Below are 72,089 nucleotides of genomic sequence, written 5' to 3'. Positions count from 1 at the left end.
GGCCAGTAGACAGAGTAATATGAGGAAATGGCAAAGTTCATCTGAGGTCTTCAGTCACAGCATTTCTCAACAAATATAACTGCTCTCATCTATAATTTGTCATTTTAGTCAAACCTTCGTTATGATTAGTCTTTGAGAGCTTGATTGCATTACCCATTTTATTTCTGGGAGAAGGGATAACTATGTTCTGTTTATTAAATGTGCCTGGTTACTTCTTAAAAATGACCTTCTAGAAATTTTCCTAAACATACATTTCTTCTTCTAAGCAGCTATATTAAGAGATCTCCTCCTGACTTGACTTTTTAGGGTCACTTTTTGTGCTTGCTGTACCCATTGCTCCCCTTTCCCCTTGAAATCTTCACAGTGGGACCACATTTACCCATCACTTGTTTTTTTTGTTGTTGGTTTATTTCTTATTAGACAATAGTCTACTCTCCACTGACTGCACCGATAGAAAGCAGTGGCGTAGATAACCCAGAAACTATGCTGTTTAGTTGCTCAGTCATGTCTGACTCTCTGTGACCCCATGGACTGTAGCCTGCCAGGCTTCTCTGTCCATAGAATTCTCCAGGCAAGAATACTGGAGTGGGCTGTCATAAATCACTCCAACTTCGGAATGCTTCATATGATTTTTGTGGGAACAGATTTACCCCTGTAGTTGTATTCTACCCAACCTAATATTAAAATCAGCTCTCATTTCTGGATCACCTCATTTGACCGAAGTGATAGAAAAGTATGTCTCTGATTAGGAAACTCAGTTGAGTTGGGTGGATAATAAGAAATTTGGGTATATGAATAGCCAGATAACAACTGACATGCCAATCAAAATATGTTTAAAAGCCCTACTATTTGTCATGGACATGTAATATCCACTTAAATATTATTCAGTTCAGTTCATTTCAGTCACTCAGTCGTGTCTGACTCTTTGCAACCCCATTGACTACAACACGCCAGGCATCCCTGTCCATCACCAACTCCCAGAGCTTACTCAAACTCATGTCCATCGAGTCGGTAATGCCATCCAACCATCTCATCCTCTGTTGTCCCCTTCTCCTCCTGCCTTCAATCTTTCCCAGCATCAGGGTCTTTTCCAAGGAGTCAGTTCTTAGCATCAGATGGCCAAAGTGTTGGAGTTTCAGCTTCAGCATCAGTCCTTCCAATGAATATTCAGGACTGATTTCCTTTAGGATGGACTGGTTGGATCTCCTTGCTGTCCAAAGGACGCTCAAGAGTCTTCTCCAACACCACAGTTCAAAAGCATCAATTCTTTGGTGCTCAACTTTCTTTATAGTCCAACTCTCACATCTGTTCATGACTATTGGAAAAACCATAGCTTTGACTAAACAGACCTTTGTTGGCAAAGTAATGTCTATGCTTTTTAATATGCTGTCTATGTTGGTCATAGCCTTCCTTCCAAGGAGATGTTTTTATTTGCATTTTTTTAACCCTTAAGACAACTGTATTGTTGTGATATTATAATCTTCAGAATGAAAAGTAAAATGACTTCCTGCAGTTCTCATAACGATAAAGAAAAGGGTTGGAATGTGTGCTCAATCTTCCAATAATAGATGCAACAGCCTTTAAACAGCTACCTGTGGGTCTAGTGAATGGATCCCATGCAATTCAGAAACGTCATTGCTCTCCCCTTTTCTGTACACTGAGAGGGCATCTCTTGCATCTCCTGCATTGGCAGGTGGATTCTTTACCACTAGCACCACCTGGCAAGTCCCAGTATCGGTATGTGAAACAGCCATGACAATCAAGACATAGAACATCTTCATTATCTCCTAAAGCTTCCCTGTGCCCCTTGGCAGTTCATCTCTCCTTCTGGCTCTGGTTATAGGCAAGCACTGATCTGCTTTTTGTCTCTAGCTTAGTTTGTATTTTGCACGCTTTGAATAAATGTAATCATACAGTATGTACTCCTCTATTTTGGTTTCTTTCATTCAATATAAAATTTGGAGAATTATCCATGTTGCAAGTGTAAGTCGTTTGTTCCTTTTTATGGCTGAGTAGTATTTCATGGTAGTATGGATATATCACAATTTGTTTATTCATTCTCCAGTTGATGGATGTTTGGGTTTCCAGCTTGGGGCTGCTCTGAACATTTGTGTGTAAGCCTTGGTGTGGACATATGTTTTTATTTCCTTTCATAAGCCCTGAAATTAGAATTCCTGGGTCATATGGTAGATATATATTTAACTTTGTAAGAAAATGCCAGTTGTTTCTCAGTGGTTTACCATCTTACATTCCCACTAAGAGTATATGTGAGTTCCAATTTCTCCATGTTCTTGTCAAAACTTGTTATTGTCAGCCTTTTATTTTTAATTTTACTTATTTTTATACAATTTTAAAGATTACGTTCCATTTACAGTTATTATAAAATAGTGGCCTTATTTCCTGTGTTGTACAGTCCATCCTTGCAGCTTACCTTATGCAGCTGTTCTTATGAGCATGTACCAGTGTCTCCTTGTGATTTTAATTTGCATTTCCCTGATGGCCAAGGACTTTGAACATCTCTTCATATCCTTATTTGTATATCTTCTTCTGTGAAATGTGTGTTTAAATTTTAATCTTTTTGTTTTTACTAGGTTGTCATTATTATTGGGTTACAAGAAGTCCTTATATATACAAACTAGATACCAACCTGTCATATTTATTTGTGTGGCAAATATTTCTCTTAATTTATTGTGTGCATTTTCATTTTCTTAATGGTACCTTTTAAAGAGCAAAAGATTTACATTTTAATCAACTTCAACTTATTGAATTTTTTCTTTGTATTTGTGCCTGATCTTTCTTATCTTTCCGTATCTCCAAAATTTTAGAGTTTCTCCTATGTTTTTTTTTTCTAAAAGATTACTGCTTTTAGCTTTTATGTTGTTGTTCAGTTGCTCAGTCATGTCAGACTCTTTGCGAACTCATGGCCTGCAGCATGCCAGGCTTCCCTGTCCTTCACTATCTCCCAGAGCTTGCTCAAATTCATGTCCATTGGGTTGGTGATGCCATCCAACCATCTTGTCCTCTCTTTAGTTTTTATATTCAAGTCTATTGTTAACTTCGAGATAATTTTTATCTATGTTATGAAATGTGTCAATGTTCATTCTTTTCTATACAGCTTTCTTGTTCTAGCATCATTTGTTGAAATGACCATTCTCCCCACCCCACTGAGTTGCTTTGACACTTTTGTCAAAAAATCAGCTGACTGTATAAAGTATGGATCTACTTTGGATTCTATTCTGTTCCATTGATCTGTAAGTCTCTTCTGTCCTCTAATACTACACTGTCTTTATTATTATGCCTCTCTCATAAATCTTGAAATAAAATAATATAAAAACTCTGTTCTTTAGAGATTACTTTAAAAATTCTGGAACCTTTGTCTTTCAGTACTAATTTTAGGATGAACTTGTCAATTTTTGCAAGAAAAGGGAAGGGTTTGCTGAATTTTTGATTGTGAGATTACTTTGAATGTCTAGCTCAGTTTGCATAGAATTGACATTTAATGACATTGGGGTCTTCCAAGCTGTGAACCTGGTTTGTCTCTGTACTTCTTTAGGTCTTTAGCTTCTCAAAGCAGTATTTTGCCATTTTCACTGTAAGCTCTTACACACTATAAAAGCTTACACACTGCATTAGTTTCCCAGAGCTGCTATAATAAATTACCACTAAATGGTTGGTTGAAAATAACAGAAATTTATTTTCACTGTTCAGGAGGCCAAAAGTCCAACATCAAGATATTGGCAGGTTGGTTCTTTCTGAACACTTGGAAGGAGAATCCATCCCCTGCCTAGCTCCTGGCGTCTGCCAGCAGTCCTTGGCATTCCTTGGCCAATTTCTTGCCTCTGTTTCACCTGGTTTTCTCCTTCTATGCCTCAGTGTCATCTTCTTTTCTATCTCCTGTAAGGACACTGTTGTTGGATTTAGGGACCACCCTAACCCAGGATGATCTCATCTGAATATTTTTATCTTACATCTGCAAAGACCTTTTCCCTCTCCCGAAAGTTTACATTCTGCGGTTCCAAGTAGAAATATCTTTTAGGAGCCATAATCCAACTCACTATGCACCTATTTTTGAAACTGTATTCCTGAGTATTTTATGTTTTATGATAAATGGATTTTTAAAATTTCATTTCCGATGATTTGTTGCTAGTATATAAAAATGTAATTGACTTGTATGTATTAATCTTATATCTTATGATTTTACTAAATGCAGCTCTTAGTTCTGGTCAGTGTTATTTAGATTCCTTTAGGATTTTCTACATGAGCAACCATGCCCTTTAAAAACAAAGGCAATTTTACTTCTTTTTCTATGTATGCCTTTTATTTTTCTTGCTTTGTTAAAAATTGCTTGGATGTCCAATGAGAAGTAGTAAACACAGGCATCTTTACCTTGTTCCCTGTCTTAGGGGGAGATAGTTTTATAATTAACTGTCAAGGATAATGTTAACAATAGGTTTTATTTTAAAATCTTTATTGATTTTGCTACAACATTGCTTCTGCTTTATGCTTTGGTCCTTTGGTCACAAGGCATATGGGATCCTAGCTCCCCAACCAGGGATCAAACCTATACCCCCTGAATTGGGAGGCCATGTCTTAACCACTGGACTTCCAGGGAAGTCTTGACAATAGGTTTTTCATAAAATGCCCCTTTTCAGATTGAGAAAATTTCTTTCTATTCCTAATAAGCTGAATGATTTTTCTTTTTCTTTTTTTTTGGTCATGAATGGGTGTTGAATTTTGTCAAATGATTTTTCTGCACCTGTTGAAATAATAATATGTTTTTCTCTATTTATCCTGTTAATACGGTGAATTGCATTGCTTGAATTTTAAATATAAAACAAATATTACATCCCTGGAATAAATTCTAATTGGTAATGCTGTATTTTTATGTTGTTAGCTTTGATTTATTACAATTTTATTAAGGATTTTTGCATCTGTGGTCGTAAAGGTATTGGTCTGTAATTGTCTTAGAATTTATTTATCCAATTTGGGTAAAAAAAAAAAAAAGAATCACTTGGAAGTGTTCTCTTTTTCTCTATTTTATGGAAGAATTTTGTAAGTTTAGTGTTATTTCTTACTTGAAAATTTGGTGGAAATCACCAATGATACCATTTGGATCTAGCATGTTCTCTGTGGGGAGGTTTAGATAGTGAATTTAATTGCTCTAACAGGTATAAAGCTATTTAGATTTTCTGTTTCATCTGTATCAATTTTAGTTAGCTGTATTTTTCAACGAATTTTTCCATTTTATTTAAGTTCTAGCCTACTTGTTTTTATTTATCTAGCCTAGACATTTTCTCTTCTGTGAAACCTTTCCTGACACCTTCAATAAGTGATTTCTCATCTTTGTGCCATTACTTTATCTAGTATCATTTGTCCTCCCCACTTATCTTTCAGCTTGTCTGTTCATGTATCTCTTCCTATGCTCAATTAAGAGCCTTGAAATTCAATGATTCCATTCTATATATCTTTGTGTCTCTGCCACCTTGTATGTTGCTTGGCACATAATAGATGACCCTCCCTCCCAACTTAAATTATCAAATTATTTTGTATACTGTTGTTTAATTTATAGTTACATAAGTGTATTTTTAATTTCCCTAGTAGTAGATTATGAGCATCTTTTGCAAAAATGGCAAGTATTATTCAGTATTCATATTCCTTTTATTTCTTACATTTAGAATGATTTTTAAACTATTAAGTTGAATAGACTTACTGAATACTACAGAAAAATCAGTATTCTAGAAACTCAGAGAGAGAGGTTAAATGGAAACCTGGAAATCACACATCAATAGAGGAAGAAAAATAAAGGAACTAACATTGTTAAGCACTTACTATGTGCCAGACATTATGATAAGCAATTCATATTCCTTCTCTCATGTCACCTTAAAATACTTAGGCACAGAAAATATTACCATCCCCATTTTATAGATCAGGAATCTGAAGTTCAGAAAACTTAAGTACTTTTCCCAAGTCCACAGAGTTATTAAGTGGCAAATCTGAGTTTCAGATCCAAGTCTGAATGATCCCGTCATCCATGTTCTTGGTTTCAGTCACACTTTTGTCCATTTGAGTTTCGCTGGTCTCGCCAAGTGAGATGCTTGATGTATTTGCCCCAGTTACCTTTAAACTTTGCTAGAGTAGATTAATCTGTGGTTCCCCTAATTGAGCATTGGAATAATTGTACATTTAGAAAAGCTACAAAACATTCCCTGGAAACGTGTTCTGCCTAGAGCAAGAAATAGAAGTGTAAAAGATCAAGAACAGACTTATCTCAAAGTATGTTGCATAACTCCCTGTGGTCTTCCCACCATTGTTTATCAGCCTTTTGTCCATAATCCTAGCATTCTTTTGATGGTATCAGGTGCCACCATTCTGGCAAATTGGGGGTGTCACTGGTTTCTGAGTCCCTACCCAAATAGCCTGGGGCTTTCCAGGTGACTCAGTGGGCTATAGTCCATGGGGTCACAGAGAGTTGGGCATGACTAAGCAACTGAGTACATACACACACTCACACACCCAGACAGCGTAAGGGGAATTAAGAGGTCAAGACTGTGAAAACTCCACCTCCGTGACTTGGTGTGAGAGGAGAGTATCTTTTCTCACAGCGGGTCTCACCTTTAGGAGTGTTTCATGTTGGTTCTGTTTAGAAAGATCTGTGGGCTGATTTGTGCAATGCCGTCCTTCTCCTTATGCCTTGGTGCAAGATGAGTAAAACACCAAATCCAGTCATATAGCCTCTATGCTGCTGACAAATAAGATGCTTCTACCTTCAGTTTATTTTCTCTCTCAACACAACAAGTACTCTGTAAGTCACCTACAGCTGGATTGCCTGTGATAACCAGGCTTTTCTTAATTAGAAACATGAATAATGCACCATTTTACCAATATATCTTAGCCAAAGAACTGGGAGGGGAAGAAGTTTTTCTGTGATTTCAGTCTTTCAATTGAAACAAGATGTTTCTGAGGTCTTCTCAATGTAAAAATAATAATAACAATATCATTTGTTTATTTATTTGCATACAATACTGTGGTCAGGAACTTGCTACTTCTGCAGAGAAACTGCTGGCAAGGCCTCATTGAGGTGGCCACTTAACAATTCACACTAACCATTCCCTGTGGTCTCTCATGGTGTGGGTGATGCTTTCATGTATTACAAGCACCAGAAAAGGGAGCTGGATCAATTCTGTTTAAATTCTAGTCTTGGTTGGAATGATTCCCTTAGGCACTCACAGCTCTAGGTTCTTTCTGACTAAAAAGTATAGCAAATATTCTCAGAGCTGTTCACATTAGAATAAAAGAAAAAAATCTAAAAGTATCCTTGCCCTTTAAATGTCAGAGATCAACCTGGGGATCTTCCTCTCTTTCAGGTAGTAGATATGGCTCCTTTGTGGTGTGAGCTTCAAACTTGTTGGGAGGAGGATGTTGTTGAGACTTGTCATTAATTAATCATGATTACCATGCAAAACCTGGGTCATTTGATATGCCACATGGAGGTAAGAGAGGAGAAAATAGCATAAGTACATGACCCCCTTGGAAGCTGTTTTCCGTGGAAATATTTGAGTAGGCAGTTGAAATCAAGGTAAATATAGGGAGGATATGAGTTGGGAGGGCTTCCCTGATGGCTCAGTGGGTAAAGAATCCACTTGCAATGCAGGAGACACACAAGACGCGGGTCCGTGGGTTGGGAAGATCCCCTGGAGAAGGAAATGGCAACCCACTCCAGTATTCTTGCCTGGGAAATCCTATGGACAGAGGAGCCTGGTGGGCTACAGTCCATAGGGTTGCAAAGAGTCAGGCACGACTGAGCGACTAAGCACAGAACAGCACGGGAGTTGGGAAGAAAAGAAGGGCAGAATATAACCACCTTTTTCCTTCCACCTAGCTCTATGCTTAGACAAAACAGTCTGTAGCAGAGTGCCTTCTAAGATCCTTGCGGAATCTAAGTGCCTTGCTGAATGAACAGAATGAATGAATGAATGAATGGGTGGATGTCAGGTTCTGAGCTTTCTAACATGGTAGCTTCAAATTGTGGTAAATTTGTTGTGTTCCATCTCAGTGCTATAGAAGCCCAGGAAAGCCCTTTCAGTTTATTGGATCCTAGAAACTGAGCGTGTGCTCTGCACTGTCTGGATAGGACCAGCTTCTGTAGTTCTCTTTCTCTCTCATTTTATTGGGGTATAGTTGCTTTACAATATTTTACAGTAAAGTGAACCGGCTACATGTATCCATATCTCCCCTCCCTCTCAGCTCTCCCTCCTCCCCCCATCCCACCCACCTAGGCCACCACTCAGCGCTGACCTGAGCTCCCTGTGTCCGACAGCAGGTTCCCACTAGCCGTCCATTCTACACATGGCCGTGCATGTATGTGAACCCCAGTCTCCCAATTCATTGCACCCTCCTCCCTTGCCCTGGGCCCAACACATCTGTTCTCTACGAATGCATCTCTGTTCTTTCCCTGCAAATAGATTCATCTGTACCATTTTTCTAGATTCCACATCATGTGTTAATATATGATATTTGTTTTTCTCTTTCTGATTTACTTCACTCTGTTTAACAGACAAGTGAATGGATAAAGAAGATGTGGTACATATATACAATGGAATTCTACTCAGGTAAAAAGGAGTGAAATTAGGTCATTTGTACAGAACATGGATGGACCTCGAGTCTGTTAGACAGTAATAGTAAGTAAGATGAGAAAATTAATTCCTACTGTTCTCTTTATCCAGAGGCAGAAGGGACCCTCTTGCCTGCAACTGGAATACTGTTGCCAGTTTCAACAAAGACTCTATATTGCCTAAGGAAACCAGTGTTTCCTCTACTAGCATTCAGTCTTGGCTCCTTTGCCTGAGAGGGCTGTTCTTAGAAATGTCCTCCAGAGACTTTTCTATTAAACCAGGATGCAAAGTGCATTGCTGTGTAATTCTGCTGCTGAGGTCCTATGAAAGGAATGAGTTGGGACAGATGCAGCAAGGTATTAGGACACATTTTCCCCATTCTTCATCCTGCACAACCCAGAAGTGAACTTATTTTCATCAAGATGACCCAATTCTTAGCATGTTTTTCTACCCACTTTTACCCGTAATACTTTCAAATCACTGTCTTTACTTCAAACTGTGCAGAACAAGAAGAACATAAAAAGAAGATAAACTGGTTAGTCAAAAGCAAAATGGCATTTAATTAAAACTGGCAAATTCATGGAAAATAAAAGTATTTTATGAAAAAAAAAAAAAAGAAAGAAAAGAAAGAAACAGCCCTGTGATTAAACCTCAGGGCCACAAAGAGCATCACTGTCCTTTTGAGGTTTTGAGTGTATTTCATTTGTACATTGGAAGCAATTATTTGTCACATTGTTGATAATCTCTCTACTAAATTGTGCACTCAGCACTGCCATCATTTTAACCTTTTTTAGTCACCAGGCTTTCATCTTCTTTCTGCACTTTTCTTAAGTTTCTGAGTGGTAGTTTATTTTCATAAGCTTTTAATTAAAAAAAAATTAAAACGTAGTTGATCTACAGTGTTGTGTTAATTTCTACTGTACAGCAAGGTGATTTATATATTCTTTTGTATGTTCTTTTCATTATGGTTTATCTCAGGATATTGAATATAGTCCTCCGTGCTGTACAGTAGGAACTTGTTGTTTATCCATCCACCTGCTAACCCCAAACTCCCAGTCTATCCTCCCCCACCACATCCCCTTTGGCAAACACAAGTCTGTTCTCTGTGTCTTTTTCCTAGCTAGATTTATTTGTGTCACAGTTGACTTATTTCACTAGGTGTCTTTATTCACATAAAGTGTCCCTCTTCTCTGATTCTTTCCTCTATCTTGACCCCACCCTTATCCTATAGTCAGAATCAGGACACAGAGCAGTTCAGACCCTGAACAGAGAATAAGAGGCTGGCTCTTAATTATCCTTCCCCAATAATCTTGAAAGATTGAGGATAAAAGGTTATGCCTGGAGAAATTCCTCTTCACATTCCTAAAACTGTATCAGAGAAACTACTAAATTTAATCAATGATCCACAATCCTTTTAAGTAAAGAATTTTCTGTGTGTATCTAACAATCTTGTTGGGCTCTTTTGTGGCAAGACAGTATGATGAGAAATAAACATTCCCTATAGTCCGATGTATTGGGTATGCTCTTGGAAACGTGGGAGGGACTGTTTGCCAGAGAGTCTTGGCAGTTTTGAGAGATGACTGGCCAAGTCATAAGGGAATGAGAAGAAGAAGTTTATGTAAAACCGAGTTCATCATTGTGTATAAAACACAGGTTTCAATGTAAAGAAATCTGTTGCCTTAAAATCTTGGGAAATATATCACCACATCTTGTCTTTACTACACAGATAACCCACACAAGTAGCCTCTTCTTTAAAAAAAAAGGGTTTTTTTTTTTTTTTTTTGAAATAAGAATATAAGAAAATCAAGATGATCTTAAAGAAATGGATCTCTTTATATTCATTTTCTTCTTGCTTTTACTTTTAAGAGTTAAGACGACATTTCAGGAGAGAAATGTGGAGAAGGATAAAGGGAAATCAATAAAGTTATTCTGTGACTTTTCCCAGGAGGGACCTGCGTTAATCGAGAATGGCTTGCTTGGCTATATATCAAGTCCAAGGAGTCCAGAAGTTGATTTTGAACCAGATTTCCCAGCTAGCCTGAAGAAAACAAATATGTATATTGATGTACATACATGTATGTGTATGTATGTGTGTATGTATATGCTATTTAGTTGCTAAGTCATGTCCAACTCTTTGTGACCCCATGGACTGTAGCTTGCCAGGCACCTCTATCCATGGATTTCCTAAGCAAGAGTACTGGAGTGGGTTGCCATTTCCTTCTCCAGGGGATCTTCCTGACCCAGGGATCAAACCCATGTCTCCTGCATTGGCAGGCAAGTTCTTTACCACTGAGCCACCAGGGAAGCCCATATATGTGTGTATGTATATATATGTGTGTGTGTATATATATATATATGTATATAGATATAATTTTATGAGAATGGTTTATGTTTGTATTTATACTATTATATACATTTTACTGGGCTTCCCAGGTGGTGCTAGTGGTGAAGAACCCGCCTGCCAGTGCAGGAGATGTAAGAGACATGGGTTTGATCCCTGGGTCAGGAGAATCCCACTCTAGCATGGCAACCCACTATAGTACTCTTGCCTAGTAAATCCTGTAGACAGGAGCCTGGTGGGCTACAGTCCATGGGGTCAAAAAGAATCAGAGACGACTGAAGCAACGTAGCATGCATGCACATACATTTTGCTATATATTTAAAATGTGTGTGAATGTGTATGCACACATATTTAAAAAGTAGGTAAGAGTAATTTCTTTAGATAACTAATAATACCAGACAAAAATTCTTCTCATCGTATTTTATATATTTTGATTTAGATAATTTTGCACTTTATAAGTTTCTCTTATAGGACTTTTGACTGCAAAAGAAGGCAGTTGGTTACAAGAGCCTAAAGAGAGAGAAAAGGGAATGGGAACCAGAGTTCCTGACCCTAGGCAAGTGGACATGTCTGTGACCACAGGAAATCTTCTGAAGAGTCTTTGTGTCATTCACGTGGTCATTTTCTCTTGTGATCACATTACAGAAATCTTTAGCAGGTGTGGTTTCAGCCTGAAAGTCAAGGTGGCCAGGAGACAGTTGGAATGCCAACGGTCCCAACTGCTGGGCTGAGACGCCATAGTCCCGTGTTTATCAAAGCAGTGGTGGTGTCTTGTGGCCAAACTGGGACAGCATTGTTGGTTGGGAGACAGGATACCTGGAAGTCAGGCCTGACTTTACCTTCATAGTGTGATCTTGAGTGAGTTATCCATCCTTCCTGAACTTCAGTTTCTTTGATTATGAAATGGAGTGGATACTGATTCTTGTCCCTTCCCAGCAACATGCTGATTTGCTGCCCAAGAATCTTGTCAAAATTTCTTATTTTACTCAGTGATCAGGAGATTTTGAAGACAAGTTAATGATCCTTTTAGTGACCTAGACTAGTGTGGTGAAACCCCCCATACTGAGATTCTGAGCTTCTTTCTTCTCTTGTATATTCAGACTCTAAGTTGTTTTTAACATCACCTAAAATACTGTCTTTATTTTCTAAATCCCATGTATATCATAACTGCTAAGAAACTATTCTTATACATAAGGGACGGGATTATTCTAGAATTTTCCTGGAGGGAACTTAGGAATTCACCTAATCTAATCCTCTCGTTTTATAGTTGTGGGAACTAATGATCAGAGAGGTAAAATATCTTGTCCAGAGATAAGCAGAGAACTCATGTCTCTTTAACTTTCATTTCTATGTTCTTTCCATTGATTCATGTGTCTCGAGATCACTGTAAACCAGAAATAGAACTTAATGTTCTAGAAAGCAGACTAGACCAGGGTGTATAAGTCTTTGATTTTCCCCAGGGCCAGATTCTAACTCTGTGTGCACATCCTGGCCAGCAGGCTTGTAACATCCTCCTGAAGGATGAAGAACTCAGGGTTGTCAGAGCCTCTTCTTTGCCCCTTCTTGCACCATAAAACCCAGTCCAGAATCTGGATCCAATTGAACTCCTGCCTTTCTATGTTTATTTTGGATGAGATTGCACTTGCCCTTTACCCTGTAGGTCTTACATTTTATTTTCCAGTTGACTTTCCTCATTTTATATTCAACATTTCTGAGAGTCTGCCTTGTGATATGTCATGGTGCAGTGGGCTAGATACACAGTCTTCGCCACAGTCACAGTGCAACAGGTCCTGAATAAGACTTGCTTGCAGTGCTGGGGGCCTCTGAGGAAAGAGAGACTGAAGTCATCCAAAGGAGACAAGGAAGACAGCAGACAGCATATCCATTCTCCTTTCTCATCAGCACAGAAAGTTTCAGCCTGTGCAGTGGTATTTTCCAGACTAATCTCTTCCTCGTTTTCAGTAGAAGAAGAGCAGGAGGAATATGTCAGACCACCCCCACCCACCCTGCCCATCTTCAGGTCTGCTTGGGTCTTACTTGGCTTGCTCTCCATGAATTGTCTGAACCAAGCTGCTTCCTGATCCTTCACTCATTTCCTGCCACATGATGAAAAGCAGTCATCAGGGCCCAGAGATACACATGTATCAATATATATGTAGATAAGTTGGAGGGAAGACATTGCCCACCCAGTATTTCCTCCCTTACTTCAGTTTACTGATCTGTTTTCTCTGTTTACTCTGCTTTTTTTAAAAAAAAAACTTGACAACTAGATACCTAGATGTTCCCTAGAAACACCCAAAGCATTATTAACATTTTAAACAGAATCTAAACACCAGCCAGATGTTCTGTTTAATTTTCCAAATTCTTTTTCTCCTTCCTTACCTTAGAAGTTTTCTCTCTTTCCCATGCAGTTTAAGATATGGATTTTGAGTCACTATGCTCATGGCAGGAGAAGAAAATCATCAGTTAGAGGTTGATCATGTCTATATCACCAGTCGACAGGCCTGAGTTACATAACATTATAACCCTAGATGATGTTAAGTTCCCAGAAATGTACAGAATGAGCAATAATTTGCAAAGCACCCATTACGTGGCAGGCACAGTAGAAGCAGAATCAGCACACAAGCAGGTGAGCCCCTTGCAGACTTGAGCGTGTAGACCCAGAAGCCTGTAAGCTGAACAGTCCAGAAGGATGGGGGTAGACAGTCAGACCATCACCGTGAATCTTCAAAGACCTAAGAATGCTGAAAGAATGTATTCAACCTCCTTTAGTATGGGAATGCAAGTTGGCCTCAAACTGTAGTTGGTTGGCTCCAGGCTGGCCAGCATTGGAGCGCATCGTCCAGCATTCCTGGAGGGCGAAGCATCAGACCGCAGGAGACGAGCCTGGCTCCCTCCAACATAGTTATCCGTGGCCTTCGTGTCATTGCTCACTGCAGCATGGAGAGACTTCTTGAAAAGTGTCAACCGTGGCAACTATAAAATCTCGGAGGTAGCAGCTTCTACCCTTAAAATATTCCTCGGCTTCTCCCCAGAGCGCTCCCTAGCCTTCGCTCTCTGCTTTCATCTCCGCAGGAATTCTGATACCGTGCTGCACCTCAGTCCTGAAAAACATGTTTGAAAATGTCTCTGTTTTAATTTTTCTAATTCCACACGCTTAGCACTTTTGAAACACATCTATTTTACAAATGCTCAAGTAGACACAATCGTGTCTTTTTGGAAGCTCTTCCCAACTGCCTTGCCCTTAGTTAATAATGGGGGAAGCCAAGGTGTCCAGAGCATGATAATACTTCTGTTTGCTTGTTTTGTTTTTAATTATTTGCAATAGAAGGATGGTTGCTTTACAATATGGTGCTGGTTTCTGCCGTACATCAGCGTGGGTCAGCCGTAGGTACCCACGTGTCCTCTCCCTTTTGAACCTCCCTCCCACCTGCCACCCCATCTCACCCCTCTATGTTGTCACAGCGCCCTGGATTGGGTCCCCTGAGTCACACAGAAAACTCGCACTGGCGAACAGTTTTACATGTGGTAGTGCACATGCTTCCACGCTGCTCGCGCTGTTTGCCCCGCCGTCTCCTTCGCCCCTCTGTGTCCACAAGTCTGTTCTATCTGCGTCTCCGTTGCTGCCCTGCAAATATGTTCATCGGTACCATCTCAGTGCATGGTAATTCTCAACGATACTTTCGATTTACAGCAGACTCAATCTGGATGAACTTGAGGCAGTTCATACATACTAGTTCATCTTTCCCCACAACAGTTGGGTCCAGAGATCTAGATTCTCTTCCTGGTGCACCAAAAATCCTTCTTGGGGAAATATACTTAGCCATGAACAGCCTTGGTTCCCAGCTGTGAAACAGGAGTAATGATATGAGGACGTTTGCTTCCCTGCTTCCTTGTCCTACACCTTTAAAAAGTAAACAAATTTAAAAGATCCAAGAAGTCTGAGATTGAAGGAGTTATGTCTTAACTTTATGACCCTTAATGGAAAAGTGAGAGAGAATATTAGGAACTTGACTGGAAACCCTGAAATCTGAATTGTAATTCGTTCTCTTCTTTTTTTAATATTCATTTATCTGTTTGGCTGCCCAGGATCTTAGTTGTGGCATGTGGAATCTTTCAGTTGTGGCATGTAAACTGTTAGTTGCAACATGTGGGATCTGGTTCCCTGACCAGGGATTGAACCCAGGCCCCCTGCATTGGGAGTGCACAGTCTTAGCCACTGGACCACCAGGGCAGTCCCTCAATCTCTTCTTGATAATGGGTCATTGCCCTGGATGGATACCTCTCTCTTTTATATGGAGAAAGTACTGAACAGTACAGTATATCAATAGTATTGTTGCAAAGTGCTCAGAGATCCAGAGATGGAGAACCCAATAAAAGGGACCCAGTCTTGTAAAGAGCATGACTTTGGTCAGCAAAGATGCCTTTAGGGACCATAGCATCAATAGGTCTAAATGTAAGGTAAGTATAACCTCCAGGCTCTGTAGCAATTTCAAAAAATATGCACACTCTAGACTGAGTCCCTAGCCTGTACCATTGCACGCCATCTCTGGACTCTCAACCTAGTAGCCTTAATCTTCCCAGATCTCAGTGGGTAGAGATGCCTCATTGCTTGCCAGCCTAAACCTAATGACTGAATATCAGGGACCCAGACTGAAATAAAACTTGGCTCTTAGATGACACATAGCAGCCAAGAGTAATGACCTTTATAATATCAGGTTCAATTCTCTTAGTGCACAGGTAATAGGGATCTCGCCTTTTAGAAGGGCCTGGATCCTCCTCCTCCTCCTCTCCCTTTCTCGCTCAGTTTACCTGCTATTATACAGGAATGAAAGATTCTTTCTTTTCCTTTCTTGGACCCAAAAGGCCAGTGAAACCTGCTTCCTCAAATTGGTAGAATTAGGCACTAAGGCAATGGACAGTAGATTATGTTTCAGACAACGTCACAGACCTTGAGGGTCGATCAGATAAACTCCAGCTCTTCTATGGAGTTAAGGCTAGAAACCAGGAAAAGTCCTCTGAAACTCACCCAATGAGGAAGCAACAAGGTTATTTTATAGATTCATATCAAACGATATTGGGCTTCCCAGGTGGCTCAGTGATAATGAATCCACCTACCAATGCAGAAGACGTGGGTTCAATCCCTGGGTAGGGAAGATCCCCTGGAGAAGGAAATGACAACCCACTCCAGTATTCTTGCCTGGAGAACCCCATGTACAGAGGAGCTTGGTAGGCTATAGTCCGTGGGGTCACAAAGAGTTGGACACAACTGAGTGAGCACGCACGTGCACACACACACACACACACACACACACACACACACACACACACACATATACACCAGACAGTATTATTAAATATATACACTGAAGCATTATCTTACCATTGATTTCCCCTAATATCCTAAAAGGTTAAAGGAAAGCAAAAAAAAAAAAACTTTCCAGTGGGCCACATATTTAGTGACATTACTCAGCCTGAGACACCTGGAGCTGATGTGGGTTTGAGGAATAAAATCCACCAGATCACTCCTTTTGAAACCACTTGAAGTATAGAATGCCTGTACCAGACACTGCTCCCTACTGGTTCAAATTTTCTTTGCGTTTGGACAAGGGCATTGCTAACCAAACAGCGCATAACTAAGCTTCCTCTTCCTCATCATCCTAGGAAAAACAGTAGGAGTGTTTTTGTCAATTGATGAGCAACTCTTGCCAACAGAAGTTAAGACAGTTCACATCTAAAGTACACAAGTGGACTATGTTATCCATCTGGTTCTCCCATGAGAGATGCCACCCACCCACAAGGGTACATCTTTAGAAACTGTGTTCCAGGTTAATATAATGGAAATTACCCCAGTTTAGTGAAGATAGTCACATATTTGTAACCTGATTCAGTGGTGTCTAAGCTCTGAATATGCATGGATGCCTGTCAGAGGACAGACTGAATGCAATCCTGTGCCCCTTGCCCTTTGTTCAGAGACAGGGATTCCTCAGATGAAGACCAGCAGAGAAGCTAGCCTCCCTGGGGTACCACTTACACATACTTAAATAGTCTTTCCTTAGGCAAAAAAAGGAATTGTCCATTCTCTTTGCCAGAAGACATACTATGAAACCCTGGAGCCTTTAGGTCAAAGAGTCATGAAGCATTTCTACCTTCTCAACCTCTCTTTCTGAAATGAGTACATCTCAGCTGAGTTGCTGATCTCAGATCTGGACTCACCCACACCCTCTAAAGTGTAAGAGATCTCTCTCCCTGCGTGTAGCTCAGAATAATCCTTCACGACCACATCATCCTGGATGCTTTATCACTTGATGTTACCTCCTAATTCCCAGAGCAGTGAGATTTCAGATGAAATTTGTCTGGCCTCCAACAGCACACCTTTGGAACTTTTAGAATAGATGAAATAGATCAATTTGCTCTTTTCCAGAAACACAAACATGGATATAGAGGGAACCTCTGTCAGAATATCATCATGGATAAAAAGAGTACTATTCACCATTTATTAAATGCTACTTTTATGTGGCATTTTACTAAGCATTATTCCCAAGGCTATTTAGACATGAATCCAGATCTCTCCAAAAGTTATGATCAAAACTGCATTTACTGGGGGAGAATGGATACATGTGTACGTATGGCAGAGTCCTTTCACTATTCACCTGAAACTATCACAGCATTGTTCATCAGCTATACCCCCAATACAAAATAGAAGGGTTTAACAAATTACATTTACGTGAGCGTAAAAGTTCATTCAAAAAGTGCTTGTTGAGTTCCTGCTGTGTCCCGGGTGCTGTGTGCTGGGAATCCAACCATGGCCATGTCACAGCCCCATCTTCATTCACCTTTGTCTTTGGAGGTGAAGATAGCAGAGTATTAGGCAGAGCCATTACCACAGCAGTGTCTTCTGTCCTCTGGCTGAGGAGATCACACCGCCCAGCACAGGGCCTGATATACAGTCAAGTACTCAATATATGTTTATTAGATAAAATGAACTAAATGAAAAAAATGAGTAAGTAAGTGCCAATATAAAGTGTAGAGTACGCCATGCATAATACATAGAAACTAGAGTAATTTGAGATGATGACCTATAGAAAGTGTCATTTACACTGAGCAAGGCAATAGGAGCATACTGATAAAAAGGGAACGATCATACTCATGGAGTTAGACCTGTGTTCAAATCCTAGCAGCGACACTCGTGAGCTGGACGGTTTTAACTATTCCAAACCTCATCTGTGAAACACTGATGATGGCTTTCAAGGCTGTGCTGAGGAGTAAATGAGATATTAGTTATCTATATCTGTCTGGCTCATCGAAGAGCTCCAGCAATAGCTTAAAGGAGTCACAGAGAGCATACGTGTAGCAGTAAACCAAAAAGCAGCTAAGTAGTAAGATGAACAGCACCAGTATTTTGAGCATCAGAGAGCAATGATAAGCTTAGTATCATGGTGGAAGCGAGGGAGAGGTGTCACCTCTCTTAGCCTCCAGCCCACACAGGGCGGAGGGAGCGGGTGACTTTCAGGGTTTTATCTCCCCCTCAGGGTCATCCCCGAAGGCTTTCGTGTTCAGCTTTCAGCTACAGGACCATGTAGCACCTTCCTGTCACTGTTCACAGGATGGTAAATACCCTTGCAGGTAATACGATGATCTTAGGATATTGTGACGCGCGGAGGCACTTTGTGCGTGTGTGCGACACACACACACAGACATAACAATACAATTTTAAATGATAAGTTCTTGTAACAATTAGCTTTCGTTGCTTTTGTCCTAAATATCCTGAATATATGAGAATCGCTTCCTCTGTTCTTTCTTCCACCCATGTACCTCAGACCTTTTCTTGCCGCATTCCTGTAGTTAGATGAGTTAACACACACATATACACACACCCTGTTCTCTACTGGCTTCATCTGTTTTTAGGTGAGCTATTAAAAAGTGCCCTGATATGCACTGGCTTACTTTCTATGTTAATGTGAGTGGGGAAAGACCAGGTTGAGGGAGATGCCAGCAGTGGACTTGCAGTTTGAGTTTTCAGTCTGAGACATGAGATAGGACTATATTGTGATATGGCCAAAAAAAAAAAAAGAAAAGAAAAAGAAGTCCAACTAGACAGTGAGAGAGGTCAAAGAAAGGAGATGGTGGTGGCCAGAGATGAAGAAAAGTTGTAAGACGTAAAAGGATTTGAGACCTAAAAATCTGAGCAGTGGAAAACCAGATGCGCTTAAAATGATGATGGGGGAGAGGGAAAGCAACTGTTTGGACCTGTGAAACCATGCCAGGAACTGAGAGCCAGGGGCAGTGGCAGAGGGGAAGGCCAGGTAAGACAAAGCGGAAATCTGGCTCCCTACAACACAGCATGGAGCAGGGATACAGAATTTGCTGCAGTGGGAGGTGGGGCCAGTCTGGCACAGTCTGTGGGTTTGAAAGGAGCTGGGCGGGTTGGAGAATGCCAGGCCGCCTTTGTAGTTGTGAGTTCAGAGAGGGGGTGACAAATGCTGGGTTTCAGGTCAGAAGCCTGGCTTGGGTGGCTTCTGGAGAAATTTCCCCTCTGCTCCCAAACTCTTACAGTGCACTCATCACACCGCTGGCCTCCAATCAGAGCACAAACACGTGTCCCGGAGGCCGTCCTCCAAGCAGAGATTTCAGCAGTGGTACCTGTTGGCCGACTCATGGGGCCCTTTCCCTTTCCTATTCCCTGGAGGCAGTAAACTGGGCTGAACACAATATCCTTGTATATTTCCTGTCATCCTCCCAACATGCTTCACCTCTCCCAGACTCCTAGGGTTAATCCCCAAGACAACCTTGCTTTGAAAGAAAAAATGTGGTGAGCCTACTTGAAGATTTGGATCCCAGAGGCCTCTTCTCTGCCCTGCCTCAGCCAGACACGGGGCAAAGAGACGGACGTTTACAGAGAAAGAAGCAGTAAGTTCTTGTTGTTGTTTGTTTTCAAGGTTTGATTGCTCTCCAGATTTAGGGTCCCTGAAAGCAACGGGCTTTTCTTTTCTTCTTTTTCTCTCCTCTCTCTCTCTTTTTCTTTCTTTCTCTGCAGAAATTAATAATATCCCCTTCCCATCCTGCGGGTGATTCATAAAAGCAATTGCATTAGAAAGTGCTTCGTCGTTGCTGCTCGTAGCCTGGGTTAAAGATATCTGAAGTTGATCTGTGTGTGCCTGTTCGCAATACTGTAATATTTGGAAATGTATCTGCATTTGTGAAAATGATTTGTCCTGATGATTCTTCCCTAGAAGAAACACTACATAGCTGGCTGATTGATTGTAATGATGAAGAATTTGTCCCAGGACTGGCATGGATGTCTTCTTTGGGGATTTTTGTGCCTATTTGCTGCTCATCAAAGGGAAGCACAGACCGAGTTTGGAATGAGGGTGTGGTCCGCCTGATTCAGCTTCCTTCCCGGCCCATCTCTGACTCCTGCCCCCTGCTCTTCCCCTCCCACCCTGGCTCCTCCGATCCTTGCTGAGACTGTCAGTGAAACAGCATCCACCTTTCTTTTCCCTTACTGCCTGTGTTGTGCTCCATCAGGTCAGAGACCACTCCCTGTGATCAAACTCATCACGTTTGTGATCTCGGCATATTTTCAATCCAATTGAAATCAACTCCCTTAGCTTCTTCCATCCTGGGATTATTCATCAATGTAGTAAGAGCAATAATAATACTATATTTAGAAGTTTCTTAGCACATTGCATCTCTGAGAGTCTTATAGATGTTACTAATTAATCTTCACAACACCCCATCCAGGAGCGGTAAATATTATTAACCATAACAGAATATACACACGTGCGTGCACACACATACACATATATATGCTAAGGACAGCAAAATAGTTCACTTATTTATCATGGTTCACTTGATACAGTAACTGATATTTTTGAGACACCCATCATAGGTACAATAATTAGAGATGTGCTTTTGTTAACAAAACCACTACCCACTTCTAGCGTACCCTTGGGTGCTAAATAATTACCCACTTTGTGTGGTTATCTAGCTCACTAATTACCCACAGAAATTGGGGTCAGGTGTTAACTGCTTGAAATAAGTATCCTCTAAAGACATCGCTGAGTTGTATAGAGAAGATGATGTGTTCATAGCAAAACTTTTGTAAGTTACATGTTTGTGTATCTTGGTAAACAGAGTGAATACAGACGGGGATGGATAAGCTCAGTGTGTGAAAATCATGCTGAACCATTGCTGCAAATATATAGAGGTTTTGGAGAAGCTCAGGAAATGTCATTCTCTGTCTACCTTTCCTTCGTGAAGATGATCACAATCATGATTCCCATAATCGGGACTTCATGTATGAGGACACTAAGACAATTGATGATTCTCCTTAGGAATGATTCATTTTGGTGTTACAGGGAGGCACCCAGTGAGTCAAAGATTTTTTTTTGACAGCTCCACCCTTTATGATTATTCTAGCATGTTTCTGTTTCTGCATCAGTGTAGTGCAAACATCCTATTAGCCAAATCTGAAAAAGATTCTAATCCAGTCTCCAATCCCTGCCAGCCATCTCTTTCTCCTTCCCAGTAATGACAAAAAGAAAAAAAAGGAAACCCAACACTATGATTGCAGGTCTTTCCCTTTCTGCCTTGATTTGTTCTGCTTTCCTCTCTCCTCCTCTCCCTTCTTCCTCTCTCTGCATCTTCTTCTTGTTTGTGCTTTTTCTTCTTTTCCTTGGCATCCATCTGTGTTTCTGCAGGTCTCACAGTCAGAGACAAAGCACAATATCTTGAGTTGAGCACAAAGAAACTACCTTTTAAAAACATCAACTTGGAAGAAACCTGCATCATCAGCTACCTCCCTCCCTTCCTCGGTCTTTACAGAGCCCGGCATTATATTCAACACAGCACTGCCTGTTGTCTGCATGATTCTAGCCACAAAAATTGGGTGAAGGTGGCAACATACCCACTGTGTGTTCAGATAGGTAGAGACCCCAATTTTCAAGGGACACTGGCTTTACAGGATCCTTGAGTAGCTGAGCTTTTAAGACGTGCGCCCGCAAGAATGATAGGATTTTCGTCAATTCAGGATGTCTCTCATTTTCTTCTTGTGCCACTTTTTTCTGTCATCTGAATGATTACTTCTCACGATCAAGGGACTGTCAGCTGATCAATGAAGTGTGTATGGATCTGATGGACATTTGAGGAGAAATGCTTCAGGAGTAAGAAAAGATGTCTGCAGTGGAAGCGGAGGGTCAGGATGAGCTACAGTCACTGATACGTTCCCTTGGATTTGGAAATGAACTTAAGTGGTAAATTAGTACACATGACAAACAGAGTCAATGTGTAAAGCACAGCCATTGAAAAGAAAGAGATTTTTAGCATTGTAGTCATCACATGCCTTAATGGAGTGTATACTTTAAATACAGATTTGAATCACTGCTCTTTTATCCCTCTAAATGTCAATTTCAAAGAAGTCCTTGGGCATTGTTGACTTCTTGTCCGTAAAGAAAACCCAGCAAGATTCACCAAGTACATCACCTGCAGTCACAAGCATACGTGTCTTAAATGCCCATGGGATGTTGAACAATTAGGCAGAGAACTGCACTGTGGTCTCTTCTCTTAGCTGCTCCCCTCCAACCCCCATTTTTTTTTTTTTTTTTTCTTTCTTTTAGAAAATGTGATACCTGATCTCTGGATCTAGCAGGGATGAGGGTTTTTTTTTCTTTTTTGGTTTCGTTTTTTTGTATTTGCATAATACAATGTCTGGCCTTCCCCCTGACCTGCTAGTGTATTTTCGGTCTCATTAGTAGTCATAGAGAAGCCCTAGTGCATCCGGTGCTGGGAGTCAGGTCTGAGACACAGGACAACAGAGAGAGGGAGCGGGTGAGAGGATATTAGAAGAGAGGCTTGTCTCCAAGATATGGAAGGAAGTGAGAAATGACAGGACTGCAAGCTTTGTATGGAGGAGCCTGGCAGGGCGGGGGGGAGCGGCGAGGAGCGCAAAGTGGGTTCTCAGAAGCCCTAGAAGAGCTAAAGGTGATTAGAGGGGGATATTGATTCCTTATTCTGCCAGCGATTTAAGCAGGCATGCGAGGAATCCGCACCATGGTTGCAAAAGGAGACCCATTGCCTCCTGTAACCAGACACTCGGGCTTTCCAGGAGCCCAGCGAGAGCTGAGAAGAAAGGGGGCAGTGTGGTCTAGGAAAATTCAACTTGTCGCTGATTTGTGCCTGATGCTTGCTGTCCGTCAGCAGCCTCCCTTACAATCTTTTTTTCCTCTCTCTCCCCCCTCTTTTTTTTTCTTGCCTTCTCCTTCTTCACTGAAGCCTAGGGGAGCCAGTAAAGATTAAATGTGCTTTCTCAAAGGCAGCCACTTCATGCTGCTATGTCGAAAGGGCCATTATTATTATTATTATTTTAATAGTAAAAGAAGAAGGGAGAGAGGTTGAGAGAGAGAGAGAGAGAAGCTAGGTAGGATGATGACGGACTAGCTTTTCCGAGAGGAAAAGGGAAGGGAGAGAAAAAGCAGAGACCCTGAACGGAGGATTGTGCCTGAGGAGAACCTACAGAGGTGAGAAAAAAAAAAAAGTTGTCTTGAAGATTGGGGTGGGGGGGGGGGATGCTGAATAACCCTATACAGCAGGAAAAGAGACGTAATTTAGCTGTCTTGCTGGTATGATTCTATTTTGGAAGGGGTGGGGGGAGGGACAGGGGTGGGGGGATCCTGGAGCTTTAACGGTTTTTAGTTGCATATGGAAATACATACAAAATACTTAGCATTTTTCCTAAGTGCCCGAGGCCCCCTCCAGTTCCTTCCTATCAGGGGCTGCTTTGTCATTCTCTTTGACTAGCCAGCCATCTACCTGGCTCAGGCTGGAATAAAAGAAGAAAAAGAAAGAAGGACAGGAGAGAAACAAGAAAGAAAAAAGGGGGGGAGAAAAAATGTTAAAAGAGCCATCTTCCCACCCACTTCCCCTCCCTTTCGTTTCATTTTTTTTTTTTTTTTTTTGGAGGCGGCACTGGGAGCCGTCCCCACACAGGAAAGCCCAGTTTCCAGGCAGATGGGGGAAGCGCCGATCTAGCAGGTACAGAACCAGTAGCTGTCTGCGAAGATGGAGGGGAATTATGCTTCGGATTCCTCCGAAATATTGGCAAAAGGCTTCAAAGGATCCGCAGCGGGAGCGGGGCGGGGGAGATGCGCCTCCCAGGCTGGCGCCCACCCCTTCCCACTCCCCTCGACCGAGTGACAGCCTGGTGCTGGCTCGGGGTGGTTTGGCCTTGGCTTCAGCCAAGCAGCTGATGCACAGGAGGCCTGTTCGCGGGACTGGCAAAGTGCACGCTAAAGAAAGAAGGAGGAAATTTTGAAAAGCAACCCTGGGGAGGGTTCATTCTTATGAAAACATTAAAAAAAAATTTTTTTTTAAACTGAATATACTCAAAATTTGATCAGTCCCAGCCCTTCACTCCCACCGAATTGCCCCCCACCTCCCCTCGTCAAAGCATAAACTACAGAGTTACAGTCTCTAGATTTGGTGTATCGCTTCCTGCCCCCGCCTCCCCCTCCCCGCCCAGTTCTCGGTCCTCTATTGAAACACCTCGCCCAGGCGAGCGCCCTGCAGCTCACATTTCCCCCCCTTGCTCGGATGGTGCTACGGGAGCTGCAGCCTGACTCCACTTCCAATGGGTGAGTTTAAAACGCTCTTCGTATTTATACTTTCCAAGCCTCCGAATCCTCCTCCTCGGTCTTCTCCTTCTGAAAAACCCAATTTGGATGGTTTTGCATGCGGCATGCTCGTCCGGGGGAAAGAGATGCCTCCGATTTTCTTTACCGTCCTTGGTGCTAGTTGTAAATTAAAGCTTTGAAGAGACGTTTAATCCTGACTGTAGACCGTGGTTTGCAAAACGTGGGCATTTCTGAGTTTATTCATACTATTTTCCATTTTACTAAACTCTTTCGCCCAAAGCTCCAAAGAGTTTTCTCTGATAGACTGACGATTGTATGTTCAGGTATGTATATGCGCCCACAGACCCTGCGTCTGTGTGCATGCATCTGCTCTTAAGTGGAATGCAGATTTGGTGGAAGAGGGCAATTGCAGAGAGTGAGGGAATACCCTGCCACCTGTTTGTTGTCCTTTAGTCAACAACTCGAACACAAACTGCTTGTCCTTCCTGTTTTGCTTTGTTTTGTCTCAAGAAAGAACCATTTAGCGCGCGCCTCTCAATCCCTGAGACCCTAACTTGTGATGTTTACCGTTTAAATCCACGGGTTAGGCTCTTGGGAGCTGCGAGTCGCGCCTTTGCATCCTGGAAATTTGGTGGAACTTTTTTTTCTTTGAAGCAAAAGCAAAAGAAAAGTTTGGCCGAAGTGCCTGAGTGCACCTCTGAGGTTTTCATTGTTAGGTGGGATCAGGTGATCAGAAAAGTGGCAGCTCCTGGATTTCTGTTAAAGTAGGTACATATTCCGTGATAACAGCATGCTGGCTGCGATGTGTATGTATGTATATTGTTAACGCCTGAGGCTTGTGGAACTCACCTCTCCTGGTCTATTCCTTGAGAGCAACACGCAGTACTCTCCGAGCCTAACGAGAACCGCTCAGTACCTGGTGCTTGACCTCAGAACATATCAGCTGAAGTCCCAGCATGCCCCATGCCTCCAACTTTTCAACTCAACAGTTAATCTTAAAATTGTGCCCAATTAAAATGGGCATGTGGCTAGAGTATATATTCAGTGCCCACACGTGCATCATGTGTGGCTGGGCAGTGAACACACAGACACGGGTAGGGGTGAACCAATAGTGTGAGCTAAAATAGCAATAAGCTAAAAATTCTGCTCTTACTAGACTTGCTAGAAGGATGGAATTTATGGTGTTAACCAAGATTAAATTTGTATTACTTTGTAAGATTTTAAAAAATGAAACAGATGTAGCCTCCTTGCTTGGCATTTATTTTAAGAGGTTATATAGAATGAGCTTAAAAGTAATAGAGATTGCAAATGCATTTTCTAAACATATAAAAGAAAAAATAAGAGGAGATATATATTTTTAAACATATAAAAGGAAACAGTGCAAACAGAATTATTGTATCCTATAGGAGTTGTCAATGCCTATTCTATATTTAAAAATTGGAAAAAAAAATGATCAGGATTTCAAAAAATTGATCCAACAAAGTTATTTATAACACCAAGCTATACAGTTCAAATAATCTCTCAAGGTAATTGTTAGCATTACCCAGTTTGCAGTTTTTAACTTTTCATACCATAGTAATCTCAGTGATTTAGATCTGTTTCATGGTTAGAGAAACAGTAACTTACCTTTCCTTTGTTATGAAAAATTCCAATATACAATTTCATTTAAACCATTTTAATATTTTTGAGGCAACATTTGTCTTCTATTTTTGGAAAATACCTAAATCAACCCTGACTTCAAATGCTTTCTTCTTTTCTTTTGAAGACTTTATATCAGTTATAACCTCAATTTATACATGTCGTCAAAGGTTAAGGAAACTGTTCTTTTTCTGCTTTTCTTTTTTTAAGGGTTTATTGCCATTTTAGTAACTGACTGCAAATCGCAGTCAAGAAACCATTTTGTACCAGAAAACTGAATCGAGAAAATGAATTGTACAACAATAGCATTGTGCCTTTTGAAACCTTCTAGCAGTTGTAATATTTAAATATTACTTTCCAGCCTTTGATGGCCTGAATATATTTTGAAGAAAAGAGCTATTTGATTTTCAAGTTATCTTTTGGGTTTTATACAATAGATTAATGCTTTTCCCCCATCTTATCTGATGCGTATGCATAGGCATTTGGAAATTATGGAAGGGCATCTATTTAACTTACGGATATATATTACCACTTGATTCATATCAAGTATTTGCCAAATAATTGGTACTTTTGGAAGTCAAAATATATCTACATCTTATTCTATGAAAATGTATGCGGGGATCAATAAAAGCACACTAGATATGATTCTTCTATGATTTTTAAATGTAATAGCTTAGTAATTTAATACAAGTGATACAATTTCTATTCCAAGACACTCTTTCGGTTTTTTACATGTTTTCAAGTGGGTTGCTCATGTCCTGAGGTTGCTATCATACGATTGATCACACAGGCAATCAGGAGTGCGTAACGACACACGAGATTTTATATTTCAGCAGGGAACTGCTTCAGTGTAAGGGCAGGTTTCTCAACACCCCTTCTTCCTCACCGAGCCCATCAGTGAAGTTCAGTGAAATGAATAACATAATTGGTGGTTGGTTCAATCACTACCAGTCTAGACTAGCCCAGACGCATCAATTAGAGGGGGCTGTCTTTTAAAGGAAGAGTGCCACCGAAACAAGCAGGGCATTATTGATACTGATCTTTAAAAGTGCAAATCCAGCTTGGCAGATAAAAAAAAAAATAAGGCGGAGAAATGGGGCCGGTGGGGGGGGGGGGGCGCTGCGTTGTGGGAAGAAAAGAGAAAGAAGTGAACTGGAGCTTTCGGGACACAGAAGGACAGGAAGCTTGAGAGAAAAGCAGGGAATAATGAGTGAAATGCAATGCAGCACTTCCTTGCAACACACAGTTACAATTCAGTTCACAGGGCACACTGGTTCACCGTATTTTTAACTAGATTCCCCCCTCCTTTTTTTTTTATTCCTTTTTTGCCCCTCTTTCCAAAGTGCCAGCTTAAAACCAATGCAGTTGGAAATTTAACAGCCCTAGGAAGCTCTAGTGAGAATAAAGCCAAGTAAGATGAACCAGCCAAAACTCCTTTTGCAGCACTTTTCCCCAAAAGAAAAACATGGAAGATGTTTATTTTTCGAGTCTCTTATTCAACCTTTTTTAAAAAGAAAAAAATCAAGTGTTCAAGTGAACAGGACTCATTTAAATCCAGCACCTGGGAACTAATTTTATGGGCAAGACACCTTTAGGTAAACAACTCATAGTTTTCTGTTGAATATAGTAAAATTGTGAAGAATGTAACAAAAGGCTCTGCTAATTTGGTTGGTTTTTTTCTTTCTTCTTTCTTTTTTTTTTGGATGGATAAAAGACAGATGATTTAGAAAGCATTAGGAACACATCAAGCCCCAGGGAAAGAAAATGTTTGATTGGTATTAATTAAAACACTGCTAATATATTCTAATAAAATCAAATTTAGCATTCTAAACTAATCCGCTTGGTATGTCAAAGGGAAAGAAAAGTATTGTCTTATTTGCATCTCTGCGATCCAAATGCATTTGCTCATTCAGCAGAATTAATTTTTATCACCAGCCTGTTTAATCTCCTCACAGATTTAGCCAAACTTATTCTTTCAAACTAAAAAGGATCAGAGTAGGGAATCCATAAAGGTATTGGGAAGACTAGTGACTATTTAGTACTGGCTTTATATTACGATGTGTTTCTTCGTCTTCATCCGCTTTAATGGGGTTTGGAGGAAAACGGTGGGTCTGCAGCAAGAATGATGAATGGTTAATTTTTCCTTTCTCTCCTACCTACTGGGTAATTTAGGAATTCCAGTTGCCAAATTATATGAGTAGCATTTATTTACAGGAATGATGTTGTTCTATTGATTAGTATCTCATGTATTTCTAACTTCAGTATCTTATTTATTACAAATTCTTAATGGAAAAAAAAAAAGACTCTTAAACCGGAGACCAATTGCCTTTTCTCAAGAAAGTGCAGAGGTGAATGTAGAATTTTCTTCACTAAGAACTGAGTTCTTTGTTTCCTTTTTTAAGTCAAAATTTCCATAGAAAACTTCATACTATCATAAAATGGAGAGTTTTACGCTCTTTATTGTTAAACTCTCACAATGGGTAAAATTGTCCCAAAATGACATCATACCCAAAATGTTTCTCCTCTCATTAGTCTCCCATGACTGTGATATCATATGTAAATATGTGCCTCACACACAAAATGAATGGGCCATAAATATCGAGTACCACATTTGTATATTTCAAAAACAAGGAATCCTGCACACTCTCCAGGAGATATAAAACCACTGACTCAACCACTGACGGTACTGCCTCTTGATCCATTGCCTTTTTCAGTTCTTGGACGCAAAAGAGCAGTCGCAGTTCGGTTTCACATGTATTGTTCTATAATCCAGGCAATAAATGCTAATTAGTAATGCTCAAGGATCCAACCATTCAGAGTAATTATCATAATTTACTTCTTCCTTGTTAAAGACATTCCTTGCTGATTAAAAAAAATTAAATCATGATTTTACCATTGCACTGCAGTGGAAATACACTGGAGAGGTGTTCAAGGTATAGGAATATCACTCTGGCTGCATTTGAAGTCACCGACATGTGCCTCTTAGGTTATTCCAAATGGAATTGCAACTAGATTTTGAAAAAGAAATTCATGTAAATGCACAAAGTTTTGCATGTGCACCAGGAATGTATGATTGTATTTTACAAACCCCAAGGCTCCTCCTTCCCCGCCCACCCCCTTTTCTAAAACCACTTACTGAGCAGAACAAAGGAAGCTGCTAACTATAGAGGCATCATTAAGTATGAACAGCAACAGCGTGATAAAGTATGTGATATGACAACATATTTCATTGCACAAAAGTGCAGATAATTAAATAATTCAATAGTAACCCTGGCTAATTAGGAGAAAGATCTTTAAGGAGGAATCAAGAAAATGGATCCAATCAACTTGAATAATATGCTCCATTCTCCAAGATCACAAATACATATTTGGTTATTTGCTGATTGATTGATTGATACAGAAAGATGAGGACAAAAGCCTATTCTTCAAAATGGAACTTTGATCTGATGTCCTCTTTAGAACAAATTAGCCATATGTTTTAACAGAGCAGAATTGAATCCAGGGCTCTGTTTTCAGTCCAAGGTATAATCTGCCATTCGCTTGCACACTTATTTTAACAATTGATCTAAAAGCTTTTCATATCATTGCCTCCGAATATGTATGTAGCCTTCACCACATTTTCTAATGAGGCTCTTGTTTAAGTTTGTTGCTTATTTCTTGAAGCGAATAAGGATCCTCTAAGGAACAGAATAAATAACCTTGCAAACATTATCTTTGGACCCTACCCCCCTGCTTTTTCCATTAAGGTAACATTCCCAATGTTCATTGTTTGTTGGTCCTTTAAGGAAGAGCTTCAGCTTTTACATGAGGGTTGAAAGCACATTAGAGAAATAATTCCCTTTGGATACTATACAGAAGGAGCCACCTGCAAAATGTTGATGCTGTTATTGAAATCTCAAGTGGAATCAGCTTTCAAAAAATTAGATATTAGATACATCCGATATAATTTGCAATGTGTAATTATACTAATGTGCATATAGTTGTGTGTTGCTTTACATGTTGCCTACTTGAGATTTTTTTTTTCCTCTTGGGCATTTCTCCTTATTTGAAATGATTCCTGAGTAGAATGTTTTTAAAGTCAGCGTTTATTTTAAAATCAGTTTTTATTTTTTAAATTCCTTGTTAATTAATAAAGGAAGCAAAGAACTCCATGTTCTCACGTAAGAATGAATGTGTCTGACCTAGATGTTGGAAATTAACAGTCACTAAAAGGGTGATTGTTGTGCATACTTACATTATTTATAAAATATTTGCTGCTCTTTACTGATTTAGTCTTCATCTTGACTTTGGACAACTTGAAGTAATGGAGAATATTAGAATAGTAAATCTTATTCATAGGAAATCCATTTCCTTTATTAGATTAATGAGATAAAATGCCAGGGAAATGGCCTTAGGCAGAGATAGTAATTTTAATTTAATCAAAGTAATCAAAACCATAACAAAAACAACTTCTTTTCTGTTTTTCCTCCACTTTGGGTGGCACATGATGAATAATTGAAACTCTGGCTCTCGTCATTTATGCACTAACATCGCCTTCCTTTATGGTATCTCGATACAGTGTCTCCTGAACTGGAGATCCCCCCACACCAAGGTGCTGACCCTTGAAGATCTAGCTGTGAAGGGGAAACCCAGGCAGAGCAACAGCGAGTTGACCGGTCAGCCTGGCACTTGGCACTTGCTATGTGCTCAGTAGGTGTAGATGCTTCTGATGCAAATTTGGGGAACTGTCACCATCAGATCACAGAGGGACCCCGAGGAAGGCAGTGCAAGGGTCCCAATATATGCTTATATGTTCAGGAGACAGAAAGGGTTCCCAGGGAGGCTCATGTTGAGATGATACAAGATATTACTCATTCCAATTAAGTAGTCACAGGTCCCAGAGAAAGCGGATTTGTTAAACCTTTGACTCATAATAGGCACCTAGAATACGGTGCTTTGCATATTTACACTATTTATTCCTCAAAATTCATTTTGATGATGGGGTTCACATTGTAGAAGAGACATTATGCATGGGCTACATCTGTACAACACCAAAGCAATACATTGATTTAGTTTTCATCTGATCATGTACACAAGGGCTTTGCATTATTAGCTACCTAAAAGTGTTTCTCAAAAATTGTGTGAAACATCCTTCCTTGCTACAGTAGCATTTTTGTTGACTCACAAATGTATTGTACACATGTATCAAAACCTTAGCACCCCACCCTCCCATTGTGTGTTCACAAAATAATCAGTTCTAAAATCTATGTTTATTTAGTCACTCATCCAGGATCATTGATTGCATGTTTCATCAGAACAGAAAAATACCTATTAATAATATTTTAATACTAGGTTGTTTTACAGTTTTTCAGAAATATATGTATACTATACCTGTTAGTTATTAGGTATAGTATTAGGTATAGTATTTTCTGGGTATAATAAACCTAGAAAAAGAACCAACATTTTCAGTGTATCCAAAGGGTTTAGTGCTGAAAGAGAAATGTTTCGGAGTAAATCCTTTTTGGTGTACCTAATTCATTATGCATCTTCATTGTGCTAACATAATGAAGAGATTGACAATAAAGGCTTTAGTTAATTTAAAATCCACCTGCAAAGTATATTTCATTCATAAAAACTTTTGTATAATAAAAGAAACATTAACACAGCTCTTCCCAAAAATCCGTATCTGTAAAATGAGTGGGTTGGATTAGTTGGTCTCTAAAATCTTTTCCAGCACAGAATTTTGGTAAACGATTCTTACAGAGGTGTAAGAACAACTTCAGGACATTTGTACCAACAGCTGCCCTTTAAAGTTATATTTGATCCCACCTCCAGGTGCTGTATTTACTAACATGTTTTGCCTTGATGCTAAAACAGTAAAGACTGAAGTTCATTTTCAGGAAGGGCAGGGATGGAAAAGAGGAACAGCCGAAGAACGAAAAAAGCTACCCAGTGGGAGAAGGAAATTCTTGATCTGAGACCTAAGCCCATTTCCTTCAACATTAACTAGAAGAAGCCCAGACAAGCACCTGCCTTTCTATTTTAAGACCAGAAGGACTATTCTCTAGTCCTTCTGCCTTCATTAATTGCTTGTAGTATCCTTTGGTGTTTTGTTTTTTTTTTCCCATTGGGTTGACATCTTCGAGTTTCATATTTCACTTTCCACTTGATGCGTTTGAATCATGTTAATATCCTCTTCAAAAGCCTACAATAGTTATATTAACATGCCACCCTTCCCCAATTAAACCTTAACACATTCAAAGCCTCCTGAAAATTGCCCCACCCACTTTTTCAAACCACTGGGAATGTATAACCTCTTCTCGGATTACGCGAGCCTGCTCTTATCAGGTCAATGAATATTCTCTCACCCAAGCATTTTTCTCTGCACACTCTGCCTCTTACCTCTTGTACCTTTCAGAAGTCTTTCTTTTCTTTCTCATTCTCTCTTCCTCCCTTCTCCTTCATTCTTTCTCTGCCTTTCCCTTCCTCCCTCCCTGTCTACCTTTTGTGGTTCTTTTCATTCTCTCTTTCACTGGGTACCATGTGTCTTGTTCTGAGCTAGGCGCTAGAAATACAAAGACACAAGGAATTAACGTTGACTCCTAACCATTCTCTGTTCACTTCTGCATTGCCAAGCACTGCTGTACCCACACTTATTTTACTTTGCATTTAGTCTTTAGATTTAGTTGAATGTGTCCTTAATGTCCTGTGTTCTTTTGTTGTTTTCCTCCGTGTCCTATTTCAGTAAGTTGCCTGTTGGATAAAACCTGAAGCTTTTCTTACGGAGCGCTTTCTCCCTGGGCGAGGAGCGTGGCGCTCTCAACACACTCCCGAACAATGCTGTTGCTTGACTGATTCCCAAACAAGGTGAACAGTGAGAAAGCTCCATTTTTCTCGTGATGCAGCATTTCACTCATAGTTGGAAATAGCCTGGCCCCCAAAGTATCGTAGCATTCCTTTATTTGTATCAAAGAGTCAATGTGATAACCTTCTGTGACGTGTTCTGTTATTTTTTTAGTCGTCTCCATGTTCCTTTCAGCTGGTCCTATAGTTCCCCTTCCTCAGGAATGTCTTCCCAGTGAAAGAACACAGACTGCAGAAACCCTGTCCCGATGGATGCTAAAGACAACCGCGAAGTGGAAACAAAGAACAACGCCATCACCTGAAGACTTCTTTCCTGCCAAGCGACACACCCACACGCTGCAGTTTCAGCCAGTAGCGTCTCAGAACAAGAGGCAAGCTTTTCAAGAGACAGAAACCCTTAAGAAAGCTATCTAGATTTGGAATGAGCGAGGACTTTCCCTTCCTCATGTGTACTCCTCTGTTTGTATTTAAATTCTGTGTGACATTCATTTTTTAAAAACTTTTCTTTTTCTAGTATGACTATGCTTATTAATACTCTAATTTTTGAAATAGAAAATTGTTCATGCCAGAGGTCGATTGCATGTTAGCCACACACAGAGTTTGGCCTTAAAAGACTGACTTAAAGAATATTGAGTTCTTTCGCAATCACGGAGTTGTAGGAGGCAATACAGAGGATAAAATGATGGTGGGAACTCAGAATGTGTCATCGAAATACAGTATCAGGCAAGCTTGGTTCTGTGAGACATAGTCTTCGCCTCTAAGGAGTTTAAACCTAGTTAAACAGAGGCACACAAACTTTTGAAAAGAGAAGTAACAGATCAAGTCAATTTATAAGAGCAAAATGAAAGATATAAACAAGGAGCTCAGAGGAAGTCCCCTTAGGTGGGGCAAACTGGTCTGTCTAGGGAAGAAAGTTCCCAAAGGAAGAAAATACAAGGTGAATTTTAAAGGATGTTAAAGATATAGATAAATGGGAAGGAAAAAGAAAATAGAATCCTTTCTATGGATGCCATATTGTGAGCAAAGTCAGAGAGGAACGCATCTACCTGGTGATTTCAGGAAATTATGAATACACAGATCCAGTTGACTAAATTCCAGACTTCCATTGCCAATCTATATGTACATATATGGTGAAGACTTTGCACACATACTTCCCCTTGCCCACCTCAGGTGTAGACCAGAATTATAGTCATATTCCTTCCATTAAAATAAGTGAGTGTGATTGATGATAGTATGTTGATTTGTGATTTTTCTGTTAGCCTAATAACAGTGTATATTTATTGAGTTCTCCCTACATGTTAAGCATTTTATATAGTAACTCTTTTAAGCTTTACAACAACCCTGCAAAATAGGTATTATTTTGTATTTCCATTTTACATAAAGAAAGTTGAGGTTTAATTAACTTGGCAAACAGCCACATACAGGGTTCACAATCAGGACTGTGATTTCAGAGCTCACGATCTAAGGCACTAAGTCACAGTATTGCAACCAAGTTTGTAATTTTGCCACTTCTGTATTCCTTGATATTTTTCTATGGTAGACACATAGCTATTTTCTTTAATCATCTTCTCAAAATTTTCAGTTTTCTGGTTGAACTAGCATGGTGGAATGTATTTTCATGACAGAAATGGAAGATACTGGGGAACAGAGTTTATCAGCATTTTAAGCTTTTTTTGGACCAGACTCTGAGGAGACTGTTAGCTCTGGTCAGCATGAAATCTCAACTTCTTGAGAACAAAATAGGGGGTGGAGAGAGCTTAAAGGTCATCTGTTGCAATGTTCTTTCCTACAGATGTGATAAACCTGTAAAGATAGAGCTACTTACAGAAGATCGCACATTTGAGTATAACAGAACTGGATCCAGAAATCATGCCCTCAGAGGCTCTTGAACTATACCACCCTGCCTAAATGAGGCATGAGGTTGAATTTCACCGATGGAAACATTCTGTCTGGGTGATCAAGGAGCACCATACCAAGTAGATTGCTTCACTTTTGGCTACCTCTTTGGCTTTTCACTTCAATGTGAAAGATAGTTATGAACTGACATCTTTAGTTTCAAAAGCTGTCAATGGTCCAGCCACAAAGAACACACATTAGCCCAAGTTATGTGTACAATGTCTTCAATGATATTCTTAAGTTACTTGGCGTTCTTCCTTCACCTAAACCAGTCAGATCTTCTAATGAGCATTTTCTTAACCAGTTTTATGCACAGTATATGTTCATAAGAGTTTCTGCAGAATGTGTCTGTTTTGATAGTCTTTATGGTTTTTTAAAATTTCAGTGGTTATTTGCTATTTTAATTGTCGGTTATCCATATAACTAACCCAAGAATACTTCAGCCGTAAAAAACTAGAATTAAGGAAATCTTAGTCTTCTATACTAGCCCCTTTGCCTTTAGTTGGCACTTAGTAATAATTAATAAAGTGGTCTACTGGAGAATACAGAGGTTCAAAACACAATTTTGTCTTGAAGGAGTCAGTTGAACTGTGTCTACTTGAGAGCAAGCATCTAGACTTTTGGAAGGACCTGAATGTTTGACTGTTGTAAATTTCCACTTAGCTATCCGGCTTTGTCACACTTAGACCTCCTGGTGGCTCAGGTCGTCCTATTTTCAAAATGATGATCATTGGCCATATCTCACACAGTGATCATTAAGTGAGTTCATAAATAAACAGGTTGTTTTCTTTTTTAAGCATAGCCAAGCACAAAATGTGACTCTGTTGACATTTTATGAGACTTTGTCATATGTCCCCTGAACCCCCAATAAAACCAATGTTGCATCAACTGTGAACTTGTGTTGATTTCTTGGAAGAGTATGCTCACAATTTGGGTGTTTTTGCTAGTGTATATCAAAGCTAGTTTCAGGATCTATAAGGAGCAAATAATCTGATATGATGGGAAATTTTCAATTTAGAAGCAATTTCTCAGTGATCCCACATTGCTTTTAATAAACAGCACAGTCATCTACTTATAAGTCAAGAAACCAAAGTGTGATCCTTGTCTTTTCTCTTCCCACCTGTCATGGCCAATCAGGTGAATCTCTGGTTTTTCTGTCTTTCCGTTTTTAAGTGTGTCTCCATCCTCCAACTGTTTAAGACAACCGTAGTATCACCTGGACTACTATCTCATGCCTCCAGTTTCTCCCTTTCACACTGCCAAATAGCACCCAGGGAAATCCATCTAAACCACAGATATGATCATATCATTCCACAGTTGCAAACTTTTCACTGGCTTCCCATTGCCCTTTAACTGTCATAACATCTAAGCCCTTCCTAGCCTGGTTCCTGGCCCCAACATTCTTCTCTGGACTCACCAAGTCCCACTGCTTTTGTAGGTCCTTGCCATACATCTTTGCCATTTCTTAATGTCCTCTTTCTCTTCTGGGCTTTCTCACACACCTACACCTTCTGCTTGGTACTCCATCACCCCTTCCAGACTCCATCTCTTGTCCTTCAGGTCTCATCCTAGAAATCACTTCCTCTTAGAAGTCTTCATCTCGACCCTAAGACTAGCTTATTCACCTAGGTGCTTTCATGGCAATATGTTCTTACCATGTATTCGTGCTTATCACCCAGGTTATGAGAACTTATGTAACAATCTCTTCAATTTGGATATGATATTCTAGAGCTTCCTTGTCCTGTAAGGTAACCACTTGCCATATATAGCTACGTTAATTTAAATTAATATTAAGTAAAATTTAAAATTCAATTTCTCAGGTGCACTGGCTAAATCTCAAGTGTGCAGGATCCACCTGTGTCTAGTGGCCACCGTGTTGAACGGCACAGATGCAGCACAATTCCATCCTTGAGAAAGATGTATTGGACAGGGGTGCGTGCATGGTCAGACATGTCCAGCTCTGTGACCCCATGGACCGTAGCCCACCAGGCTTCTTTGCCCCTGGGGCTTTCCAGGCAAGAAATACTGGAGTGGGTTGCCATTTACTACTGCAAGGGATCTTCCCAACCCAAGAATCGAACCCCAGTCTCTTGCGTCTCCTGCATTGGCAGGTGGGTTCTTTACCACTGCACTACCTGGGAAGCTTCTATTGGAGAATACTGTTCTAAAAGACAGGTACTGTATTCTGTTGGTCATTTTATCTCCTAAACATGCAGCCTTTTTTATCTCGAGTTTGTCATCTGAACCCACAGAGCAAAACAATTATTTCAGTGACTATATTTTTCCAATTGTCTCAACAATGGTATATAACTAAAATTAGACTATATGTATAGGAAGGAAATTGATTCATTACATGTAAAGGTGCCCAGGGTATTAAGGTTTAATTCTGGCAAAAAATCCTCATTGAGAAAGCCTACAGTGGTTTATTACAGTGTTTGGCATGATGTAAGTACTTCATAAACATCTGCTGAATGAGTGAATGACATCTGGATACTCAGATGTTTTATTTATTTTCACCTGAATGTGTGGAGTCATGTAGGAGACATATCCTTAGCTCCCCCTTAGCTCCCTTATTTTGACCTGAGTCATATAGGAGACACATCCTTAGCTTCCCCAAAAGCCTCTCCTGTAAAGGATATGGAGATGGATGATTTCCTTGCATCCACCCCAAGATAGTTGAATTGTGCTAACTGCAATAGGTTGCCCATTATTTTACTTGCCTTCCTTGTTTGCACTGGCAAACAAAAGTAGAGAATTGAGCTCTTATTCAGTGAAGAAGATCAAAGTGAAAATGATCAGTGTAGACACCAGATTTGAAAAACCCTCTTTTATGAGGGATTGGCCAAAGTTCACTTAATATGTTAATAATTTCCTGAGCACCTACTTTATAAATGCCAGACACTTTGTTAGGTACTAAAGTCATAGAAGGTATCAAGATAGATATAATGCTTGAGTTCATAGTGAAACAACATATCTTTATTTCATTGTGCCCAAAGCAGGAGTTCTCAGCTTTGACTGCACATTGTTACTGCCAGGTGGAAAACTGCTGATACATGGGGCCTTCCTCAAAAGACTTTGATTTAATTGGTGTGGGGCCTGGGAACTGGGAATTTTTTGTAAACCTCACTGGGTGATTTTAATATGCAGCCTAAAAGTTGAAAACTATTAACTTTATGGGGACGAAATCCTCTCTATAAAGATTTTGTGTATATATGTGTGTGTGTGTGTAATATATATCATATATATATAATATATATTAATATGTATAAAATATACATTATATACATATGTATATACACGTATGGGCTTCCATGGTGGCTCAGACAGTAAAGGATCTGCCTGCAATGTGGGAGACCTGGGTTCGATCCCTGGGTTGGGAAGATCCCCTGGAGAAGGGAAAGATCTCCTGAGATTGAGCTCAGAGCTTAAAAGCTTTTGGTATTGATGATTGATAGCCTATTAGAACCCAAAAGAGAACCTTTAAAATAATCTGTCTAACATATCCTAATTTTACTTTTTATTCCTCAGAATAGAAACTCATAAATTAAGAGTCAGTGAACTGTCCAGGTCGATCAGTTCATGACTCAGATAAGACCTGACCCCAGGCTTCTGTCTCCAATACAGTGTTCTTTCTGCTGCACTAAGCTGTCTCCAGGAAATGGAAAATATAATTATCTTCAAATCAAGAGACAACCAACATATAGTCTGGTGGTAATTTTTTAAAGTAGTAATTGAATTTAGGCCAATTTTAATCCCATGTGCTCAAAATTTTCTGCTAATTAAATGTGAGCAATATACATTTATTTTGCTAGACTGTAACTTTTTGAAAAATATACACTATATACATATGTATATACATGTATACTTATATATGTAATATATATCATACATTATATATATAATGTATAAAGTAAACATTATATACATTTGTATATACATGTATGGGCTTCCATGGTGACTCAGTTGGTAGAGAATCTGCCTGCAATGTAGGAGACCTGGGTTCTATCCCTGGATTGGGAAGATCCCCTGGAGAAGAGAACAGTTACCTACTCCAGTATTCTTGCCTGGAAAATCCCATGGCCCAGAGGAGCCTGGTGAGCTACAGTCCGTAGAGTCACAATGAGTTGGACGTGACTGATTAACTAACACTTTCATATACATGTATACTTATATATATAAAATATATATTATATATATGTAATGTGTATGTATATACATGTTGTTGTTGTTTAATCACTCAGTTGTGTCTACTCTTTGCAACCCCATGGACTGTATGTAGCCTGCCAGGCTCCTCTGTCATGGGATGATCCAGGCAAGAATACTGGGGTGGGTTACCATTTCGTCCTCCAAGTGATCTTCCTGACCCAGGGATCAAACCTATATACATATGCATATTTATATATATATATATATATATATACACACATATACATACACACACACATATACATATATTTACATATACATATATATGTATACATATACATATATACGTGTGCACACACACACACACACACACACACACACACACATACAATGAGATAGAGTTTAGTTTCCCAGGAGCCTTCACCACATTCTTACAAATTCAAAAATCAATAGACATATGTTAAACTCCACGCATGACTAAGGACATTTTGCCTTTAAACTTGAACTACTAAAGAGCAGAAATGGGAGTGGAGGAGAAATAAGTATGTATTATACTCCCACAGTCTTTGTTCCCACCCACCTTATTACATGACATTCCATTCAGTTTAACATTTCACATATAGGTACAAGTTGCCAGTCTGTCTCCTTGAAAAATCTTGACTTTGAAAAATAACTGCTATTTTAAAAAGTTACTTCTCTTAGCTATCACTCCCCACTGACACCCCCCCCCCCATTTTTAGATTCTACTCATAGATTAAGAGAATTCAGGAGCCATACATCATCCAGTCCATTCATCTTTGTCCATATAAGATCATATAGTGAAAATGTGCCTTTCCATTTTTTAACGCTCAAAATAAAACTCATGTCCACTTCCTTTGAGACACATTTCAGTGTTTTGAGAGCCTACACAGTTGGGAAATTCTATTTCATTTCGATCCCAAATCCCTCACGCTGTAGTTTAATCCCATTTTCTCTTGTTCCCTGTGGAGAGAAAGGACAGCTGGTCTCCATTCTCTCTAAACCCAATCCCTTCAAGTCCTTAAAGACACCTACCTCCCAGCCTTCTCTTCTCTGAAATAAACACTAACAGTCCCCATCAGGAAAATGTCTCTCTCGTGCATATTCACTGCCATCCATATCACATATATTCATGTTCATTGTATAATTTCATAAATAAAACAAGCCAAGGCCAAGAGCAAAACAAGCAAATGTATCATTGTTTTCATGAATGAAGTCACAGATCCAATAATAGATGCTGAATACTTAGTTGTGAATGGTAGCCTTCCAATAATTATGTGCCAAAATTATCATAATTTCTTTTAGAAAGTATTGGCAATCTGTTGCTTTTGGAGAGGGGAATTAAAAATTCAGTGATTAGGTTTCAATTTCCTTTATTCAAGTTCTCCCCATGTTCCACAATGGACTATTCCATTCAGCATTCCACAGCAGGAGCCACCATTGCTTTGACAAAAATAGATACAGTATTGGAACATTCAGTCAATGGAGTAATCCAATTGTCTGAACATTCTTTTCTGCTTTATCATTTACATTTTAATAAATCCCAGAATATGTCAAGCTGTAGCAAGTTGTACCAAGTGTAGCTAATAGTATGCAGTTACCAGATGCAAAGAGAAATCATACATGCAATGCATCCACATTTGGTTCGTATATATTTTTAGATTTCTACATTTTAAACAGGGATACTCTTAAAAATAAAAAGTGGCTATTTAGCAAAATCTTTGTTATCAATATTCTGTTAGTATATTCAGCTTTCATGAAGGAAGCTGTGGGGATGGGGTGCTCTATTTAATTGATGTAGCTGGCATCTGCAGATCCCAAAGATGACACTATATAGCGGGTAGAATGTGGAATGTTAAATTATCATCCTATGCCTGTTTCTTTGGCAGTTTACTGTCTCTCCATTCAGGAGGCTCAGATGATCACATTGTAAAGTCACTTGACATCCCATGATGCCAAGATTCCAGGGAAATCAATCCTGAAAAGATTGTGTGTGTGTGCCATTATTATTAACCTGTTTACATAACTTACCCCATGAATATATTGACTATCAACTGTTTTAACACTTTGAGAGATTTGTTGTCCTGGTTTGACAGAGTCCACTGAATTTCTCCAGCGTCACAGAGATGTAATGGTGGAGTGAGTCTCAGCATGTTGGGAGAGAGGTGTTTTCAAGGATGAGACTATTCCGATCAGTCTCTATTAGTAAAAATCATGGGAAGCATGAGACTTAAACTTAGCTTTGCTTATCTCCTTTGTACCTAATTACCTAAATTATTTGTTAGCACATCAGAAAACTCATTTTAGACTTCTACCCAAAGAACCAGGATTATTTCTTGACATCAGGTATATCTGATTAGTGTTAAACTTGTAGTAGCCTGAAGGCCTACAAAGAACCGTTTGTTTTTTGCAGATGCTTAGAGCAGAGTAAATGTTTACCAGGGAGATGGTGGGTAGCATACCACTGTCACCATATGGGGTCAAGTTCTGTGCTGAGGAGAGGATAGCTTACAGTAGTGGGATGGAGAAAACCAAAATGCACCAGCATTGCAGTGCACAAGTGAGGTCGTCAGCATTTCTTAATTCCTAGATTTTCCTCTAATTTTGCTCACAGTGTGGTGACTGGTAGATTTAATGGAAAAGTATGACCTAGCCATTAGTAAAATGATCACAATATCCTGAAGACCTCTTGAGAAGCACCCTTTACAACTTCCTTGTTCACTTAGAGTACGATCAAACACTTGCTCTCCTAAAGTACTTCCATGATCATAGAATAATGAGTTATGGCTTTGTATGGCTTTCAATGACCTTGAATTAATCAACTAATGATCTCAGCATCAGGGAGAATTTTAGGAGATATGTCAGATGGTGAAGGTCCAAAGGTATGATTGAAAGTTTAACTTCTGTGAATCAAAGGTTCTCTGTTCTAGGTATAACACTATTGATAATTATTTCCTTTAAAATTTCTGAAGTTGAGTTAGCTCTTCTGTAAAATGAGGAACATGGCAGTTGATGTGTTGTTACTTCATAAACTTATGGGAAGTAAATACATTTAAATGTTTTACAAAGTCTCAGACTGCTTTTAACATTCTCTCTGTTTCTTTAACATTTAGCACTTCAGTTATATTGTGTCTTGGTGTGGGTCTCTCTAGGTTCATCTTATCTGGACTTCTCTGGGCTTCCTGAATCTGGATGTCTGTAGACTTCCGCAGGTTAGGAAAGCTTTCAGCCATTATTTCTTCAACAAGATGTCTGTCTCTTTCTCTCTCTCTTCTCCTTCTGGGACTCTAGTAATAGAAATATTAGTTTATTTTGTGTTGTCCCATAAGTCCCTTAAGCTATCTTCACTTTTTAAGTTTTTGTTTTCTTTTTGCTGTTCTGATTGAATGAGTTCTGCTGCCTTGTCTTCTAGTTGACTGATTCTTTTTTCTGCTTTGTCTAGACTTGTTTCGAACCCCTCTTAGTGTATTTTTCAGTTTTCTTTCAGCTCTGTGACTTCTATTTGGTATTCTTTTCTATTTTCTATTTTCCATCTCTCTCTTGAAGTTCTCCCATGTTCATCCATTCTTCTCCCCAGTTCGGTGAGCATCTTTATGACCACTCATTGCTTCTTTATCAGGTAAATTACTTATCTCCATTTTATTAATTTTTACTGAAGTTTTATCTTGTGCTTTCATTTAGAACATATTCCTCTGTTTCTTTATATTTTCTTGGCATTCTGTGTTGGTTCCTATTTGGATGAAACGACCATCTGTCCTGGTGTTGGAGGAGTGGTCTTGTGTAGGAGGTGAACCTTGTTGTTCAACCCTGTCCCAACTCTGTCATCTCTTAAATCTTTGTGCTTGTCCAAGCAGCCTATTATACTTTTAATGGCTCCCAGTATTTGAGGATGTGCCAAAACCTGTCAGTGTCTTTAAGGGGAGGATCTCAGCACCCAGATCTGGCTGGAAGCCAGACCCTCATACAACAGCTTTTAAAAGCTACAAAAGCTGAGATCACAAGTGTAATTCCTGCTGCTCAGTGCTTTGGTGGTGTCTCCAAGGTGGCAGTCACAAAAATTGGGGCTGCAGACAAGTTTATAGACATAGCTTGGTGATACTGTGGGTTTGGTTCCAGATCACTGCAATAAAGAAAATATTACAAAAAAGTGAGTCACATGATCTTCTTTGCTTGTTTCTCAGTGAATATAAAAGTTGTGTTTCCCTATGCTGTGGTCTGTTAAGTGTGCCATAGCATTCTACCTTTAAAAAAAAAATCAACAACAATGTACATGCCTTAATTAAAAAATTAATGCTATTGGAAATATGGAGCTGATAAACTTGCTTGACTCAGGTTCCCACAAACTCTCAGCTTGTAAAAAACCACAATATCTGCAAAGTTCAATGAAGCAAAGTGCAATAAAACAAGGTATATCTGTGCAAACTCTTTTCTGGGAGATACCAGTGAGCAAGAGCAAGGCAGAGAGGGGGACATCAAGATGATATCCTCAACCTATGTTCCTTGAGATCCTTGAGAATAGCTTTGTGTCCACTAGAAATGTGCCAGACTTGAAGTGTGCACCTCAAACAGAAGCTTAAGGACAAACCAAGAGACTGCCTTCACAGAAAGACTTGGAGGTGTGCCTCAGTCTGCAGTCCACTTGGTGCCCTGTGTGAGGCAATCTGCCAAGAACTGTCTCTCCAATTGTCACAGTCTTGTGGGACCCAGGAATGCAAGTCCTTCTAGCCATAAAGCCAGTTGATCAAGATTACATATCACTGGCTTTTAACTACCCAAGTTAATAGAGAAGAGCAGGAAAGCAGATGTTATAACAATATAGTTTTACAGAATGCACTATTATTATTTTAAGTTTTTAAAATTTATTTTATTCAAGTATAATTGATTTACAATGTTGTATTTCTGGGGGCTTCTCTGCTATAAAGTTTTTCAGTTATAGATATATATCCATTTTTAATATTCTTTTATATTAAGGTTTATCACAGGATATTGAATATAGTTCCCTGTGCTATAGAGTAGAACCTTGTTTATCCACCCTGTATATAATAATTTGTATCTGCTAATCCCAAACTCTCAGCCCATCCCCCCACCCCTTGGCAACCACATGTCTGTTCTCTATGAGTCTGTTTCTGTTTCATAGATAAGTTCACTTGTGTCATATTTTACATTCCACATGTAAGTGATATCATATGTTATTTGTCTTTCTCATTCTGATCTACTTCACTTGGTGTGATGATTTCTAGGTCCATCCATGTTGCTGCAGTCAGCATTATTTCAACAGAATGTATTTTTGATGTTTGCTTCAGCCACATTTCCTTTTGGATTCTAAATCCATGGATTTTCAATGACAAAGAAGCCATAAAAGCCATCTAGTTTTTCTTTTGTTTGAATTTTCTCTGCTACCTGTAATGGACCACTTCACTAATCAGCAATTCCATCTTTGGAGAACTCAGATAGTTTAAATATTTCTCCCTCATATCGAGTCACAAGAAGTTCTTCCATCATTCCTTGGGTGAAAGTCTCATCTCTTGCACCTATCAGTCCTACAGATATTTAAAAGAAGAAACCAGGTTTCTTCCAGAGTCTACTTTCCCCTAGGCTACATACACCTAGTGCCTCCAAACACTCCTTCTATGGCATATTTCAAATGCTTCAATTATTTTTGTTAGTCTCCACACTTCAGCTTGTCTATCTGCCTTTTTTAATGTGCTACTCAGAATCAAGAGCAACTTTCTAGATGTGGACTGGCAAATAGAGAGCAGAAGGAGATGATAACTTTTTAAATGCTTCCTAAGTACTGAATTTCAATGCATAAAACCTCATATTAATCTTCTTGGCAACTCTTCAGCAGTATTGACCTAGCTCGTCTTCAGTTCAGTTCAGTCGCTCAGTTGTGTCCTACTCTTTGAGACCCCATGAATCGCAGCACGCCAGGCCTCGCTGTCCATCACCAACTCCTTGAGTTTACTTAAACTCATGTCCATCGAGTCAGTGATGCCATCCAGCCATCTCATCCTCTGTCGTCCCCTTCTCCTCCTGCCCCCAATCTCTCCCAGCATCAGGGTCTTTTCCAATGAGTCAGCTCTTCCCATCAGGTGGCCAAAGTATTGGAGTTTCAGCTTCAGCATCAGTCCTTCCAATGAACACCCAGCACTAATCTCCTTTAGGATGGAGTGGTTGGATCTCCTTGCAGTCCAAGGGACTCTCAAGAGTCTTCTCCAACACCACAGTTCAAAAGCATCAATTCTTCGGCACTCAGCCTTCTTCACAGTCCAACTCTCACATCCATACATGACCACTGGAAAAACCATAGCCTTGACCCATACTAGATGGGTCTGGTATTCCCATCTCTTTAAGAATTTTCCCCAGTTTATTGTGATCCACACAGTCAAAGGCTTTGGCATAGTCAATAAAGCAGGAATAGATGTCTTTCTGGAACTCTCTTGCTTTTTCGATGATCCAGTGGCAATTTGATTACTTTGTTGGCAAAGTAATGTCTCTGCTTTTTAATATGCTATCTAGGTTGGTCATAACTTTCCTTCCAAGGAGCAAGCGTCTTTTAATTTCATGGCTGCAATCACTACCTGCAGTTATTTTGGAGCCCCCCCCCCCCCCAAAATAAAGTCTGCCACTGTTTCCACTGTTTCCCCACCTCTAGCCCATGAAGTGATGGGACCAGATGCCATGATCTTAGTTTTCTGAATGTTGAGCTTTAAGCCAACTTTTTCACTCTCCTCTTTCACTTTAATCAAGAGGCTCTTTAGTTGTTCTTCACTTTCTGCCATAAGGGTGGTGTCATCTGCATATCTAAGGTTATTGATATTTCTCCCAGCAATCTTGATTCCAGCTTGTGCTTCTTCCAGCCCAGCATTTCTCATGATGTACTCTGCATATAAGTTAAATAAGCAGGGTGACAATATACAGCCTTGATGTACTCCTTTTCCTATTTGGAATCAGTCTGTTGCTCCATGTCCAGTTCTAACTATTGCTTCCTGACCTGCATACAGATTTTTCAAGAGGCAGGTCAGGTGGTCTGGTATTCCCATCTCTTTAAGAATTTTCCCCAGTTTATTGTGATCCACACAGTCAAAGGCTTTGGCATAGTCAATAAAGCAGGAATAGATGTCTTTCTGGAACTCTCTTGCTTTTTCGATGATCCAGTGGCAATTTGATCTCTGGTTCCTATGCCTTTTCTAAAACCAGCTTGAACATCTGGAAGTTCATGGTTCACGTATTGCTGAAGCCTGGCTTGGAGAATTTTGAGCATTACTTTAATAGTGTGTGAGATGAGTGCAATTGTGTGGTAGTTTGAACATTCTTTGGCATTGTTTTTCTTTGGGACTGGAATGAAAACTGACCTTTTCCAGTCCTGTGGCCACTGCTGAGTTTTCCAAATTTGCTGGCATATTGAGTGCAGCACTTTCACAGCATCATCTTTTAGGATTTGAAATAGCTCAGCTGGAATTCCATCACCTCCACTAGTTTTGTTCACAGTGATGCTTTCTAAGGCCCACTTGATTTCACATTCCAGGATGTCTGGCTCTAGGTGAATGATCACACCATCGTGATTATCTGGGTTGTGAAGATCTTTTTTGTACAGTTCTTCTGTGTATTCTTGCCACCTCTTCTTAATATCTTTTGCTTCTGTTAGGTCCATACCATTTCTGTCCTTTATTGAGCCCATCTTTGCATGAAATGTTCCCTTGGCATCTCTAATTTTATTGAAGAGATCTCTAGTCTTTCCCATTCTATTGTTTTCCTCTATTTCTTTGCCTGGGTTGCTGAGGAAGGCTTTTTTATCTCTCCTTGCTATTCTTTGGAACTCTGCATTCAGATGGGTATATCTTTCCTTTTCTCCTTTGCTTTTCGCTTCTCTTCTTTTCACAGCTATTTGTAAGGCCTCCTCAGGCAGCCATTTTGCCTTTTTGCATTTCTTTTCCATGGGGATGGTCTTGATCCCTGTCTCCTGTACAATGTCACGAACCTCCATCCATAGTTCATCAGGCTCTCTGTCTATCAGATCTAGTTCCTTAAATCTATTTATCACTTCCACTGTATAGTCATAAGGGATTTGATTTAGGTCATACCTGAATGGTCTAGTGGTTTCCCCTACTTTCTTCAATTTAAGTCTGAATTTGGCAATAAGGAGTTTATGATCTGAGCCACAGTCAGCTCCTGGTCTTGTTTTTGATGACTGTATAGAGCTTCTCCATCTTTGGCTGCAAAGAATATAATCAGTCTGATTTCAGTGTTGACCATCTGGTGATGTCCATGTGTAGAGTCTTCTCTTGTGTTGTTGGAAGAGGGTGTTTGCTATGACCAGTGCGTTCTCTTGGCAAAACTCTATTAGCCTTTGCCCTGCTTCATTCCGTACTCCAAGGTCAAATTTGCCTGTTACTCCACGTGTTTCTTGACTTCCTACTTTTGCATTCCAGTCCCCTATAATGAAAAGGACATCTTTTTTGGGTGTTAGTTCTAAAAAGTCTTATAGGTCTTCATAGAACTGTTCAACTTCAGCTTCTTCAGCGTTACTGGTTGGGGCATAGGCTTGGATTACCGTGATATTGAATGGTTTGCCTTTGAAATGAACAGAGACCATTCTGTCATTTTTGAGATTGCATCCAAGTACTGCATTTTGGATTCTTTTGTTGACCATGATGGCTACTCCATTTCTTCTAAGGGATTCCTGCCCACAGTAGTAGATATAATGGTCATCTGAGTTAAATTTATTAAAATACTTAACATCTATTTTGTACATGCTATTGTCAAACACCATTTTCCTCATCCTTAGATTCAGTCCATTATCCTATCTCCCAGTGTCTTTTATGATCCTAATTAGGATATTTGATCTATTAGATATTTCTCTGAGTTATCTTATTCACATAGACTCAAACTTGTCCAAAAGAGATCATAAGACTTATCAAGTGACACACTGAAGTTAGGATTTCAAACGTCAGTCCCTAAAACTTTAAGTCTAATAACTGTCAAAGAGGTAAATTTAATCTGCAATTTTTGTTTTTGTTTAATTTTGTTGTTGTTTAAATAAAAAAGACATTATTTTTGTCTTATTAATGACTCTTGCTGGGAAGCAGCCATCTAGATGAATGGTGAACAGTAAAGGGAAGTTGTTTTCTTTAAGTAATTTTTAGGTAATTTTAAGTTTTCTTTAGTAATCAAAAGAAGGAACATTTCATTTGGGAAGAATTGAGATCACTACTGTATATGTTGATATCTTAAATAACTGGATTTTCCTGTTTCCTCTTATTACTTTTCTTTCCTGATCTTTTTGGGTTGGTTAATAACCTTCCCTGAAAGAGTCTATGGAATTTTCCAGGCAAGAATACTGGAGTGGGTTGCCATTTCCTACTCCAGGGGATCTTCCCGATCCAGGCATCAGATTCACATCTCTTGCGTCTCTTGCCTTGGTAGGTGGATTCTTTACGCTAGTGCTACCTGAGAAGATATAGTAAAGGGAGTTGGAAATCTTTCGTCCACAGTATATAAGGCTTTTAGTAGGTCCATATATCTTTGCACTTGGCTAGCCCACATAATAAAGTAAGAGTAAATGTGTTTTTTTTTTTTTTTTTTAAAGAATTTGGATTCTTCGCTGTAGTAACAATTCTTTGAAGAGGAGAGGGAGTTACATAAGGTGAGTATAGTCTGGCATCTATTCAAGGGGTTTAGTTACAAAAGTGCCAGAAGATACTCATAATGAGGTATTTCAGTTCAATTCAAATTGTTGAGATGAATTACAATTCATGATACAGCAACTCCACAGTCTGGCCCCAGAGGACAGAATTCATAGCAAGGCTCCAGTGTACTGTGCTATCTGATGGTAACGTTATCCAGAAACATTGAAAGTCCTCTTTTTATTCTTTCTCTTTCTCCTTCTGTACTGGGTTTGGCAATTATTTCTCTGTACCTCATTTTCTTTTGCTCTCCCCTCTTTCTTTCCTCTCTTCCTTTCACTGTCCCTCCCTTTCCTTCTCCTCTCCCTCTTTCTTTCCTTCCTTTTTTTGTTGGCATTTCTTCTTCTCTCTCTCTCTCAGTCTCTCTCTTTTTATTTTACTAAACTTTGTTCCATTAAATATGAACTATTTAAGAGCCATCACTATTTGATTTGGTGTGTGCACGTGGCTTTATATCTCATGCTACCTACTGTCCTCATAAGACCTCATCTTTTAATAAATCAATGTTAAAATTTTATCTGAAGATAAAATCACATGTAGTTATCAGGGTTCTGAACCTTCCTTGAAAGGAAAAAAAAAAAAAAGAAAAGAGCCCTCCCTGGATTGTTTCTGTACTGTCTTTCCCCTTTACGTTACTTCCTTACTTTCTTCTATAGCTCTCAAGTTTATTGGACATGGGTTAAGAGTCAACACTTAAGAACACACACATCCTTTTATTTTTTCTGTTAACACTATTCATTTTATTATTCGCTTATGACTGCCACTGTTATACTCTAAGTGGTTCTTAAACTGCAATGTGCATCAGAATGATCTTGGAGAACTGTTAAACCATAGACTCCTGGGCCCGATCCTCAGAGTTTCTGATTCAACAGGTCTGAGGTTAGAGGCCTAGGATGAGCACTCAGTATTAAGTTCCCAAGTGATGCTGCTGCTGTTGGTCTTGGGACCGCACTTTCAGAACCACTGCTCTACTTCTAAATCTATTTCATTCTCCTCCCATCACTTCTTCAGTGGGATAAATAACATTACTTCCTTTCATCTTCCTTAGTAACATGTTTCCAGAACTTTCAATCATCAGGGTGACTCCTGTTTAAACTATTTCTAAATCTACATTTTGCTGAAGGGTTAGAACTGAACACAAGACTGTGGCTAATTCTGACATAATAAAAAAAATGTTACATCCCTAGGATGTATATCTCCCAAAGGGTTAGAGCAATATTTTCTTAGCTATTATCTTGTCTGCATAATATCCATCTGATATATCTCATTTTGGTAAGAAGAGATATTGGGCAATTACCACAAAGATATGCAGGAAAATTTGAACTCAGGTTTCTAGACTCTTAGTTCACAGTTCTATTTGAATTCTTAAAGGATTTATTTAACTTCTAAAATACGAAGTCCAGTTTATCTCATTGAATTAAGGTGAACTGCTCTAATCTATTAATATACTGTCAAAAACTAGGAAGTTGCTTAATTTTGAGTAAAAGATACCATCAGCTATTCTGATACAAAATAAGCGTTATTTAAAGAATTCCACTCCAGCAATATGAAAATTTAAAACTCTTTTACTTGGAACTTTGTTTCTGTGATCACAAATATTGGCTTTTACTATGATCCCACTTTTGGTTTTCATTTAACTGAACATATTAATTTTGGTGTAGTTTGCCCCCAATTTTTCCTGCTATAGTAAACTAGCCTTCCACCTGATTCTACAAATTGATTTTGACATTATTTGTTTTTTATAGTCTTAACTGTTCTACATGATAATCAGAAATTTCTACATTTGCCATTTAGCTGGTTCTATGGCCTACCTAGTTCCAAAAATGCAAGTGAGAAAGAGAGGTTAGAGGGAAAGCAGTTTTCTCAACATGTTATTGTCATTCATTCACTAAGTCCCATCCAACTCTTTGACCCCATGGATTGCAGCACGCCAGCTTCCTCTGTCCTCTACTATCTCCCGGATTTTGCTCAAATTTATGTCCATTGAGTCGGTGATGCTATCTGACCATCTCATCCTCTGCCACCTTCTTATCCTTTTGCCTTCAGTCTTTCCCAGCATCAGGGTCTTTTCCAGTAAGTTGTCTCTTTGCATCAGGTGGAAAGTAACATATCAATGTTATTATTTATCATCATCTCGAAGTTTTTATTTCCTTATATCCCATGGTCTTCTCTCAGCTTTTCTCATATCCTGTTCTGTTCTCCCATCATGGCAAATAAAATGAAGTGTCTGACAGTTTATGAAACAATAAAGCTGGATTAAATGGGTTTTTAAGGGTCCTATTGTTTGCCCCAAACCATTGTTGCTATGGGGGAAGCCTCCAACTGTTTGACTGACACACAAATTGCCATCAGCAAGGTATTAGAAGGAATCTCATTTATTACCACCAAGGAAATAAATAATGCCATGGACTGAGTGTCTTTCATCCAGATTAGACTAACCAAATCAATTCAGATCATTAGAATACATTCTATACAATTATATATAAATCTGCCTTGTAAATAACCACTTACCTGCTTGCCCAGAGCAATATAATGCTCTATGCTAAACCAACAGTAAATATTATAGAATCGACTGGTAAAATATTTTAATGCGTTGTTACACATTTTGTACTTAATTCATTCAATAAACATTAATTGAGGACCTACTACATCTTGAGAATACAGCAATGAATAATAGATGATTCTAGTCCTCAGAGTGCTTACCCAGTAAAGGGAAATAGATATGTAAAAAAGAAAAATGATTGTCCTTCTCTTGCTCTAAACTGCATTCAATCCCAGGGAAACTAATGGGAGTTTCTTTTCTGATTCATGCATAGGGAAAAAATGATGAAGAGACTGGTGAAAATATCTAGAGAAAACTAAAAAATGAGAATTTGCATAAAGGTTCAGGTTCAACACCTTCCAGTGACCTTCTCTAGTAAATGCAGGGTTCTTTTTTTGTTTTTTGTTTTTTTTTCCGGAGAACTCATTTTATTGCTATTAGCTTCAAATAAATGAATCAAAACCAAATCCAGTAGTTAAGCAAAACATAAGGAGGAAGTGAGTGTGTGCAGGAGTGGGAAACATTGTATGCTGAAGTCAGGTAGCAATGACTTTTGTATTATCTAGAATGTTGTGATTCCATTCTGTCTGTTCTAATGGATAGTTAAATACATTAAAAACATTTTCAGGGGAATGACTAGCAAAGGATATACATGTTCATTCTTCAAATTATGTCTCTATCCCTGAGATAGTCCATTTACTTAGGTAATAATATGTTCTTTCATTTATTGATATCAAGATGGTTTGACTAACCCACGTTCAACTGAAAGATGCACAAAAATGCACATGGATCCACCTACACTTTCTTTAAACAATTGCCCCATCTCCTTTAAACAGTGACCCTTGCCAGTTGGACCTAGACAGGCCTGAGATCACAGCACAAGCCCAAGTGGACAAGTGTTTGTGGGGTGAAAAACCAAAATTGGTTTATTTAGGGATTTGAATTTGTAACCTCATGAGTGTGAAGTCCAAACCAGCTGACTGTAGAACCCTGTAAGGAGCGAGATTATCTTCTTGGTTTTAATTTTTTAATAGCTTCTTTAAAAAGGCACAACCCTAACACAACACATTGAGATGAAATGCTGATTTTGAGACCACCAAGGTGGGTCACTTCAGACCCTTTGACCAAGGTGGCCTTCTTCAGACCTTTAAAAGAAAAAAGTCTCTGCAATCTGTGGGTGTCAAGTCCATTAACATGTTCAGCCAAGGGACCCTGGAAAGGAAATAACAACCCTCTTAGAAGGAGGGCTGAGAAAAAATTTTAGAAGTGGCGTTTGAACCCTAAAAGAGAACCATACAAAAAAAAATCATTTTTTCCCGAAGTCACTCATTTTCCCCTTCTTAAGCATAGTGTGTTTCCATTTTCAGCCTTCTCATCATTTTGCATTCTCCAGAAATTCTTTGCAATGATTATAGTCCTATTATTAGCTAATAACCATGAGAAAGTAAGTCTCCTTTTCAACTGAATTTTTGTTGTTGTTACTGCTTATAAAGTTCCGTTATCAAGAACTTTTAAAGTTTTGTTATCGGGCTCTGAAAACTGGCATTTCTTACATCTGTGACCAGTTTGGGACCGGGCCTTGCTGGGCTTTCATTGGCCAGTCTGCTTATGGTCTGACTGCCCCTCAGGAATGCTCATTCACGAAAGCGTGGGGTGAGGTCATCATGCTTACAGCGAGGAAGTTTTGCATGCTTTTTATTTTGTATGTAGCTCGTAATCACCTTTTTCTTCCATCTGGTGAAATATGTGCCCCTGTGAGTTCCATGGATACTAAACAGCAAAGGCGCCAAGTCTGTACAGGTTTTCATTTTGATTGTGTAAGTGTTGCAAGTGTCCTGTGAAAACAGTGACTTTGTGTTAGGCCAGGAGCGGTATTTTGGGAGCCAGTACAGACACTTGAACAATCAAGACTCTGGCCAAGCCTCACTTGTGAAGCTGGATGCAACTTTCTCCAGCATGATCCCTGTGCCTAATTCTATCACCTGTTTCCTCCCTTTAGGGTCTCAGGCTCAACTCTATGTGCCTATTAGAAAATAACTGGTAGATTTCTGCTTCTTTAAGGTATTATTTTAAAAGGGAGATTCCTTCCGTGGGTATTAATGAAAGACTTAATGTCTCAGAGAAGACTTTCATCACAGAATTTTCTGATGCCATAGCAGACTTGCAGGGTGAAGAGGGGAACCCAGGATAAATCACTTTTATTCATGCTTCTTGACACCACTTGCCTGGGCAGAACTGTGAAGCAGACAAAGCTTATCTTTTGTACCCACAGCTTCTCCTTTTCATATTTATTTTGCTTGCAGGACTCTGAACAGTCAGTTTCTTCCACCTGACTTCAAATCCAAAGTCACTGAAGTTTAAATGGTGATGCCCCCAGAGACAAGCTTTCTCTTTCCCATTAAGCATCTCATTGTTGTGTCAGCAGAACTAGAAAACCTCACTTGATCCACATGGAGTGGAGTGGGGGAGGAGGAATGGAAAATATGTTACTTTTTCCGGCACATCCATGGTATCTCTCTTCGGTATCCTAAAAAGTTCACTGTGGATACTGAATAGTGAATGCAGTGTCTTAGAGTTCTTGATGTACCTTCTCCCTCTGCTATTTCAGTTCTTGAGAATTTTGACCACTGGTGTGGACCTTAGAGGTCATCTATACAAATTCATCTGCCTTCCCAAGTTTTCCAAGTGTAACCTCCAGCCATAATCTTTCTTTTCATAAGCTCAACTGGGAGCATGTTTACAAATAAATAACCAGCCAGAGACAGAGGCACAGAAAGACAGACACCAATCCCCCACATTTAATCCCATGTAAACCCTACTCTTCTTGGCTTTCCATGCATCCACAAGGGTGATAACATTACATTGGTCCAGGACCTAAGCAGAGACATGCATGTTCTCATGAAGGGCGAAGAAAGAATTTCCCTTAGTCAAAATTCTTTCCTTTCATTTTAAATAGAAAAAGCTTAAAACACCTGCAAATGAGGTGGTTTTTGGTTAAAGGTTTATAGGATTTATTTGAGGCATCCTGGAAAGAGAGGGGTGGTACACTCATCACTTCCTGCTTTTTGCCTTGTGTTTGTTTCTCTGCTTGTTCCAGTTTATTATTTATTCATTGAGCTATTTCCCCCTGCCCCAGACTTATCTCTCTCTTCCTTTATCATGTTCTCTGGACCATCCTTCTTGCTGTCTGCCTACTTTATTTTCAACATACACTCAAAATTAGTAGCACCGCTGCTGGACCACTTCTCATCCACACACAATCCTAGAGATAGTTGATTGTGGGGTAGAGATGCCTTTAAATGGCCATTCTCTTCAATCCCCTGCTGTCAAGTCACTGCCGTGCCCATGATCAACTGCCATCATCATTCAAATCTGAATAGAAACATCGACTCCTCAAGGAAGCCTCCCCTGACCTCCCCCCAATTATATTGTGTTCCTTTGTTTGTGTTCTCATAACTTGCTGTAATGTTCTTCTTTATAACATTAATGGTTTGTAATTATATAGTTAGGCAATGATGTGATAAATGTATGACCCTTCCATAGGGCTGAGTGCTCCAGAGGGGAGAGAAGTGTATGTTTCACTCACCAGTGCATCCTCACCTCTTTGTTCAATGCCTAGCTCATAATGGGAATCAATAGATGTTAATTCATAGTTATTATTATTATTGTTACAAATATCAAGGTCAGTGATCAACTTTTTTTTTTTTTTTTATTGTAGAACAAAACCTGGCTAGAGGTAAGGGATTTATAGATTAACTTACCATTTCCTTCACTCATTCATTCACGTAGACATTCATTTAATACAGTTGTCAAACAAACAATGAGGAAGGCTTCACGGAGGAAGTTGCCTTTGCTGAGACTGGAAGGTTCCCAGTAATTTGGACAAAGTAGAGATGGAACAGACTGTGCCTTAGATGGAGAGAAGGCTGAGACCAAAAGTTAGTGTCTCTCTCCTCGAATGCCCGGTTTATGGTGAAGAGACAGTGAATATCTCAGTGACCTTGAAAGTGGAGACTGAAGGAAGGTCCTGGAGGAACTTGGATGTTCATCACAGGAGTTGAGATTTTTATTCTTAGGCCAGTGCGGAGTGATTGAGGCCTGTGGGCATGGTGATCTCATCTGAATGGTGTGTTTGGGAAGATTAATTTGGCATCACTGCGTCTCGGGGTTAAGTTGGCTGTCTTGCCGACCTTCACGGCTCCCATCTCTAATGCTCATATTCCTATCCCTGTGTCTTCGTCCCCATTTAGGGCCTGGACTCTAAACCACTGCTGCCCTGTCCTGGGGATAGCTGCTGAATCTCCCTGATATTGGTTGCCTATAGTTTGAAACTCTGCTTATCAGCTGTATAGTCTCAATGGACATACTTCACCTTGGTCTCTTTAAAAAATGGACTACTCAGGACACATTTTTTAAGTGAGAGCTCAAGTAATCTTCTTACTTCCATTTTCATATGATGAAACTGAGGCTTATAAGTGGCAGAACTGACTTCCAAGTTCAGGATTCCTGATCCCAGGTCTAGAGCTCTTTTCTGTCATAAGTTCACAGTCTCTCTCAAATAATATAAAGAATGCCATCCTGTGCTAAATTACTTCAGTCGTGTCTGACCGTTGGCAACCCTGTGGACTGTAGCCTGCCAGGCTCCTCTGTCCATGGGATTTCCCAGGCAAGAATATTGGTGTGGGTTGCCATGACCTCTCCAGGGGACCTTCCCAATCCAGGGATGGAGTCCGAGTCTCTTACATCTCCTGCTTTGGCAGGCAGGTTCTTTACCACTAGTGCCACCTGGGAAGCCCGTAAAAAGAATGAATGAGTACAAATCAAGACCCAATAGTTAAAATTTATTGAGTACTTTCTATGTGCAGGCTTGGTTCTAAGTGCTTTTATATGTATTGAATTGCTGAATGACCACAAAAAATTGTGAAGCAGGTACTACTATTCTTTAAACAGGTAGAAAAACCATGATAAGAAAATTTAAGTAATGTGCTTAGTCATGAAGTTACTGAGCAGAATAGTCCGGATGGAAACCCAGACAGTCTGACTCTTGAGCCAGTATTCTACTGATATGCTAGGTTAAGAGGTATATGTAGGTGAAGGCATCTACTCATTGTCTCATAGACAGTAGGTGCTCAAGGAATGTTGCTAGAATGTCAGTTCATGCTTTGGTCTCAGCTAAAGCTATGTGTACCCCACTTGTCCTGTGCTACAGACCACTTCTGGGGTCTGAGTTGGTCTCCAGATGCTCACACACAGGTGATCTTCCTGGGATGAAAAGCTCTACTGCTGTGTGGTTCCCCATCTGCTGCCAACCCCAGGAGTCTGTCTTTCCTTTCCAACCTGGTCTCCCCAGGCAAATGCAACCTTCCCTCTTCTGGTGAATTACAGATGGCATTCACTCTTCTACACTTGCCACAGACGTGGTCTTTGCAATAGATCCACACAAGCTCTTTCTGGGGAATGAAGCTTTGAGGAATCTATAGTCTAATCCACCAGCGTTGATGAGTTTTCAAAGATTATCAGAAAAGAACTTCTGACAAGCAGTTCACTTAAAAATTCAACAAAAGGTATTGAATTAAAAGGTATATTGCATGCTACTGTGTCACTCCAGGAATTATGCATTTTCACAGACCTATCTTATTTATTAGTCTCAACAGTTATTTGAAGAATTGTCATTTCATTTTACAGATAAGAATTCAGGTTTAGACATGTAAAGATGCCATGGCCAGATAAGTGATAGATCTATAGCATAAACATAGGTGTATAAGAGCTCACAATCTAGCAAGGAAATCAGATGACTGTATAAATAACATCAAGCATGATAAATACTATGATGGAGAAAATACAACCAATGTGTCCTTTCTTTGTACCATATGTCAAAGGTGCAAACCTTAAATTTTATATATATTATTATATATGGTGTTGGTGGTTTGATCTCAAAGTCTTGTCTGACTCTTGCAACCTCATGAACTGTAGCCCACCAGGCTCCTCTGCCCATGCGATTTCCCAGGCAAGAATACTGGAGTGGGTTGCCATTTCCTTCTCCAGGGGATCTTCCTGACCCAAGGATCAAACCTGTGTCTCTTCTACTGCAGGCGGATTCTTTACCAACTAAGTCACCGAACATCTTTATATATATATATGTATACACACACACACACACACACACACACCCCATTTAGTACAACAATCCTTTCCCTCAAATCTTTAATGTTTATTCCTCATCTTTTAAGATTACTAAGGAGTTTATTTGAACAACTGAAGGTCCTAATGGTAAGTAAAGTACCATGATATCTAATATTAGAAATGTTAAAAGCATGAACAAGTATGGTCTCAGGACAATAGAAGCTTAGACAGAGCTGGCCATAGTAGTGAGCAATGTAATGCCAGAAAATTCCAGATAAAGCTCATAAAGAAGGTGAGTTTCAATACACTGAGTTCCCTTTGCATGAGTGGTCAGGGGAAGCCAGCCAGCATGGGCCAGAGTTTTGACGATGGCAGGCTGTGGGCCGTGAGAGAAGTTTGTGCCCTGGTCTTGTTTACAATTTGTCTGAGACTTCTTGAGATCAGCCCAGCCAGATGGACTCTTCCTCTCAAATATCAGACCTGATCTTTTCAAATAAAACAGTACAAAGCACATTAGAAGCTTTGATCCAACTGTTTACTTTGCATTTGTGTGTGTTGAGGGAAATGGGGACAAAGGAAGGATTTATTAGGCCTTGCTGTGGGTGGCCAGTGCAACCACTGGGCATGTTCGAGTAGAAATGGGAATGCTCGGAGCTCACATACCGGATCCATGTCAGCATTTGGACACCCTGATGTTCCAGCTGAATTCCATGGACTCGCCCCATGAGCCTCCTACATTTCAATCTTCTCATCCACAGTGGGGCAAGGTTCCTGAGATAGGAGCCCTTGAAGTTTAGCTGGTCAATCCATCCATCCGTCTGCCTCAAGGCAGATTGGAGTCAGACACCTTTTTTAGGATTCTCGTGGGAAAGAAGATTCTCAACATCTTTGGGTGATGTCACCTTTCTTTTTCATGAGTGTGTTGTACTTTCAAAACATTTCACGTAAATTATTTGGTTTGCATCCTTCTGAAGCAGATGGTTATGTATTTCCTGCCTTTGTCTCTTTCTCTCTCTCTCTCACACACACACTCACACAGACATTTCTACTACATAGATCAGAAAACTGTGTTGATAATAGGAGGGAGGAATCTTTCACTCCCATTATATACCAGAAACTCTCAACAGATGATATCGTTAATCTTCTCCAAAGTCCCCTGAGATAGGTACAGTTTGCCCATTTTAGAGATGAAAAGTTCTGAAGCTCAGAGAAGTTAAAAACTCTCTGGCTCATTCCTAATAGATATTGATACTTATTATGACCAAAGGGGTGAAACTAAGATTCATGGATTCCAAGACCTGTTTGTCTGTCCTCATCCTGCAGGCTGGTCTCTTATTGCTCTCTGTTCTTTGGCTCCACAAAAACCCAATGCAGAGAGGCGATTGCTCTCAGAAAATCCTCTTTTATGTCTGTTTTCTTTTATATTTGCGTTCATAGGGACAGAGAAGATCTAAAAAGAAAGCTGCTCTGCAGGATTTTTGAGATCGGTAAATAAAAGGAAATTACATGGGCAGAATAGACAGTGTGCCAAATGGGGTTTCAGGAACCTTCTTCTGTTTAGGAATGAGAAGATCGCAAAAAGACTGCAGCTTTCTTTTAGCTCAACAGAAGAGCATCTATGATTACTTAGTAAATCTAGTGGAAGAAGTATATGGTATCCCTGAGTGTGAAGACAGAATTGTCCTCTTATTTCTCAGCCCTGGTCCCTTTTCTGCCCTTCCTCTCCCCACTCATTCAGTCCCCAGATAAAACTGTTGCACATAAGCCCTGGGTCTCTAAAGTAGCTCAGAGATGGGCACTAGAGAGGAAAGGAATTTAGAAATTCCAGTACAAACACAGTACAGAAAGCTTCATCAATTGCACTGTCTAGTGACTTTAAAGCTACTCAGAAAAAAAAAAAGACACAGTTATTCTGAGATTTCAAAAACAAGTGAGGCATTTGGAAAAAATAAAGATAAAGCATGATGGTTGCATGTTTATCAAGTAGAATTTTAAAATATCTTGTTGGTGTGTGTATGTCTGTGTGAATGTGTATATGAGAGAGACAGACTCATACTGTAATTTTAATTGCTTGTAATCTAACTTGCCTTTTTGTTCCTTTTTTTCTTTCTTTTTTTTTTTTGTATCAGTTAATCTGTTGGTTACATTTTCAGCTTTTCTTTGCTTCTGGTTTCATTTTCAGATGAAAAAATGCTAGGCACACAGTGCTGCTGTCTGGTTGCCATGGCGACCACAGCCTATTATCCTGCCTTGTCATTCATCAAGAAAGAATTGCACTTGACGGAGGGAGAGGAAAATGCCTGCAGTCTGCAGCATAGAAGGAGAAAAAGGTCCTCTTTTCTTCTATGTCTGTGAAAGGTCTTTAATGCCCGTTTAGTTACATGTTTTATTTAGCATTATTTATTACTTGTAACGACAATAATTGATACCTGTAAAAATACATCCCCTCCCCCCAAAGTATTTAACTTGCAATTTGTTCATTTGCCTTGCTTTCCTATTTCAAACCTACACCTAGCGTCACACCCCCGCCCCCCACCACCATGAACACTGCTTCCCCTCTTGTAACAGAAATAGCCCAAAGATTCTATTTTCCACAGAGGATGATCATTGTAAAGGTAGCTAAATGAACCACTTCTTCTTCCTGAAATTGTGTCTTATAATCAACAGTTCTCTTGTCTCGCTATTCCTAAAACTAATTATTGGGATATGTGATCGATCGATAATTGAATATAACTTTTGATGAAATGATTTCTCCAAGTGTGTGATGCTTATGAAATATGGTGTTAGCAGAATAATGCAAAAGTACAGCAATCTTTCCATTAGATAATTGAATATAAGATCATGATTGCTCTTTACAAATTTGGATCCATCCCATATCCATTGTTCTTCAAAGGCAGGGAAATGTAATTACTTGTTATTTGACTATTCCTCATCATGGCCATTGGAATGCACCCAAATTATTTCCCAAAATAAATGGTCTAAGAAATTTTTTATAGTTGAACACTTAGGTTTATTTATTGTTTTTAAATCTGATATTTTCTACTTCATTATTTAACTCTTAAAATATCTGCAGCTGGTGGGACATTTTAAACAACTTTGTTCTGTTGATTGCTTGGCTCTTCTTGAATTCTTTGCTGTGTTAAGGTGGAGAAAATAGTTGTAAAATAGGCAGTATCTTAAGTTGAGATCATCTGAGCTTGGTTTTTGAATATTTACTTGACGTTTTGTCTTAATGATGAGACGGAAACTGGACAGTTAAGAGCATCATGAGTTGGTAAAATCCCAGCATTTGGCGTAACCAATGTTTGTTTCAAATAAGCCGTCCCACCTTGAGAATATATGAGCAACGAGGGTGACGAATAATGAACTTCTGAAGTTCAAGTTCTAGTCCATCTGAAGAAAACATCCCTTCTAGAGGTCAAACTTCACCAGCACCCACGGCAATGCTGAAATCACATTTCTACCTTGTAAGGGAACAGAGAGTTGGATAATTATCCGGTCAGTTTTGGTTTTTGAGATGGTTTAAATTCTGACATTCCCACCACTTCCTTCATTATCTGGATAATTTTGGCAAGAGGAGGTTTGGGGGCGGAGAGGGATAATTCTAAAAGAATAAAATAATTACAGCTGTCAGGAAATCTGCCCTGGATTTTAAATATTGCTCCATAATAATTCAAAATCTCTTGATTCTCATTGCATCGCAGATAAATTCCATGAATGCATACTTGCCAGGATCCTTGATATTCCCTGACCGTGTAAAAATGTAGAAACCATGGGATGTTTTTCTTTTAATGTTGACATTTGGGAGTGCAAAAGGAAACAAAAAGGAGAAAAGACATATTGAGTTTAGAATTGTGGCTGTGTCCCATTGGTTCTCAACTTTTACTTTAATATTGCAGTAACACTACCGGTTCATTTCCTGTTAAACTTCAAGCCTACCTTTTGATTTTCAAATGTCCCCTAGGCTAATGTTTTCACTGAAGAATGAAATGAACAGGCAGAAACAATTAAGCAAGCAGATACAGTGAAAAGGAACGCCACACTGCACTTTCACAGAAATGGACGTGTATGAAGGAATTCTGCTTGGAATTTGATCTCACAGCAGCAAAGCCTTTGCTTCTTGTCATTTTTCTTTTGCCCACCCCCAATCCACATCAATTCCCCTTTATGGGGGGAAAAAAGATCTAGGCACACAAAGGAACTCCTAAATACTCACAGGCATGGGAAATATTTTCTCTGCCTGTTACTAGTACAGGATAATCTCCAAAAAAAAAAAAATGTCATCTAGGTATTCTAAACTGCAAATGTCTTCCAAAGCCTGTTAAATGTTCACATATGTCTTTATGAAATTTGTAATATGGATTGTTTATACACTCTTGATTACGGGCATGGACACCATTAAAAAGGATCAAGTCAGTGTAAAGATGGAAAATTATAAAATCAGATAAAATTGTAACCTACAAGAAAAAAGTGTGTATTTTTAAAAAACTTAATAATCTGCAACTCTGTATATTAAAAAAAAAATAAATCAACAGCCAAAAGTGAGCTGTTAAAGAGCCTTCTAACTTCTATGAGGAATTAACAAGGAAGTAATTGACTCTCCCCCAAACAAATCTGCCATCACATGTTTATAGCATTTTTGTCACTCTGTGAAACCTGTATCTTCTTTTTCAGCACCAAAATGAGAGATTTTACATGGCATTAGCTTGGCATGCCTATTTTTGGATTTACTTTGTTAAAACAGAACTAAGTCATATGCTGTAATACAGAAGAGACTGGGTAGCGTATAGCAAGATAAGGAGGCTGACAGTGAGGCATCATCATATACATTTTGGAAGACTCTATGTTATTATCTGACATAAGACCTGCACAACAGGTTCAAAGTTAGTTCCCACTGAAATTCAAAGTGTATTTCTAAGGTGGTATGCCATGGGAAATTGTCTTGTGAAGGGATCAGAACACTCAAAACATGCACAGTTTAAACCTTGCAACTCTCCTTTGTAAGGCAGAACAATACCTCAGTCATGGATCTGGAAGATGGAAGGCACCCATAAGATTATACTGAGCGGAAGGCCTGGTTTTGTTTTTTTTATTGAATCCATCCCTTAGTATGTTCCCAATAAAACACCTCTCATAAACCAAGGACTTTGTATTTTTGTTGTTGTTACGGGGATTTAAAAAAAATACCAGTATAATAGTTTTACTCTGCAGTAGTGAAGATTTAAAGACAGCTGCTAGTAAACATAAAACCAGCTATATAATGGCATTACAATGGATTTTTTATTTGAGATTCCAGGATGGGGTAAATTTGTTACCCTAACAAACAGCTGGTTACATGGAAATTGACTTCACATAATAGGGAACATTCCACTGGAAAAAGAAGGCAATTTATATTGGTTAAAACACCAAGCAATGACACACTTCCTTTTCTTTGTTACTTATTAAAAAAAAAAAAAAAATGAAAACAACAACGAAAACTCCACCCATGTAGTATTTAGGTGTCATGAGAACACTCCAGTAAACCATTCTTCTTCCAGGTGCCATGGTCCTAGTCCTGGAGTGTTACAAAAGCACACATGAATTTTCAGGTATACAGGAAGTCCCAAGTTGGAACAGGACATTCTTTAATCTTATCTACAGTGCTCTGTCACCAGCATCATTTGAACTAAGCATACTGAGGTCACCTGATGTTCTTGCTTGTCTTTATAACACAAGAAAAGATAAATCTAAAATATCCATGGGTGTATTTCCATGTATTGCGACACCATATTATTTTTCAGATTATAGTGTTACATTTGTTAAATGTCAGAATGACCTTACAAGAAAAATATGGGCAGTTGTGGCAGTTGAGAAAGTGTAATTAGATATATAAAAGAATTTTTTGAGATGAATATCACTAACTCTTGAAACTAGTCACCACTCCAGTCTGAGATTTTCTTTTTCTGGAGAGTCATAGCAGACTTCACCAAAGATATGTCCACCCAGAACCTGTGAATTTGCAGAAAGGGTCTTTACAGATGTAGTCAACTAAGTTAAGGATCACAGCAGGATAACTGTGGGCCCTAAGTCCAACAACAGGCTTCATTGTAAGAGAAAAGAGGGGGGGAGAAAATACAAAGAGCCAACCAGAGGGGAAGGTCATGAGTAGACAGAGGCAGAGGATGAATTGATGCATCTACAAGGAAGGAGTACCCAGTGGTACTCCTTGCTCAGTGGTAAAGAATCACCCTGCCAATGAAGGAGATATGAGTTTGACTCCTAGGTTGGGAAGGTCCCCTAGAGGATGAAATGGCAACCCACTCCAATGCCTGGGAAATTCCATGGACAGTGGAGCCTGGTGGGCTACAGTCATGGGGGTCTCAAAGAGTCGGACACGACTGAGCAACTGAGCATGCACGTACACAAGCAGCCAGTAAACGCTAAGAGATCAGTTCAGTTCAGTTCAGTCACTCAGTTGTGTCTGACTCTTTGCGACCCCATAGAGTGCAGCACGCCAGGTCTCCCTGTTCATCACCAACTCCCGGAATTTACTCAAATTCATGTCCATTGAGTCGATGATGCCATCCAACCATCACATCCTCTGTTGTCCCCTTCTCCTCCTGCCTTCAATCTTTCCCAGCGTCAGGATCTTTTCAAATGAGTCGGCTCTTCACATCAGGTGGCCAAAGTATTGGAGTTTTAGCTTCAACATTAGTCCTTCCAATGAATATTCAGGACTGATTTCCTTCAGGATGGACTGGTTGGATCTCCTTGCAGTCTGAGGGACTCTCAAGAGTATTCTCCAACACCGCAGTTGCAATGCATCAATTTTTCAGTGCTCAGCTTTCTTTTTAGTCCAACTCTCACATCCATACATGACTACTGGAAAAACCATATCCTTGACTAGATGAACCTTTGTTGGCAAGTAATGTCTCTGCTTTTTAATACATTGTCTAGGTTGGTCATAACTTTTCTTCCAAGGGATAAGCGTCTTTTAATTTCATGGCTGCAGTCACCATCTGCAGTGATTTTGAAGCACCCCACCCCCACCCCCCGCTCAAATAAAGTCTCTCACTGTTTCCACTGTTTCCCCATCTATTTCCCATGAAGTGATGGGATCAGATGCCATGATCTTTGCTTTCTGAATGTTGAGCTTTAAGCCAACATTTTCACTCTCCTCTTTCACTTTAATCAAGAGGCTCTTTAGTTCTTCTTCACTTTCTGCCATAAGGGTGGTGTCATCTGCATATCTGAGGTTATTGATATTTCTCCCAGCAATCTTGATTACAGCTTGTGCTTCATCCAGCCCAGCGTTTCTCATGATGTACTCTGCATATAAGTTAAATAAGCAGGGTGACAATATACATCCTTGACGTGCTCCTTTCCTGATTTGGAACCATTCTGTTGTTCCATGTCCAGTTCTAACTGTTGTTTCTTTACCTGCATACAGGTTTCTCAAGGGGCAGGTCAGGTGGTCTGGTATTCCCATCTCTTTGAGAATTTTCCACAGTTTATTGTGATCCACACAGTCAAAGGCTTTGGCATAGTCAGTAAAGCAGAAATAGATGTTTTTTCTGGAACTCTCTTGCTTTTTCAATGATCCAGTGGCAGTTTGATCTCTGGTTGCTCTGCCTTTTCTAAAACCAGCTTGAACATCTGTAAGTTCACAGTTCACATATTGTTGAAGCCTGGCTTGGAGAATTTTGAGCATTACTTTACTAGCATAGGCTACAGTCCATGGGGTCGCAAAGAGTCGGACATGACTGAGCAACTTAACTTCACTTTACTAGCGTGTGAGATGACTGCAATTGTCTGGTATGCTAAGAGATAACAGGAAGCAAATTCTTTGTCAGAGCCTCCAGAAGGAGCAGGTTCTGGATTTCCAGGCTCCAGAACCATAAGAGCGTACATTTCTGCCATTCTAAGTCCATCAGTTTGTGGTGATTTGTTACAACATATGTTAAGGCAAAAAAACTCAACAATTAAGGCAAAAGGGGGATATATTAGCACAGGGAATACAAGGGAGAATAGCACAACCAAACTGTTAGAAGGTTAAGAGTGCAACTGAACCTCAGGAACAACCAAAACTCTGGGAACAAATTCTGCCAGAATGCTCCAGCCTCCCTCTCAGTGTCACGGTCTCACACTGACAACTTCACTTGGCTGGAAACCTTGCCACTAACATCTGAATTTATGGCTTCAGTCATCTCAGACAGACTGATTCCCTTTCATATGTCCAAATATTGCAGAAAAATTATACTTTTCTAATTTAGGTCATGACTACCCCAGAACAAATCAGCCAAGGCTAAGCTGCCGTATCTTACCTAATATAGTAGTTTCATGGGCGCTCATAGGAATAGGTGGAGGTGCCGCCACTCAGGTGTCCACCATGTGGACTCTTCTTGTCTATCTCTGATGCCATAGCCACTTTCATAAAGACTACAGTGTAATACTGGCAAAGACATTTGCTCTGTGGGTAAGGTATGGAGGTGAATCCAGGCTAGAGTGTGGTGTTAGCAAGTCACGGGACCTTTCTGAGCTTCTTTATCTTCTTCTGAAAGATGAGGAGAGGTTTACAATACATATAGAAGGATCCTAATGGTGTGTGTTCCTGGTGATAGCAGAAGTAGAGATATTGGATGGGCCTGAAAAACACACAAGGTCAACTGCTTTGTTTCTGTAGCTGAGATTTCAGAAGTTAAGTTGGTAAGAAAATCAGGGCGAGAATTTAGGTTACTTAACTACCAGATGAGTGCTTCTTTGTTATTTTATAGGATCTGTCCCATCCCTGTGGATATAAAATAAGGTCTCATCTGAAAGGTGTCATTCACCCAAGTCAAAAGCATCTCTTTTAGAACAGACACTGATATCAGGTTTTAGATTAGATAATATCACCAGGGTAAAGAGGTCAAATAAAAGAAAGTGGGTTGGGAGCTAAGACGTGAGGGACCCAGTCTAGGTGCTTGTCAAATTGTGCCTTGCCCTGGAGCCTATGGAATGTAATTATTTTGAGACAGCTTTCAGAAAAGAGAGAGATAAGCCCTGGATGATCAGAACCCTCTCATTTTAAAGCCGTATTGTTTATATCCCTCTACCCGGTGTTTATTTTTCCCTTACCATCCCTTATTATATAATGAAAACATTTTGAAAGATCCTACTTGCCTCAGTTTTGCAATGAGGAAATCAAGAGAAAGGGTTTTGTGTTCTTTGGGCCAAAGTTGAGCCAGAATGAGGACAGCTACCAATATGTCTGGTGAGTGTAGGTCATCTCATTTTGTTGTTGTTGTTGTTTTTAACATTTGTTTATTTATTATTTTTCACTCTGCTGGGTCTTCGTTGCTGCATGCAGTCTTTCTCTAGTTGTGGTGAAAAGGGTGTTGACTTCCTTCCAATGGCCTTTGCAAAATATGTGCCATTTTAATTTTATGGAAGAGTGGTTTCTCTGTGTATGTGTTCAACTCCAGTGCTTGTCTCTGTGTGCTTCTGCAGTGCTCTACAGGAGAAGGGAGTCTTAAATATCCAGTGAATCATCCATCCATTCAGCTCATTCGGCAAGTATTTACCAAGCCCCTACTATGTTCCAGTTGATGCTCTAGGTGCTTGGGATATATTAGCACATGAAACAGACAAAACCAATAGGCCTTCATAGTGCTTATATTTTATTGGTTAATAAAGCCAACCCCCCCCCTGCCAATAAGTACAATAAATAAGCTATGGGGCAAAAATAGAATAAAGCATAATCAGAAGTGGTAACAGAAACAGGAGTACAGGCTGCAGTTTTTAATAGGATGCATAAAGAGGGTCTCATTGACACAATTTTTGAGCAAAAACAATAGGCACAAGAAGGAGTTAAATATGTGAGTACATGGAATGACAGTACAGCATTCCAGGTGGATGGAACAGTCACTGCAAAGGCACAACGGGGAATGAGTACTTGGCTAGTGGCGGTAAGCGCTGCGATGCCCCCAAAGGTATTAAGAAGCCCATATCCTAATACATGGAACATGGCAAAAGGGACTTTACAGATATGATTAAATAAAGGATCCTGAAATGGAGATATTATCCAAGTGGATGCAATATAATCACAAGTGTCCTTGTACATGAAAGAGGGAGGTAGAAAAATCAGAGAAAGAAACGTGTGATAGAAAGCAGAGGTTGGAGTGATGTGATTGCTGTTTTTGAAGATGGAAAGATGCCATGAGCCAAAGAATTTGGGAAGCATCTACTAGGTGGAAAAAGTTAGGAAATGGATTGTCCACTAGGGTTTCCAGAAGGAATGTGGCCATGCCAACAATTTGATTTTAGCCCCTTGAGAACCGTTTCAGACTTCTGACCTTTAGAAGTGTAAAATAATAAATGTGTGCTGTTTTAAGTCACTAGTTTGTTAATTAAGACCAAGAAACTAATAAACTAGTTCACAAAACAGTGTGTATGCCCAGATGCTCAGTCATGTCTGACTTGTTGCAATTCCATGGGCTGTAGCCTGCCAAGTTCCTCTGTCCGTGGGATTCTCCAGCAAGAATACTGGAGTGGGTTCCCACTTCCTCCTCCAGGGGACCTTCCTGACCCAGGGATTGAACCTACATCTCTTAAGTCTCCTGCACTGGCAGGCAGATTCTTTACCGCTAGCGCCACTGGTTAGCCCAGTACATTCATTCATCTATTCAGATGATCTTCAGATAATATTATTTTGTGCATTTAATACAGACGAGTTATTGAGTGAGGAATCTCTATTCAGGGTTAAAACACACAGCTTTTACCCTGAAAACTGTGATCTCAAAGCAATGATAGATACTTCCTACAAAATGTGGTAAAAACTATGATGAAACTAGGCACACAATAATTTGAGATCACATGGGAGAGATGTTTAATCAGACTGAGGAAAGAATAATTGCCTTTAAGAAAGACTTCCTGCAGGAAGTGACATCTTAACTAAAATTTAAGCAGTTTAAGGTAGAATTTAAAGTAGAATTTAACCTGGCAAAGATGGGAGAAGGGAGCATTATAAAGAGAAATAATTTTGAGTTCAGAAAGCCTTAAGAGTACATGTCAGTTTCAGGAGTCTGTGGGTAGTTTGCTGCTTACCAAGAGGTAAAATGAAATGTCTGAGAAGCCAAGGACCAACATCCTCCTAAGATGAAGACTTGAAACACACAAATGAGTGTGTTCATTTAATGCTGTTATTTTTTTCCCTGAAGTCTCATTTAGCTATTAGAAAATGCACAAATATTAGCTGTACAGTTTAATTAGATTTGACTATTAACCTCACCTGTATGGACCCATACCACAGCATGATAAAGTCAATTCTACATTGCTAAATTTGTTGATGTTGTTGTTCCGTCACTAAGTCATGTCTGACTCTTTGTGATCCCACGGACTGCAGTACATCAGGCTCCCCTTGTCCTTCACTATCTTGGAGTTTGCTCAAATTCATGTCCATTGAGTCAGTAATGCTCTCTAATCATCTCCGCCTCTGCTGCCCCCTTCTCCTCCTGCCCTCAATCTTTCCCAGCATCAGGGTCTTTTCCAATGAGTCAGCTCTTTGCAACAGGTGGCCAAAGTACTGGAGCTTCAGCTTCAGCATCAGTCCTTCCAATGAATATTAAGGATTGACTTCCTAGTCAACACTGCCATGCAAGATCATGCAAGAAACATCACATCATAAGTCTCATGCAAAAATGTTGGAGGGTAAAACATTCAAATACTGTCAGTGACATATAAAATAAATAGTAGCTTAGTAAAAATAGTAGTGCAGTTTTATACATATTTGGTGATTAAGAAGTTCATAAAGGAGTTATTATAAGAAGTTTACATAACAAATATGGCACTTTACTTTGAAAAAGACCTCAAGTCTGCTTGTGCAAGTAGGCATCAGAAAGGTTGCAGTTTGTGAGTTCTTATGAAGTGAAGGAAGGAGGGTTACCTGAAATGCGGCAGAAATATGTACCACCAAATATGGATGACTGCGACTCAGAATACATGAGATAAACTGAAGCAGCTAGTAGATGTTTGAGGTATGTTCCTTTGTGTGAGATTTGTGTTTTCCTAAGCAGCTCAGTCTAGCTGGATGCAGTTTTTTCATTCACCTAGCGTTTCTTGCAGACAGCATCACATGTAAGCAAATGAAAAGTTCCATTTCCCATTTCTAATTTTTCTGACAGTTACTCCTACTACAACTCCTCCTCCTCTTCCTCCTGTTATCATTATCATTACGTTATTAGGCATTGAATTTAGTTAAATGCTTTTTCTTCAACTAATATGATAAATAAATTTTATTTATGTTGTCAATATGTTGAATTGTATCAATTTTATTTTGAAAAATAAAACATCTTTGCCTTTCTGAGATAACCCCATTAGTTCATGATGTATTTGCCTTTTGATTTATTGCTGGATAACATTAGCATTTTGTATTTATGCTAATGAGAGGTATTGGTCCGTCATTTTCCTTTTTTTGTAATGTATTTAAGTGGCTTTGGTTTCAGGGTAATGTTGTCTCATTAAAGGAATTGAGAACTGCTCCTCCTTCCTTGTACATTCTTGAAAGAATTTGTTAACAATTTGTATTGTTTGTTTCTTAATTGCTTGAATCATTTTCTTAATAGATTTAGAACTATTCTAATTTTTTATTTCTTCTTATGTTAGCTTTAGCAATGTGTATTTTCAAGGGTCTTGTCCTTTTAATGTAAATTTTCAAATTTATTCTCATAAAGTTGTTCATAATATTCATATATCAAGTTTTTAAGTTTGAATGATCTCTATTAGTATCTCGTTTTTCATTTGTAATATTGATAATTTGAATTTTCTCTTTTTTCTTGAGGATGTAGGAGCTTATCAATTTGATTAATCTTTTTAAAAAGCCAATTTGTGCTTTTATTGTTTTTTCTTTATTACTTGCCAGTTTTTTATTTAATTGACTTCTGCTCTTATCCTTATTATTTTCTTCTATATTCTTGCTTGGGCTTGTTTTTTTCTGATTTTTCTAACTTCTTAAGGCAGAATCTTAGATTACAATTTTAAACCATTCTTATTTTCTAACATAAGCATTTAAAACTGTAAGTTTCTTTCTAAACACTGCTTTGATTTCATCCTACAAATTTGATGTATTATATTTTTATTTTAATTTAGTTCAAAATATTTTCAACTTTTTCTCTTAATTTTGTCTTAGATCTATGGTTTAATAAGAAGTATTTTGATTGACTTCTAAATACTAGAGGATTTTCCAAATGTCTTTTTGTTATTGATTTCTAATTTAATCCTAAGAACATACTCTGAATGATTTATATTATTTTAAGTTTATTTAGACTTACGGCACAGCAAAGGGTCTTGGCAACGTTTTGTGATCACTTCAAAAGAATGTGGATTTCCCAATTATTGAGAGGAGTACTTTGTACATATATCTATCTATCTATCTATCTATCTATCTATTTATATATCAGGTTGTGTTGGTCGTTAGAATGGTTCACATCTTCTACATGCTTATTGATTTTCTATTTAGTTATTCTATCAATTGTTGAGATAAAGGTATTGAAATCTCCAGCTATAATTGTCAGTTTGTCTATTGCTTCCTCCTTTTCCGTCCTTTTTTTCTCTCTTGAATTTTGATATTGTTATTAGATATATATCCTTTTATGATTACTGTGTTTTCTTTATGATTTGGCACTTCTATTGTCATTTTCTTTATTTCTGTAGGATTACTTTGCTTGAAGTCAGCTTTCTCTAATATTAATATAACAGTTCATCATTCTTATGATTAGTGTTTTCACTAATGGTATGTATTTTTTCCACATTCTTACTTTTAAGCTACCTGTGTCTTTACATTATATGTGAGTTTGTCATAAATAGTACATATTGATTTTTAACACAGTGTGACTGACCTTTTTAATGAAATGTTTAGTCCATTTACATTTAATGTATTCATTTAAATGGTTGGAGTTAAGATTGTTACCTTGCTATCTCTTTTCCTATTTGTCCCATCTATAGTTTGTTCCTTTTTTCTTCTAACAGACTAATTTTAGACTGAGTGTTTATTATTCCATGTTATATTGTCTATTGGCTTATTATTTTTACCTTACTTTATTTATTTTTTAATAATCCTTCTGGGACTTATCACATGAATTCTTATCATAGTCTACCTTGAATTAATATCAGCCCACCTCATGTAAAACATAGGAACTTAAATTTTTCCCATTTTTTTTTTCTATTGCTATCATGCATTTAACTTTTACACTGAGACTCTATCAGTTTTTCAACCTTTTCCTGTATGTATTTAAGTTTAGCTAATTTCTATTTTCCTCTATTCAAATTCACTGATCTTTCCATTTGCTGAGTTAAGATTATCCAGTGAATTTTTACTGCAAATTCTTTTTTTTTTTTTAATTCTAGGATTTCTTTTTGGTCTTTTTATGTTCTTTCATAAAATTTCCATGCTTTATTGTGTTTATTTTACTTTATCCATATTTTCATTTAAATCTTTTAACACATTTATAATACTTGCTAAATAATTCCATTATCTCTGTCATTTCTGTGTATGTTTTTATTGACTAATTCTTCTCCTGGTTATGGGTCATACTTTCCAGCTTTTTTATATGTAGTAATTTCTGAGTTGATGCTAAACATTATAGATTTCATGTTGTT

This window comes from Dama dama, chromosome 1 (genome assembly GCF_033118175.1).
Source record: "Dama dama isolate Ldn47 chromosome 1, ASM3311817v1, whole genome shotgun sequence".
Classification (NCBI taxonomy): domain Eukaryota; kingdom Metazoa; phylum Chordata; class Mammalia; order Artiodactyla; family Cervidae; genus Dama; species Dama dama.
Note: the sequence above shows the minus strand (reverse complement) of the source record.